General features: G+C 48.4%; 1 protein-coding gene across 6 annotated transcripts; it reads left to right on the forward strand.

Annotated features, from left to right (window-relative positions):
• The first annotated feature begins 35,967 nt into the window (after positions 1–35,967).
• Positions 35,968–41,644, forward strand: LOC120964373 (uncharacterized). Of its 6 annotated transcripts, XM_073499919.1 has the most exons (8): positions 35,975–36,386; positions 36,522–36,636; positions 36,871–36,982; positions 37,841–37,934; positions 38,047–39,847; positions 40,152–40,401; positions 40,803–40,983; positions 41,344–41,644. In XM_073499919.1, exons 5-7 carry the CDS (start codon positions 39,723–39,725, stop codon positions 40,905–40,907), a joined length of 480 nt encoding a protein of 159 aa, XP_073356020.1. In that variant the 5' UTR covers positions 35,975–36,386; positions 36,522–36,636; positions 36,871–36,982; positions 37,841–37,934; positions 38,047–39,722; the 3' UTR covers positions 40,908–40,983; positions 41,344–41,644. The 6 variants fall into 6 exon arrangements, 5 of the variants coding, with proteins under 5 accessions (XP_040244929.1, XP_073356018.1, XP_073356019.1 ...); XM_040388995.3 differs by having other exon boundaries at positions 35,968–36,418; positions 38,047–40,401; XM_073499917.1 differs by having other exon boundaries at positions 35,968–36,418; positions 40,148–40,983.
• Positions 41,645–72,089: the final 30,445 nt, after the last annotated feature.

Here is a 72,089-nt window from a genome sequence, read left to right on the forward strand (position 1 = left end):
TTAATGCTTTGGTCCGGTACTCTATTAAAAGGAGGACTTAATATCCCTTAGTTTCCATTAGGACCCCGCTGCCACGGGAGGGTAGGACTAAAGATGCCATGCAAGTTCTTTTCCATAAGCACGTATGACTATATTCGGAATACATGCCTACATTACATTGATGAATTGGAGCTAGTTATGTGTCACCCTATGTTATAACTGTTGCATGAATAATCGCATCCGGCATAATTCTCCATCACCGATCCAATGCCTACGAGCTTTTCACATATTGTTCTTCGCTTATTTACTTTACCATTTGTTGAGGATATAGACCTTAAGAGTCACCCGCCAGGAGGGGCCGGGTTACTCATATGGTCACTGCCAGAAGCCCGGCGCCAAGCTTAAAGACGGTGGGCCAAAGATGGGCTTAAGACCCGGATATGGCTTAAGGCCCATAGTTGCAATCATTATTATGGTAGAACTTGTAGTGTAAGGCAAGGATAGTTGAGAGTCCGAGCCGGACACTCTTATGAGCCGGCCGGGACTCTGAGAGCTGCTGGGCGTCAGCCTCCCTATATAAAGGGACGACCCGGCAGCGGTTTAGGGACAAGAACAATCTTATCGAGAGCCGGGCATAGCAGTTTAGCTCCCTGGTGATCGTAACCCTAATCAATATCACCTCAAACTGGACGTAGGCTTTTACCTTCACCGTAAGGGGCCGAACCAGTATAAACACTCGTGTTCCTTGTCCCGCATTAACCCCTTCAAGCTTCCTAGTTGCGATGGCTCCACGACTAAGTCCTAGCTCGAGGACATCTGCCGTGACAATTCCACGACAGTTGGCGCCCACCGTGGGGCCAGCGCACGGTGGATTTGAGTTCTTGAAGGGCAGCTTCGAAGGGCTCAAGGGATACGCTGTGGGCCGGATGACCAAGAGTCGTCGCGGCAAGCTCTACATCGACGATGCAAACTGGGGCCCCGACGCCGGCTCAATTGAGTACGGGTACCGGGTCCCCTTCGGCGGAATTCATGTTTTCATTGGCAAGATTGGTGAGCCGGGCCCTGAGCCGGATCTCTGCGCCGATCTCATTGATACGGCTCAGCGTGCACGACCCGCCCGGGCCCGGCCTGCCTTAAGGCGCACGTTTGTGGGATGTATCCACGGAGGGCCCTCTGATCTGTCTGGGGCTGGTGATGAGGCGGCCGCCGGCTCTGACGGCGAGTCGGCCACCGATGAGTCAAACTCGTTGTATCAGCTTCAAGATGGCAGGCTCATGGGTTGTTCCGATGGTGACAGTATTCCGGACCCGTTTGAGCCGCCAAGTCAGGTTGGAGTCTTTATGGCTGGCGCGCAGCCTGTTCAGAACCCCGCTGCTGGAGCGGGAAACCCGGTGCCTTCTCCGGCTCAGGTACTGATGGATCTCACGGACAAGATGACGGCCCTGTTAACCGCCACGGTTGACCCGGCGGACCAAGCTCAGCATGATGCAGAGGTGGCACAGTTAAAATTGGATCTAGTGAAAGCTAAGGAGGAGCTTGCAGCGGAAGGGATCAGGATGGTTGCAGAGAGGGCGGCTCTCGATGCCCAAACTCAGCTGATCCAGGCGCAGTCCTTCCAACTCACGATGGATCAGAACGCGTCCAATGAGGTCATGAGAAGGAGGCATCAAAAGACCCAATCTCGACTCCCTCCGGTTTACGATCCACGCAACCTCTTCAACACGCCAGGTGCAGGGTCTAGTAACCCGCCAGGGGTCATAGTGCCCGGGTCTGGAGCCCCTATTCAGCCACGAGTAATGGGGCCTCCCCAGGTGCCCCCTGCCCCGCCTCAGTACGTGCCAATACCCCCGGGTCATTATAATAACCCGCTGGAGAACATGGTCGCTGCGGCAGCACGGCTGGCGGCTCTCCCAGTTGACGGCGACTCTCCGACGGCTATTGAAACCCGCCGGGTCAGGGAACTCCTTCAGACAGCTCTGGCGCAGCAAGAGGCGTACTCCTACAGCCGGGACAGGATCCACTCGACCCCTCGTCCAGGCCAGAGCCCGAGTTACAGCCGGCACATGGTCTCAGCAACCGGCTCAAGTAACGTCCGACGCCATGACCCGCCCCCTGGCCACGGCCCGGCTCATAATGGAGCCTTTCACGCAGCAGACCAGGATAGAGCGCGGCAAGAGGCGGAGCAAGTGCCTCAATTGACGGCTTACCAGACCCCCCCGGCTTATCCGACGACTTCCGTCGACGTGGGCATCCCTACCAGGACCGGGGGTGTCCCTTGTTTAGTGCCAGCTATCCGTAATGAACGTCTACCTAAGGACTTCAAGGGCCCTAGGAAGGTGCCTAATTACACAGCTGACTTACAACCCGCAGCCTGGATCGAGAGTTACGAGATGGCCATCGAACTACTGGAGGTCAGTGAGGCGTCAATGGCCAAGTACTTCACCATGATGTTGGATGGGACTGCCCGCACTTGGTTGAAAGGGCTACCACCGAACTCCATCGGGTCTTGGGCTGAGCTGAAAGCCCGGTTCATCCAAAACTTCAAGGATACCTGCAGGCAGTTGATGTCAATTGTGGATTTGACTAACTGTAAGCAGCAGGAGGGTGAATCCACGATGCATTGGGTTCGTCGGGTCAAGGAGATCATACATTCGTCAGATAAAATGGATGCCGGCTCTGCAGTCTTAATGCTGGAACAGAATTCTCGTTTCGTGCCCCTGAAGATGAAACTCGGGCGGATTAAGCGCGACTGCAGTGATATGGGTACACTAATGGCGGCTCTTGTTAAGTACGCCGATTCTGATGGTACCAAGGATCCCCCTTCAGATGATGAAAGGGTAGGGAAGGGAAAGAAGAACGACAACGGCAAGGGTCTTCAGCATAACCCGGGGAACCAAGGAGGAGGCAAGCGCAAGGCCGACGGCAGCCTAGAGTTTGTGGCCAACGCCAGCTCACAAGGGAATAACCAGCGACGTAAGGGGAGGCCCCCTCCCCGAGGCGGCGGGTCAGGTCCGACGCTGGAGCAGCTGTTGAATGAGCCTTGTCCAAGGCATGGCTCTAGAGAGAAGCCATCGACTCATCTGTGGAAGGATTGTGCAATCATGAAGGCCTTTAAGAATTACAATGGCCCGGGCGGCGGCTCAGGCGCCGGCGGCTTTCATGGCCCGGGCGGCGGCTCAAATTCTGGTCCTCAGAACGGTCAAGGGGGCTTTAATCAACAGTCTGGCCAGGGTCATCAACAACAGCAGGGGGGTTATTAGACCAATCCAAAGCAGCTTAGCGGCGGACAGTATCATGTGTTTATCACTAGTTTGTGCAAGCGAGATCAGAAGCTTCACAAGAGGGCTGTGAATGCTGTTGAGCCGGCGGTTCCACGCTACTTGCGGTGGTCTGAGCAGCCTATAGTGTGGAGCAGGGAGGATCACCCTCCACGGGTGGATAATCCGGGTCACTTGGCCCTGGTGGTGGCTCCTCAGGTGGGAGGATATAAGTTCACTAAGGTGCTCATGGATGGAGGCAGCAGCATCAACATCCTCTATTATGAGACATTCCGTCGTATGGGGTTGATTGATAAGAACCTCAGCCAGTCCAACACTATTTTCCACGGGGTGGTACCTGGTAAGTCGGCTTATCCAGTCGGCAAGATCGAATTGGAAGTGGCCTTTGGAGATGAGAACAACTACAGGGTGGAGAAATTGACCTTTGAGGTGGTTAAGATAAGAAGCCCGTACCATTCTATATTTGGACGGCCGGCTTACGCCAAGTTCATGGCTCGGCCGTGTTATGTATACTTACAGCTCAGGATGCCGGGTCATAATGGGACCATTACGGTTCACGGCAGCCGGAAAGTGGCCCTGGAATGTGAGGAAGGCGATGCAGCTTATGCAGAATCTGTTTGTGCAACAAAGGAGTTGAAGTTTTACAAGGACAATGTTGACCCAACTGATATGACCTCTCTGAAAAAGCCAACTATGGAGCATGAGCCGGCGATGAAATTTAAGTCAGCTGATGAGACTAAACTTGTTGATTTCGTTCCAGGAGACTCATCTCAGCAATTTAGCATCAGTGCCAATCTGGATCCAAAATAGGAAGGCGCGCTCATCGAGTTCATCCGTGAGAATAGGGACATCTTCGCATGGAAACCTTCTGACATGCCAGGTGTACCTAGAGAACTCGCTGAGCACACTCTCAATGTTGATCTGAAATTTAAGCCGGTCAGGCAGTTCCTTCGGCGGTTCAATGAGGAGAGGCGGAAAGCTATTGGTGAAGAGGTGGCCCGGCTCTTGGCGGCCGGGTTTATTGTTGAAGTCTTTCACCCAGAGTGGTTAGCTAACCCGGTGCTCGTACTCAAGAAGAACGGCACTTGGCAGATGTGTGTGGATTATACAGACTTAAAAAAGGCGTGTCCGGCTGATCCTTTTGCCCTCCCCCGTATTGATCAAATCACTGATGCTATGGCAGGTTGCGCGCGCTTAAGCTTCTTGGATGCTTATTCCGGATATCATCAGATTAAGATGGCAGTTAAGGACCAGGAGAAGACGGCGTTCATCACTCCCTTTGGAGCCTTCTGCTATGTGTCTATGCCCTTTGGACTTAAGTGTGCACAGGCAACTTACCAGCGTTGTGTACAGAACTGTCTTCATAAACAGATTGGGCGCAATGTTCACGCTTATGTGGACGATATTGTGGTTAAGTCCATAAGAGAGGAAACCCTGATAGATGATTTAAGGGAAACCTTTGATAATCTCCGGGTCTACAAGATGATGCTTAACCCGGCCAAGTGTGTCTTTGGTGTCCCTGCAGGCAAGCTCTTGGGTTTTTTGGTTTCTGACAGAGGCATTGAGGCTAACCCGGAGAAGATCAAGGCCATCACCTCCCTGGCTAAGCCGGCGTGTATAAATGACGTTCAGCGTTTGGCGGGTCGCATCGCTGCTTTAAGCCGGTTTATAAGCCGTTTGGGTGAGAAGGCCATGCCATTATATCAGTTGATGAAGAAAACTGATAACTTTGTCTGGAATGATGCAGCTAATACTGCCTTTGAGGATTTGAAGAAGCAGCTGGCAGAGCCTCCAGTCCTTGCTGCTCCGGTTGATAAGGAGCCCTTATTATTATATGTGGCGGCGAACACACGAGCCGTCAGTGTGGCTATGGTGGTGGAGCGCAAGGAGGAGGGTAAGGAGCATCCGGTTCAGCGGCCGGTTTATTATGTCAGCGAAGTGCTCATTGAGTCCAAGCAGCGGTATCCGCATTGGCAGAAGCTTGTTTATGGTGTGTTCATGGCGAGCCGGAAACTTAAGCATTATTTTTAGGGTCATCCCATCACTGTGGTCAGTTCTGCCCCTCTTGGTGATATCATTCAAAACAGAGAGGCCACAGGGAGAGTAGCTAAGTGGGCTATAGAGCTTGGACCTCATGGTCTCAAGTACGTGCCACGCACTGCTGTTAAATCTCAGGCCTTGGTGGATTTCATCAGTGACTGGACAGAGTCACAAGTGCTCGAGTAGAAGCCGGACAACACATATTGGACTATCCACTTTGATGGGTCCAGGCAGTTGGAGGGCTCGGGGGCTGGAGTCGTGTTGGCTTCCCCTAAAGGTGACAAGTTTCATTATGTGCTACAGTTGCTGTTTCCTTGTACTAACAACGCGGCTGAGTACGAGGCCTTGCTCCATGGTCTTCGGATGGCTAAAGAGATGAGCTTAAGCCGGGTAAGGTGCTTCGGCGACTCAGACTTGGTGGCTCAACAAGTATCGGGAAAGTGGGATTCCAAGGACCCTCTCATGGCGGCTTATCGCCGCGAGGTTGATGCTATTGCTGGGCACTTTCAGGGTTATCAAGTGGAACACATCGATCGCAGGAAGAACGAGGCGGCGGATGCTTTAAGCCGGCTGGGCTCTCAGCGAAAACCGGTGCCGCCTAACACTTTCCTAGACGTCCTGTATAGCCCTTCTGTTAAGTTGCCTACAGAGGAAGACTTGGCTGTCCCTGACCCGGAGGCACGACTGGTGGCGGCTCTCCATATCATACCAGACTGGACAATGCCATATCTGGCTTACATGAGCCGGGGCGAGTTGCCTGAGGATGAAACTTTGGCCAGGCAAGTAACCCGGCGGGCTAAGTCAATGATCGTTATCGATGGCGAGTTGCATCATTGCAGTGTTACATGGGCGTTTCAGCGTTGTGTCTCCCCTGAGGAAGGTCAAGAAATCTTGCGTGAGATCCATGAAGGGGATTGTGGCCATCACGCCGGTTCAAAGTCTCTTGTGGCCAAGGCTTTTCGCCATGGTTTTTATTGGCTGACGGCTCATGCTGATGCGGAGGACTTGGTCAGTAAATGTGATGGTTGCCAGAGGTTCTCACGACGGGCTCACGTGCCGGCTCAGGAGCTGAGGATGATCCCAATCACTTGGCCCTTTGCGGTCTGGGGGCTTGATATGGTTGGGCCTTTTAAGAGGTCCAAAGATAAGAAGACCCACCTCTTGGTGGTAGTTGACAAATTCACAAAGTGGGTGGAAGCTGAGCCAGTTAGCAAGTGCGATGCAGCCACGACGGTTCAATTTATGAAAAAGGTGATTTTCCGCTCTGGCTTTCCGCACAACATTATAACTGACAATGGCACCAATCTCTCCAAAGGCGCCATGGAAGAGTTTTGTCAACGCGAGCATATCCGACTTGATGTTTCCTCAGTGGCTCATCCTCAATCCAATGGTCAAGCTGAGAGAGCTAATCAGGAGATTCTGAAGGGTATCAAGCCCCGGCTTTTGGTCCCTTTGCAACGGACGCCGGGTTGTTGGGTGGAGGAGTTGCCCTCCGTGTTATGGAGCATCAACAGTACTCCTAACAGGTCTACAGGTTTTACGCCTTTCTTCATGGTTTATGGAGCAGAAGCAGTCCTCCCCAGTGACATCCGTCATGACTCACCTCGAGTGGCGGCTTATGTTGAGGCGGATAATGAACAGGCGCGCCAAGATGCTCTTGACTTGTTGGACGAACAGCGTGATGTCGCAGCAGCCCGTTCAGCGATTTACCAACAAGACCTGCGCCGTTATCATAGCCGCCGGGTTAAATCCTGGGTCTTCCAGGAAGGCGATCTCGTGCTCCGGCTCATCCAGGATCAAACAGATGCACACAAGTTATCCCCGCCTTGGGAAGGGCCCTTTGTGGTCAGCAAGAACTTGCACAACGGGTCATATTACCTCATTGACATTTGGGAGCACAAAGATTCACGTAAGTTAGAGGAAGAGACCTGTCGGCCGTGGAACATAGCTCAGCTTCGGCCTTACTACACTTGAGCCACCGGCTCTCATAATGTACATATTTCTTTCAGCCATACATATATTATGATAAGCAATAAAGCAGGACCTCTGTCCTTTTTTCTCCTCCAAATGTGCATGTGTTGTTTTCATTGCAAGATTAACATGATAACTTGAAGGAGGATCCGGCTTATGATCGTATTCGAATCTAGCCGAAGGTAATAAGGTCACTTGGGGGCTTCCTGTTCAAACATGGGTCGTATTCGAACAAAAGAGAACATAGCTGTCGATACCCATTTGATTGGCAAAGTGCCGAGCTCATTGGGAGGTTTTCTTTGATCATATTTGAATCATAGTTTAACCCCTTTGGGAACCGACGTGGATCGTATTCGAATCAGCGTCGTTAAACAATTCTTAAAATCACTTGGGGGCTTCCTGTTCAAACACGGGTCATATTCGAACCAAAGTGAACATAGCTGTCGGTACCCTCTTGATTGGCATCGCCACACCCACTGGGGGCTATATGATCGTATCTGAATCTTAGCTTAACCCCTTTGGGCCGGGTCTCTGGTCGTATTCGAACTGGAAGCCCCTAAGTTCCTCTGCCTTATAGCAAAGTTTCGTCTGATTATTTCCAAGTATGTACGGCCAGGTCTCATTTTGCCGGCTTAACTTTGGTTTACAGTATGGCTGAACGCAATGGGTGTTATAAGACAGGTAAACCGGAGTTGCGGTACCAACCCTCTTATCCGGGTTATCTAAACCGGAAGAATGATTGCAGGCCATTAAGTATGTTTTTACGGCCGTATTCAGGATATCATTGAAGACAAGTTCTTTTTGATTCATATTCTGGGTTATCTAAAACTTCTGATTCTCAGGGTGGTAAGCCGCCTCGAGACTTGTGATTTACCCTTCTATGCAGGATAATTAAGGGCACCTCTTTCGAGGTTAAGAAAAACAAAGGATTGATTATGACCCGGAGAAACATCAAAGAGACAACTTCAAAAGACTTTAGCATTCAATACGTGCGCGATGGCACGGCAGAGATAAACTGTTGCGCTTACTCTATTACAAAACTCATCAAATCTAAAAGGGTGGAGCATTGTTTGGTAAACCGCCAGCCGAGTTACGACGCTTGCTGAGTTGAAGTCTCCGGCTCGTTCCTATCTTCTCCTCCGGCTGATCCCAAGACCTGGAAGGTTGATGACTTCCAGTCGATGCCGCTGAGAGCTTTGAATTGGGCTTCCTCGTCAATTAACCCGGCCGGGTCAATCTCCGGGGCGAAAGTGTGCTGACGAGCCGGCGGGATCAAGTTGAGGGCTTCATAGCGAGGGGTTGGAATCCTCTGATTCTCCGCATTGTAACCCGGCTGGTACTTGGTCAGATCTGTGTCGTTCCCGATAAGGGTGGCCACCGGGCGTACAGCCTTCACGCAAGCTGCGAAGTCCTTCTGATCGAAAGCTGAGCCGTCTTCTTTCAGGCTTGGATAGCCAAGGGCGATGTCCGCCGGGTCTAACTCCGGCAGGAATGCCTTGGCCCGGCTCAGCGCGGCGATTGCTCCGGCTCTTGCAGAGGCACGTCGCAGCTCTTGAATCCGTTGAGGCAGTACAGCGAGCCGGCGAAGGACTTCTGCCAAGTGAGTCGGCACCTCGTTGGATAAGGCCACCACAGCTAAGGCGCGCTGTGACCCGGTGTAGAGCTGCTCCACCAGGGTATACACGGCCTTCAGCTTGGCGACCATGCTCTGGTTGAGGTTGGCACTTCTGGGACCTGTTTAACAGAATCAGATAAGCCGGCGACAAGGATGAATTATGAGATATAAACATTTTAAACTTGATGAAAGCCGGTGAGGCGACTTACCGAAGATGGCGGCCACCATCTGGGAAACCTGGCGCTTTAGGCCGGAGAGCTCGGCGGTCTTCTCGGAGAGAGTCTTCTCCGCCTGTTCAGCCCGGGTCACCAATGCGGCCTTTTCTTCGGCCCATGCCTTCCCCTCAGCGTCGAACTCCGTCTTCAGCTTCTCTTGTGCGGCGATGCTGGACACGAACTTGGCGTTTGCCTTCCGGGTCTCCATCTCTTGCATCTTCAGCCGGCTCGTGAGATCAGCAAGGTCAGTCTCCAGCTTCTTGCCAGCAGCCTGTATAAGTTTCCGGGTTATGGCATGAACAATTACTCTACAAATTTAAAGTCCCAAGCGTTTTCCAAGCAAAGACACTTGGCACTTGGGGGCTAATGCATATTGAGTGTTTTCTATGTACATATTGCCGGTTCAAATGGAGTAAGCCGGAACCTAAGTCTACAACGTACTCAGTCATAAGTCGTCGACTTGGGGGCTAGCATGGTACAGGTAACTAAGCAGTAAATAAGAGGACAAAAGGATGTTACCTCAGACTTCTGCTGGATCTGGGTCACCATGGCAACCTCGGCGTCCCGGCTCTTGTGCACTTGGCTGATGTAGCCAGAGACGAGCTCTCCAATGCTCAGGTTGGTGTAGTCGGAGAGGTCCAGGTTCACCCGGTGGGGCTGCAGCAACTTCCCCTTAGCGGAGCACTTGGCCAGCACGGTAGGTCTCCCCGGTTCAACGAACTCCGTCCGGGTGATTACCACGTCCGGGTCATTTGTTGGTTGGGCCGAGCCGGAGGCCTCCGGGTCGGCAGAAGCTTCTACAGGCGCCGTGTCCATTGGAGTGGTGGCTTCGGGGGCGGAGGCAACTGGCGGGTCTTGGACCGTCACCTCCGGCTCAAGCAAATCCGGCACTCCGGCCGACTTGGTTTTCTTCACCCTCTTGGTGAGCTTTGCCTGGGCACTGAAAGAACAACAAAGGTTAGTACAAAAAATATGAGTAAAGATCAGAACAACATGAGATGATTATCGTTACCCGGGCGCGGTCTTGAAAGCCGGCAGATTCGACTGCATAGAGTCGCCGGAAGAAGGGGAAGTCTCCTAATAATTTGAGTCAGAAGAATTAAGCGGTTGGCGTATAACACCCGCAAAAGGATGAAAAGGGTACAATTTTGCGATCACCTCGGTCCGGCGTTTCCTTGATGCATCAGGTAACCCGGAGGAGAGGTCTGTGTCCTTGCTGGTCCGGGTGTGCCGCCGGCTCTCATGAACCTGTCGCTTCAAAATAAATTGAGGATCTTGGTAAGCTAAAGGATGGGAAAAGCTTACTTTCCGGGTTACTCTTCGGGTTTTCAGCCTTGGCAAGGGCTCCGAGTCGGAGGAAAGTATTGTTACCTCTTCAACCACCGGGTTACTGGCTCCGGTGTCCTCCTATTAATAAACAACATTGATAAGGCGGACAGAAATAAACGACAAGTATAACAAGAGCTTACTGGTTTAGGAATTACCTCAGACTCGGAGCTGTCACTTAGCTGCAACAGCTCCGAAGCAGTGGGCCTACTTCCCTTCTTACGGGGAGCGGCTTTCTTTACCTTTCTGGCCTTCTTGGCCGCCTCATGGTCATATTTGACCCGCCAGAACTTGTCGTCAACCTGAAAAATACAATGATGATTTCTTCAAACGATTCAGAGGAAGGTTATATACAGAAGAAGATAGGATGATCAGATTGGCGGCTTACCGCTGGGGCTGGGTTGGTCTTGCAGAAGGGGGCTAACCCGGTCCTTACACAGTCTGCAAGGCTCTCGTTCAAGAGAGCCTTGGTCATCTCCTCTGCAACGTCTTCAGGAAGATCATTGCGGCTGTGTCTCTGAGGGTCGTCTTTTCGGCCCGTGTACTCACACATTAAGCCGGGGCGGCGGCTCAATGGGATCACCCGCCATGAGATCCAGACCCGGACCAGATCGATTCCATTTAGACCATTGCCCAGGAGAGCCTTGATCTTGTTGATGGTGGGAAGCAGAGGCTGGCGCTCCGTCGGAGTCAGTTTGTCTGACAATGGGTGTGTTGACTCCAGACGTGATGGGCGAAAGCCGGGCAGCGGACTTTCATCAGCCGGTGACGTATCTTGGCAATAGAACCAAGTCATGTTCCAGTCCTTTGGGTGGCTCGGCGGCTCGGCATAAGGGAAAAGACAGTCTCTTCGCCGCTGAATGGAGATGCCACCTAGCTCTAGACTTGGTCCATTGGCGCACTCATTCTGACGGTTTAAGTAAAAAAGCTCTCTGAAGAGCAGCAGACTAGGTTCTTCTCCAAGATAAACCTCGCAGAAGACTTGGAAATTGCAGATGTTGGACACTGAGTTGGGTCCTATATCTTGAGGCCGCAAGTCGAAGAAGTTCAGAACATCTCTGAAAAACTTTGAACCGGGCGGTGCGAAGCCCCGGCTCATATGATCCGCAAAAATCACTACCTCCCCGTCCTTTGGCTGTGGTCTCTCTTCTGACGGGTCAGGGGCACGGTAGGACATGACATCCTTCTTAGGCAGATATCCGGCCTTAACAAAATCTGCTAGGGTCTCATTGGTGACATTGGACCTCATCCAGTTGCAAGTAATGGGAGCTTTGGGAGGCATGGTGAAAGTCGGCGGTCTATGATAAAAGGAAAAAAACGTCCGGGTTAATTATGAGCCGGAGGAAATCTACAGTTCAATGTCAAGGTGGCGGCTTATGAAGGGGACTAATGGTATACACTACACTTAAGTGCATCGGGCTATTTAAGCCGCCGAGGGATTGAGAGTAATTTGATCGTCTACAGGCCTTATTACAGCTAAGCCGGAAATTTTTATGGCGCATGGCTTTCTTTAAGCCGGACGGTTCTACGGCGCGTGGTTTCTTTAAACCGGAACTATAAACCGCCGGGATTCAATGATTGCGGTTTTTTTACTAAGTGTGGTAAAACAGGTTTCACACATTGCAGTAACTTTTTTGGATCAAAATGGTCGGGCAAAAGAAAAATTTCTAGACCTAGAAACAGAAGCGAGGGAGTTCTTGGGCTCGAACAGAGTTCCTATGCAGTAAAAAGAGAGTTGCTTGCGTGTAAAATGGGTGCTAAACAGTCACCACAATAGTTCTATGCAGATCTAAGATCAAAAGGAGCAGTAAGAAAGAAAACTACCGGAGTTTGTGGCAATGCTGATGAACTACAAAGAACACGGACGAACTACTCGAGCCCTAGTACGGATCTGCCCTATGGAGTAGCGGAGACTCACCGGAGCTGGAGAGGAGCAGAGGTTGCCGCCGTTTGTCTGGTCCGAGTCAGGGTGATGTAGCGGCCAAGGTTGACGAAGACCGGGGGCGCGACGGCGGTGGCAGTAGCAGAGCTCGGGCAGAGGAGCAATGGCACGAGGAAGAAGATGGAGAGAGAAGTGGCTGAGAGCCCGTCGGGCCGGCCTATTTATAAGGCAAGTTCATAAGTGGGCGCGAGATTCAAGGAGACCACGGCGTGGTTATCTCCCCACGAAACGCCTCGATTTTCAGGATGACAGTAAAGAAAAAGATCCGTTGCAGATCTGGCGGAGTAAAAAACGGACTTAATGGAAGATGACATCACGGCGGATTATCCGGAGTCCAGAGGATGACGTCACGCCGGGTTATGGCCTTCACACAATTGTAAGCCGGAGGTTTTCTGTCGAAGGAATGGAAGATTGATATGAGCCGGCTCAAATCAATCTGGGGCCTAATGTTGAGGATATAGACCTTAGAGTCACCCGCCAGGAGGGGCCGGGTTACTCATATGGTCACTGCCAGAAGCCCGGCGCCAAGCTTAAAGACGGTGGGCCAAAGATGGGCTTAAGACCCGGATATGGCTTAAGGCCCGTAGTTGCAATCATTATTATGGTAGAACTTGTAGTGTAAGGCAAGGATAGTTGAGAGTCCGAGCCGGACACTCTTATGAGCCGGCCGGGACTCTGAGAGCTGCTGGGCGTCAGCCTCCCTATATAAAGGGACGACCCGGCAGCGGTTTAGGGACAAGAACAATCTTATCGAGAGCCGGGCATAGCAGTTTAGCTCCCTGGTGATCGTAACCCTAATCAATATCACCTCAAACTGGACGTAGGCTTTTACCTTCACCGTAAGGGGCCGAACCAATATAAACCCTCGTGTTCCTTGTCCCGCATTAACCCCTTCAAGCTTCCTAGTTGCGATGGCTCCACGACTAAGTCCTAGCTCGAGGACATCTGCCGTGACAATTCCACGACACCATTGCCACTGTTACAATCACTACAAAACTGCTACTGTTACTTTTGCCACCGTTACCGTTACTTCCATACTACTTTGCTACTAAACACTTTGCTGCAGATACTAGGTTATCCAGGTGTGGTTGAATTGACAACTCAATTGCTAATACTTGAGAATATTCTTTGGCTCCCCTTGTGTCGAATCAATAAATTTGGGTTGAATACTCTACCCTCGAAAACAGTTGCGATCCCCTATACTTGTGGGTTACCAAGACTATTTTCTGGTGCCGTTGCCGGGGAGCATAGCTCTATTCTTTGAGTCACTTGGGATTTATATCTGCTGGTCACTATGAGGAACTTGAAAGACGAAAGAACTAAGTTTTTTCCCTCAACTACGAGGGGAGGTAAGGAACTGCCATCTAGCTCTACACTTGATTCACCTTCTGTTTTGAGTAAGCTTGCGACACCTAAACTTCCTTCCGCTATTAATTCTGATATGTCGCATGTTATTGATGCTGCCACTTCTGCTATGCATGATACTTATGATGAAACTACTTCTATGCTTGATACTACTGTGCCACTTGGTGAATTTCTTGATGAACAACTTGCGAGGGCTAGAGAGAATGAAATTATTGAAACTGATGATATTGATGAAAGTGATGATGAAGATTCTCCCCCTAGATATGAATTGCCTGTTGTGCCTGAGGGTTATGTTATGGATGAAGAAACTGCTAGAGACTTTCTTGCTTGCAATGATAGGAGTGATCTTAAGAAATTATTAGCTAAGCGGAAAGAAAAATATCTGAATGCTAGAATGAAATATGATATCCTGCTTATGCTACTTCACCTATCTTTATTACTGATAAGGATTATGATATCTCTGTTGATCCCGATATAATTACGTTGGTTGAATCTGATCCTTTTTATGGCTATGAATCTGAAACTGTTGTGGCACACCTTACTAAATTAAATGATATAGCTACCCTGTTCACTAATGATGAGAAAACTCACTACTATTATATCCTTAAATTATTTCCATTCTCGTTAATGGGTGATGCTAAGATATGGTTTAATTCTCTTGATCCTGGTTGTGTGTGTAGTCCCCAGGATATGATTTATTACTTCTCTGCTAAATATTTCCCTGCTCATAAGAAACAAGCTGCTTCAAGGGAAATATATAATTTTGTGCAAATTGAAGAAGAGAGTCTCCCACAAGCTTGGGGGAGGCTTCTCCAATTACTTAATGCTTTGCCTGATCATCCTCTCAAGAAAAATGAAATACTTGATATCTTTTATAATGGACTAACTGATGCTTCTAGAGACCACCTGGATAGTTGTGCTGGTTGTGTTTTCAGGGAAAGAACAGTTGATCAAGCTGAAATCCTATTGAATAATATGTTGACCAATGAAAATAATTGGAGACTTCCTGAACCAACTCCTAAGCCAACTCCGAAGAAAAGGGGTATTCTATTTCTCAGTCCTCAAGATATGCAAGAGGCGAAGAAATCTATGAAAGAAAAAGGTATAAAAGCTGAAGATGTTAAGAATTTACCTCCCGTTGAAGAAATACATGGTCTCAATTCATCACCTATTGAAGAAACACACGGTCTTGATAACCCGACATAGGTAGTAAAGGTAAACTCTCTCTATAGACATGATAAAGTTGAAATCCCTCCTGCTAAGTTTGCTAGCCAATGTTTGGATGAATTTGATAACTTTATGGTTAAGCAAGAAGATTTTAATGCTTATTTTGGTAGACAACTGAAACGCAATGCTTATATGATTGAACACTTGGGTGATTATATGTCTAGAGTTAAAGGTGAACTTAAACTTATTAGTAAACATGCTTCTATGGTTACCACTCAAGTAGAACAAGTACTTAAAGCTCAGAATGATTTGCTTAATGAATTGAATAGTAAAAATAATGACTTTGCTGTTAGAGTTGCAACTAGAGGAGGTAAAGTGACTCAAGAACCCTTGTATCCTGAAGGCCACCCTAAGAGAATTGAGCAAGATTATCAGAGAACTAATGTTGATGCACCTAGTCCTTCTAAGAAGAAGAAAAAGAAAAATGATAGGACTTTGCATGCTTCTAGTGAATCTGTTGTAGACACACCTGAGAATCCCATCGATATTTCTATTTCTGATGCTGAAACACAATCTGGTAATGAACATGAACCTAGTGATAATGTTAATGATGATGTTCATGTTGATGCTCAACCTAGCAATGATAATGATGTAGAAATTGAACCTGCTGTTGATCTTGATAACCCACGATCAAATAATCAATGTTATGATAAGAGAGACTTTGTTGCTAGGAAGCACGGTAGAGAAAGAGAACCATGGGTTCAGAAACCCATGCCTTTTCCTCCTAAACCATCCAAGAAAAAGGATGATGAGGATTTTGAGCGCTTTCCTGAAATGATTAGACCTATCTTTTTGCGTATGCGTTTGACTGATATGCTTAAAATGAATCCTTATGCTAAATATATGAAGGATATTGTTACAAATAAGAGAAAGATACCGGAAGCTGAAATTTCCACCATGCTTGCTAATTATACTTTTAAGGGTGGAATACCTAAGAAACTTGGAGATCCAGGAGTACCAACTATACCATGCTCCATTAAAAGAAACTGTGTTAGAACTACTTTATGTGACCTTGGAGCCGGTGTTAGTGTTATGCCTCTATCTTTATATCATAGACTTGATTTGAATAAGTTGACACCTACTGAAATATCTTTGCAAATGGCCGTTAAATCAACTACTATACCTGTCGGCATTTGTGAGGATGTGCCTGTTGTGGTTGCAAATGTTACTATTTTAACGGACTTTGTTATTCTTGATATTCCCGAGGACGATAGTATGTCTATTATTCTTGGAAGACCCTTTTTGAATACTGCAGGGGCTGTTATTGATTGCAACAAAGGCAATGTCACTTTTCATGTTAATGGTAATGAGCATACGGTACACTTTCCGAGGAAACAACCTCAAGTCCACAGTATCAATTCTATTGGAAAAATTCCATCGATTATTATTGGAGGTTTTGAATTTCCTCTTCCTACTGTCAAAAAGAGATATCATATTCTTATTGTTGGGGATGTGCATATCCCCGTTGAGGTAACATAGTGTTATTCAAAATTTCTCCGGTTCCATGTTATTCGGAATGAGTTTGTTAACAAGACTTGATCAACCTTGTTAGTGGATTCCTTTTGATGAGCATGAGATGGATGAAGTTAGAAGGCACAACCTTCTGTACCCTCCTTTTACTTTCTGATATTTAGATTAAATAAAGAAAAAAAAAGTATTTTCTGTCTGTTTTTTGAATTATCCTGCAATAAAAAATACCCCGAAAATAAAAGTTCTCCAAATGCCCCGAAAATGAAATATGATTTTTTCTGGAATATTTGAGAATATCTGGCACTGAGAACACATCAGGGGGAGCAAGCACCTGGCCACAAGGGTCCAGGGCGCGCCACCCTGCCTCATGGGCCCATGGTGGCTCCCCTCCACTTATTCCAGCCACCACACACTCCTTCTTCCTCCCAAAAAAATCACCAACCATCTCAAGCACGAGTTCTTGCTCATTTTGCTGTGATTTTCGATCTCCTAGCTCAAAGCTCCACTCACAAAACTGCTTTGGGGGATTGTTCTTCGGTATGTGACTCCTCCAATGGTCCAATTAGTTTTTGTTCTAGTGCTTTATTCATTGCAAAATTTTGCTGCCTAGGTGACCCTGTTCTTGAGCTGTCATGTCAAATTTATATGGTCACACGTAGTTCTAATGCATGATATAGTCTCTAGGCACTTGTGGGAGTGGTTGCTATCAATTTTGTTGAGTTTGGTTCACTTTTATTTTGAAGTTACTAAAAATTTCAGAAATTTTTCAAAGGAAGAAATATGTTTAGAAAATGTATCAAGGTGGTTCTTCAAGGAAGCAAGGACCCAGGCCCGCAATACGCGATGCGGACGATGAACCACCGAGGTACGCTCAAGTGCGGCCTTGTGAATGGCCGTCAGAAGATTTCATGGTCCAAGTAGGAATTAAAGAGGAATTTGACGCATATGTGCGTAATGCAGAACTCGAGGGCTTCATGCAAGATAAGTGCCCTCAATACTATCACCTAACTGATTCCTTTGTGAGAAGGTTTAAATTTTCATCTTCACGTAATTCTCACACTGTCCTGTTTGATATCTATGGCCAATCTTACACTATGGACTTAGAGGATTTTAGTACTGCTTGCAAACTTCCACAATGGGGTAGTATTAGTGAACCTCGCAAATCTGAGTTTAGAGATTTTCTTGCTAGTATTACAGTGGGGGAATCTAGAGATGTAATACAAGCTACCATAGGGAGCATTCATTTTCCTGCTATACATTATTTTGCTCTCTTCATAGGTAGGTGCATAAATGGTAAGGATGAAGCATGTCACATGTGTGTCCCTGATCTTAGTGTTCTTAGAAGTGCTGTTTTAGGAGATAAACAATATAACTTGGGGGCTATTGTTGCACGGAGGTTGCATAATAATGCTTTAAGTGGAGACTTTTTTGGGGGGAATTTATGCAACCCGTGTGGCTAATTTTCTTGAGATACCCATACAAGAAAATGATATGGAATTGCCTCCCACTTATCTAGGATATGAGGCTATGGTTTGCCACAAGTTTATTGAGAGGAACGAACAACCTCTCCAGTACCGACTAATGTTTGACAGGCGCCGCGTTTTCCATGTTGCTCTCCCTGCTCCTACTTTCTTTGACTTTCAGACAAAAGGGAGATTTATTATAACGAGGGAGGAGGCGAACGAGTATAAGAGGAGGACGGAGACAGCCCGCCTCCAAGCAGCAGTTCATGAGGCAATAGCTGTTGCATCTCAGTACGACCCCAACTATAACTTTGGATATCCGCCGGGCCAGCCGTGGCCATAGACCAACTTAGGCCAAAAGCCTAAGCTTGGGGGAGTACTCATTTCTCACCAACTGTAGGTGTGGAACGACACCTATGGGATAACAAGAATCCCTACTACGGTTGCCGGGGCGCGGGGTTGCGAGAAGAGCAGGATTAGTAACTAGCACGAGGATCGTTTACCCAGGTTCGGGCCGCGAGGATGCGTAAAACCCTAGTCCTGCTTTGGTGGGTGTATTTCGGAGAGTTCTTGAGCTCTCGAACTAGCTGTGGTGAGTGCGTGGTTCAAAAGAGCCGAATCCTTCTCCAGTATGCCATGGGCCTCCTTTTATAGTCGAAAGGGGCTGCCACAGTGGCACACACGAGGTGGAAAGGCGCACAGTGCTATGAGCTTATCACTCGTATTACAGGACAAGACACATTTAATGCGTAGCTTAGGTGTCCCCTTGCTTTATCGGGGACGGGGGCGAGGCCCGTCCCGTCCGTCGCCGCTCCTCCTTGCTTCGACATGCGCCCTGGCTAGCGACGCATGCGGCGCCACGTAGGCAGGCAGGCAGCTGAGGTGGCGCGACCGTGGAGCCTCCACGAAGATCTGCATGCCGCCACGCATGCGCTTGATGAGTTGGCCTGGGAGCTGCATGTTGCCACGCAGGTGCCCGCCCAGCTGGTCCGGCTGGTAGCTGCATGTGAACGGTGGTGGAGACTTGGTTGGTGCGGGCCTGGTAGTGGCCCTGCTGGCGTCCTCGATGAGGGCCTTGCCGGGTGGCCCGGCAAGGGTCTTGTCGTGGCGCGCTCTCGTCCCCGGCAAGGACCTTGCCGGGGGTCTGGTGGCCTTCCTCGGCAAGGATCCTGCCGAGGATCGTCGTCTTCTAATCCTCATCTGATCTTGAGTGTTCCTTGTCTTCACAAAGATCTGCATGCCACCATGGACGTGCCTCCCGAGCCCTGGCCCAACATGATGTTGGAGACCGTGGGCTCAAGGGTGGCTCGCTCTGTTGGTGTGGGGCGAGCTGCCCCGGCAAGGGTCTTGCCGGGGGAACCTGCTTCGTCCCTCTTCTCTTTGTGGTCTTGGCCTTGGCGTTGCTCTGGTTATCTTGGGCTTCGGTCTTACCTTGGCTCACCCCCCCTGTTCTGCTTGGTGTGACCGTGGGCGCGGCTCTGACTGCCCGTGCACAGGTAAAGGGGTACAAAAGTGCGCCCTTCCTTTTGTACACCGACAGGAGCCCCCGGGCCTGGGCCACACATAAGCGCGACACGTTGTTGGGCCAGGCCCAAAACGGTGCGCGGGCAGGCGGGGCGGTTTTTACCGCGGTAAAACTTTTCTTCCCACGACCCGCGCACGGCGCGGCGTGGCGTGGAGGGGTGCGCGTGACGTGGCCGGCATGCGTGGGGCGGTTCCCGCACGCTTGCGTCACATCGTAGTAAATGGGCAGCGCGACCCGCACCTTCCCATAAAAAAGGGGAAACCGTGGGCGCACTGTTCCTTTTACCCTTCGCGCAATCCCAATCTCGGAAGCCTCCGCTCGTCTTCCTCTTCTTCCCCAAGCTTCGCTCTCGCTCGCTGTCGTTGTGTTCTTGCCGCCCTCTGCTTTGCCCTTTTTCTCCCAGCTGCCATGGTGCCAAAATCCGTCAAGGGCAAGGGTGTGGCTAAGAATGCCGGAGCGGCGGAGCCGCCGGAGAGTGCACTGGCGGTGCAGCGGACGCAGTCCGCCTTCTTCGCCTCGACAGTTGACGTGTTCGAGCTCCGGGAAGCCTTCAGGCCCCTGTGGGGGGTGAAGACGGGGGGGGAGAGAAGTCAGGGCATCTAGCCACGCGCGTCATCCCCGCCAACTGCGCCGAGGCTGCCCCAAATCGGTACCCCTTCTTTGTCGACTATTTTTCCTGCGGGCTTTGTCCCCCCTTCTTCGATTTCTTCAGCGACATCATGCACACCTTTGGCTTCCGCCTCTTGGATTTTACCCCGAATGCGGTGGCGTGCATGGCCCTTTTCACGCACCTCTGCGAGGGTTTCGCTGGAGTGCACCCCAACACGGCGCTCTTACGCCATTACTTCATCCCTCGGATCCAGACGGGAGGCGCCATTTCGGGTTGCATCGCCTGGCTCCCAAGATCCAAGGGAGCGTACCCGGATGGTGCCACAAAGGAGAGGTCGGAAGAATGGCGGGGCCGGTGGTGCTGGATCAAAGAGAAGGACCCGTCGGCGTTCTGCGAAGTTCGCCGGGCGCCGCCGGTCCGTAGAAGCGATTGGATCGACGTCGACGCCGACGACGAGAAGCTCACGGTCGCCACCACCAGGATCCTTCGGCTTACCGAGGCCGGGCTCACCCTTGAGATGATCGGGCGGACTTCATCCGCCGCCGGATCGCTCCACTGCACAACAAGGGGAGGCCAGCCTGGCTCTTTACGAACCCCGTTGACATCATGCGGCTTTGCCCCGGCCTCGACCACAACTTCAGAGTGATGGGGTATGCCCATTTTTGCCAGCGGCTCTTCCAGCTCGATGTGGGCCGCGACAGCGAGGTCGAGCGGACCGGCAAGGTCGCGAGGGCCGCCACGAAGGCCGGTAAGTTCTTCAAGGGGCCTTTGTTCAAGCTGCCGGTGGGAGTGGTCCCGCTGTGCAATAACTCGCGCCGGACCGAGATCATCGCCATGATTCCGGACTGCAACGCGCACGGCCCCGACCCGAGCTGGAAGGAGCCGGAGGACGTCGAGGTGCAGCAATTCTTCGACACTCTGCATGAGGGGTACATCAACGCCGACGCCGAGCGGCTGGTCGTCCAGGACACCACCCAGGGGGAACTGGACTACATCACCACCAGGGCGAGGGAGGCACAGCTTGCTGAGGAGGCTGGCAGCGCTGGCGGTGTGGAGGACAAGGCCGCGACGGCCGCGGAGGAGGAGGAGCTCGCCCGGTGGGCGGCGGCCGCCGGGGAAGCCAGCAGCGCCGGCACCGAGGCTCCTCTTGTTGAGGAAGCAGCCGACGAGTCGTCGTCGGAGGAGGCTAGGGCTGTTGACCCTCCGGCCATGGGGAGAGGGCGAGTCCTATGGCGAGCCACTTCCGGCGAGCCGGTGCGGCCCGCCAGGGCCGCGCGGCGGCCAAAGTCCCCGGAGGAGTCCGCGCGTCAGACGAGGGCCGCGGCGGCGAAGAAGGTGGTGAAGGCTGCGGCAGCGAGGAAGAAGGCATCTGCTTCTTCTCCGTCCACGCGCCCGCAGACTCCGCCCTCCTCCCCTCCTCCGACAGACGCCGACGCGGGGGTCACTTTCGATTATGGATCCCTCAGCCCGAGGAGGAAGAGGAAGACAGCAGACGAGGAGGCGGACGACGAGTAAGTATCTGGTTCCTTTTTGTTATCTCTGCCTCCTCAATCTGTGTCGCTTGTCTTGACTTGTCTTTGTCTTTGCAGGGACGTGGAGACGCTGGCCCAGAGAGTGAAGAGGGCCAAGGTCTCGGCGGGTGGCCAGCCCCCGGCTGGTACTTCGAGGGCGCCACTGGTGGTGTTGAGCAGCCCGGACAGCAGCCATCGGCATAGCCCCCGGCGTAAGTTCATCACTCTTCCCTCGTCGACATGTGTCAGGGGCACGACACTTTGGTGCTGACCTTGCCAGGTACACAGGAGGGGAGCAGCAGCAGCAGGAGGAGCCGCAGAGGGCTACTCCCAACACGCCGCCCCCATCGACCACGCCGCCCCGAGGGGCGTCCCCGGCAAGGGCGCCAAGCACCGAGCTCACGCACATGGAGGAGGAGGAGAACTTGGGCGCCGGCGGCTTTGCCTCGACGCCAAATGTTGGTGGGGAGGGGACTTCTTTTTCCCGGCCTCGCACTGGTGCTGGTAAGTCGCTCGCCTTTCGTCCCTGTTCCTTTTTCTTTCTTGCTGACCCTTGGTCTTGGCCTTGCCTCACTCCCTTCACCGGTGTCCAGATCCCTCCTCGGTGAACCCGGAGGACATGGACGCCGTCATCGAGGACGTCACCAAGGCTGCCGAGGCGGACGCCGAGAAGATCGCCGCCGAGGAGCCCGCCGAGGGCGCTGTTGAGGACGCCGCCAAGGCGCCTGCCGGGGAGGCCGGCAAGGCCACCGCTGAGGAGACCGGCAAGGGGCCTACCGGGGAGGCCGGCAGGGCTGCTGCCGAGGAGGAGGAGGAGGTGGCTGATGACCAGCCTTCCTCCTCCGCTGCTTCCGGCTCCGGCAAGTACCTGAGGGTGAGTGACGACTTGTTCGTCCACCTTCCTGGTGCGTCGAGGACCAGGACACCCATCGATGGAGAAGTGCTCGACGACGAAGTGCTTGCCGCCGCCGGGCTTGAGGCCGTCGACGAGCCGAGCGTTGGTGGCGACGGCTCGCAGGAAGATCGGCTCCTCCATGCCATGGGCGCCAGCTTCCGGAAGCTCCAGGCGCTCCACCACGCCCGCCTGGACAAGGCTAAGTCCAGGATGGCGGTGGTGGAGAAAGCAGAGGCGGACCTCCAGAAGCGCATTGCCGAGACGCAGGACTGGTTCCGCGAGGCTCACAAGGAGCGGAAGGCCGCCCAGGGCGAGCTGGCCAAGCGCGACGTGGAGCTCACCATGAAGCTCGCCGACGTCGAGAAAGCCCAAGAAACGGCGAAGAACTTGGCCGCTGCCGTCGAGGCCGCCCGGACCCAGCATGAGGCCGCACTGAACTCCCAGGAGGAGGACCTCGCCGCGCGTGAGGAGAAGCTTGCCGCCACGCTTCACGGCAAAGATGAAGAGGTGGAGGAGCTTGTCTTGCAGCGGACCAGTGAGCTGGAGCAGAGGCAGAAAGAGGCACTCGATGCCCAGGCCCAGGTTCACGCCGGCAAGGTGAAGGAGCTGGAGGCGGAGCGGGACGAGCTGGAGGAGCAGGCGCTGAAGCTGTCCGAGGAGAAGGACACGCTCAACAGCGCCCTGACGAAGGCGTAGGGCGCGGCCATCAGCAGGGCCGGGGAGCTCTCCGAGGCCAACAAGTCCATCAAGGACCTCACGCTGAAGCTGGAGGGCCTCGAGGGGATGCTCTCGGAGGCCAAAACCCGGGAGGGGACCCTGGCCAAAGAGCTGGAGGCGGAGAAGGAGTTGCGGAGGAACGAGGCCCTCAACTTCATGGATCACGTGGAGGGCGAGAACCGTTGGCTCGATCGCCTTGCCACCGTTGCCAACCAGGCCGCCGCGCAGCTGGCCACCATGGGGATGCCGGACGTGAGGTATGCCCCGGAGCGGAGCGTGAGCGCCAACTGCAGCCTGACCTTGTTCTTTGAGAAGGTCGTCGGCGCTTTGGAGCGGCTTCACGCCAACCGGGCGGCCTTGCTGGCCGACGAGGCCCGGAGGCTTTGCCAAGGCGCCATGACCAAGGTGGCCTACTGGTACCCCGACCTCGACTTCGACGCCGCGCTGGAGAGCTTGCCGGAGGATACTGACCTCGCGCCGCTTAGGGAGCGCATCAAGCCCATCATCAGCCGCGTTGGCGGAATTCAGAGGGTAGAGGGCCAGCGCCGGGATTAGGCACCCCGTTTCTTATCGCCGCTGCAGGTTCACAACCAAGACAATCGCTATCTTCAGTTAGAACCTCAGCAACAAATCGATGTAATATAACTCGGCAGCACTTTTAGTATCATGCATGTTATTTTCCTGTTTGATTTTCCTTTGTATGTCCACCCTATGTTAACTGGGTAGGTTTGCCGGGGCGTAAACCCAGGGCGGCATCTTGGGGACAGGTCCCCAGTGGCCTGCCGGGTGTGCTTGCTGCCGGGCGAACCACCTTACCACCCTTAGCGCGGCCGCCCGAACTGTCGAGTTTGACTCGAGTCAGAGTCAGGAGCGTTGCCAAGTGCGGAAGGCTACCCCGCCACTCTCGACGCGGCCGCTTTGAGCTGTTGAGCGGACTCGAAACAGAACAAGAGCGTTGCCAATTGCGGGAGGGCCCCTTTGCATGCAGGTTTCTCATACATAGGCAAGATCTCCGAGGACGATAAACTTATATATAAAAGGAAATAACTCAAAGCTCTGAATGACTTAGCTTCTCTGTTGCCGCACTGGCGTCCTTCACGTTCGCAGGCGGCGCCCTTTCTCCTGGCCGTCTCCTTCTTGGGAGCTATGGCGACGAAGAGCTGCTAGGCTAGCCACTAGACCAGATTCTCACAATTGCGCCCCCTGCCTGGCGCGCCAAAGATGTCGGTGTGGAACGACACCTATGGGATCACAAGAATCCCTACTACGGTTGCCGGGGCACGGGGTTGCGAGGAGAGCAGGATTAGTAAGCAGCACAAGGATAGTTTACCCAGGTTCGGGCCGCGAGGATGCGTAAAACCATAGTCCTGCTTTGGGGGGTATATTTCGGAGAGTTCTTGAGCTCGAACTAGCTGTGGTGGTGAGTGCGTGGTTCGAAAGAGCCGAATCCTTCTCCAGTATGCCATGGGCCTCCTTTTATAGTCGAAAGGGGCTGCCACAGTGGCACACAGGAGGTGGAAAGGCGCACAGTGCTATGAGCTTATCGCTCGTATTACAGGACAAGACGCATTTAATGCGTAGCTTAGGTGTCCCCTTGCTTTATCGGGGACGGGGGCGAGGCCCGTCCCGTCCGTTGCCGCTCCTCCTTGCTTCGACACGCGCCCTGGCTAGCGATGCATGCGGCGCCATGTAGGCAGGCAGGCAGCTGAGGTGGCGCGGTGGTGGAGCCTCCACGAAGATCTGCATGCCGCCACGCAGGCGCTTGATGAGTTGGCCTGGGAGCTGCATGTTGCCACGCAGGTGCCCGCCCAGCTGGTCGGGCTGGCAGCTGCATGTGAACGGTGGTGGAGACTTGGTTGGTGCGGGCCTGGTAGTGGCCCTGCTGGCGTCCTCGGTGAGGGCCTTGCTGGGTGCCCGGCAAGGGTCTTGTCGTGGCGCGCTGTCGTCCCCGGCAAGGACCTTGTTGGGGGTTTGGTGGCCTTCCTCGGCAAGGATCCTGCCAAGGATCGTCGTCTTCTAATCCTCATCTGATCTTGAGTGTTCCTTATCTTCACAAAGATCTGCATGCCACCATGGAGGTGCCTCCCGAGCCCTGGCCCAACGTGATGTTGGAGACCGTGGGCTCAAGGGTGGCTCGCTCTGTTGGTGTGGGGCGAGCTGCCCTGGCAAGGGTCTTGCTGGGGCCGCTGAGGCTGCCCCGGCAAGGGTCTTGCCGGGGAACCTGTTTCGTCCCTCTGCTCTTTGTGGTCTTGGCCTTGGCGTTGCTCTGGTTATCTTGGGCTTCGGTCTTACCTTGGCTCACCTCCCCTGTTCTGCTTGGTGTGACCGTGGGCGCGGATCTGACTGCCCGTGCACAGGTAAAGGGGTACAAAAGTGCGCCCTTCCTTTTGTACACCGACACCGACATTACATTCATGCTCACACACTCATGCTAGTTGTCAATGCTCTTACTTTTTCACTGTAATATCCATGCTAGTTTATTTTTCTTTTTCTCGCTTTCTTCTTGTATGTTTGATAAACCTTAAGAAAAAAATTTAGTTGTAGCTTTTAGCTAGTTTACTTTCCATGCTCATAGTAGTAATAATTAAAAAGAAAACCCAAAAAGATTTCCTGTTCTTCTTTTGTCTGTTTGGAGCTTTCCCGTGTAAATAGTTTTATTTCTTTTCTTTTTTTTGGGGGGGGGGGTCAAAAGGAGAAGACCATAATGAAAATGTTGAAGTGGCTCTTATATGCATTATTGTTGATTTAACCAAGAGACCATATTACCTTGTCTTCTCCTTTGTATTGAATGCCTGCAGATTCCAGCTTAGTCCAATGCACGTGCACTATTATTATTATTCACATCGTTCGGTCATGCAAGTGAAAGGCAATAATGACGATATATGATGAATTAATTGAGATAAGAGAAGCTGGTATGAACTCGACCTCTCCTGTTTTTGTAAATATGATTAGTTCATCGTCCCTGATTCAGCCTATTATGAATAAACATGTTTACAATGACAATTAGAGATTATAGTTGCTTATGCCATGCTTAATTATCTAGGAGCTTATAATGGTTTAGCTTGCATGCCAACATGCTATTAAAATGGTTGTGATGTGGTATAATAGGGTGGTATCCTCCTTTGAATGATTCAAGTGACTTTACTTGGCACATGTTCACGCATGTAGTTGAAACGAAATCAACATAGCCTTCACGATATTTATGTTCATGGTGGATTATATCCTACTCATGCTTGCACTCAATGTTTATTAAGTTTAATGCATGTTCATGACTGTTGTCGCTCTCTAGTTGGTCGCTTCCCAGTCTTTTTCTAGCCTTCATTTGTACTAAGCGGGAATACTGCTTGTGCATGCACTTCCATAAACCCCAAAGTTATTCCATATGAGTCCACCATACCTTCCTATATGCGGTATCTACCTGCCGTTCCAAGTAAATTTGTATGTGCCAAACTCTAAACCTTCAAATGAAATTCTGTTTTGCATGCTCGAATAGCTCATGTATCAACTAGGGCTTTCTGCATCTTCCATGCTAGGAGGGTTATTCTCAAGAGGAGTGGTCTCCGCTCCTCACTCATGAGAAAATGGCTGGTCACCGGGATGCCCGGTCCCATGCTCTAAGCAAATCAAATCAAAATAATTGCAAACAAAACTCCCCCGGGACTATTGTTAGTTGGAGCAAGCCATGGATTGATGCTTGTTGGTGGAGGGGGAGTATAAACTTTACCATTCTGTTTGGGAACCGCCTATAATGTGAGTAGCATGGAAGATATCGAGATCTCTCGGTTGTTATGTTGACAATGAAAGTATGCCGCTCAAAATATTATTCATCTCTATTTCAAAATCGAGCTCTAGCACCTCTACAAATCCCTGCTTCCCTCTGCGAAGGGCCTATCTATTTACTTTTATGTTGAGTCATCACCCTCTTATTAAAAAGCATCAGCTGGAGAGCACCGCTGTCATTTGCATCAATTACTATTAATTTATGTTGGGTATAACTATGACTGGATCTCTTTTACCATGAATTACAATGTTTAGTCAGTCCTTGATCTTTAAAGGTGCTCTACATTTATGTTTTGCGGTCTCAGAAAGGGCTAGCAAGATACCATCTTGTTATATCATATTATGATTGTTTTGAGAAAGTGTTGTCATCCGAGATTTATTATTATTGCTTGGTAGTTGATTATGTCATTGACATGAGTAGACATGAGACCTAAGTGTTATTGTGAATATGGTTAGTTCATAATCCTTGCTGAAAACTTGAATGTTGGCTTTACATATTTACAACAACAAGAGCAAACAGAGTTTGTAAAAGTTTTTCTTTATCACTTTCAGTTTATCAAGTGAATTGCTTGAGGACAAGCAAATATTTAAGCTTGGGGGAGTTGATACGTCTCCAACGTATCTACTTTTCCAAACACTTTTGCCCTTGTTTTGGACTCTAACTTGCATGATTTGAATGGAACTAACCCGGACTGACGCTGTTTTCAGCAGAATTGCCATGTTGTTATTTTTGTGCAGAAATAAAAGTTCTCGGAATGACCTGAAAATCAACGGAGATTATTTTTGGAATTAATAAAAAATACTGGCGAAAGAATCAAGGCCAGGGGGCCCATACCCTGTCCACGAGGGTGGGGGGGCACGCCTACCCCCCTGGGAGCGCCCCCTGCCTAGTGGGCCGCCTGGAGCTCCACCGACCTCAACTCCAACTCTATATATTCACGTTCGGGAAGAAAAAATCAGAGAGAAGGATTCATCGCGTTTTACGATACGGAGCCGCCGCCAAGCCCTAATCTCTCTCGGGAGGGCTGATCTGGAGTCCGTTCGGGGCTCTGGAGAGGGGAATCCGTCGCCATCGTCATCATCAACCTTCCTCCATCACCAATTTCATGATGCTCACCGCCGTGCGTGAGTAATTCCATCGTAGGCTTGCTGGACGGTGATGGGTTGGATGAGATTTATCATGTAATCGAGTTAGTTTTGTTAGGGTTTGATCACTAGTATCCACTATGTTCTGAGATTGATGTTGCTATGACTTTGCTATGCTTAATGCTTGTCACTAGGGCCTAAGTGCCATGATTTCAGATCTGAACCTATTATGTTTTCATGAATATATGTGAGTTCTTGATCCTATCTTGCAAGTCTATAGTCACCTACTATGTGTTATGATCCGGCAACCCCGAAGTGACAATAATCGGGACCACTCCCGGTGATGACCGCAGTTTGAGGAGTTCATGTATTCACTATGTGTTAATGCTTTGGTCCGGTACTCTATTAAAAGGAGGCCTTAATATCCCTTAGTTTCCATTAGGACCTCGCTGCCACGGGAGGGTAGGACAAAAGATGTCATGCAAGTTCTTTTCCATAAGCACGTATGACTATATTCGGAATACATGCCTACATTACATTGATGAATTGGAGCTAGTTCTATGTCACCCTATGTTATAACTATTGCATGAATAATCACATCTGGCATAATTCTCCATCACCGATCCAATGCCTACGAGCTTTTCACATATTGTTCTTCGCTTATTTACTTTACCGTTGTCACTGTTACAATCACTACAAAACTGCTACTATTACTTTTGCCACCGTTACCGTTACTTCCATACTACTTTGCTACTAAACACTTTGCTGCAGATACTAAGTTACCCAGGTATGGTTGAATTGACAACTCAACTCCTAATACTTGAGAATATTCTTTTGCTCCCCTTGTGTCGAATCAATAAATTTGGGTTGAATACTCTACCCTCGAAAACGGTTGCGATCCCCTATACTTGTGGGTTATCAAAGCACCGCTTGGTGAAGCACCCATTTTCCCAGCAACTCAAGATGTCAGCTTGGAATCGGGGTTCCAAAAGCATTTTGAGCAACACGGAGCATATGAGATGTTCCAAGAGCTGAAAATGGTTTTCCAAGCTTATGCCCGGGTCGAGAGATATGAAATCTCCGATAAGTTCTACAGTTGTAAGATGGAGGAAAATAGTTCTGTCGGCGAGCATATACTCAAAATGTCTGGGTTGCACAACCGCTTGTCTCAGCTGGGAGTTAATCTTCCAGATGACTCGGTCATTGACAGAATCCTCCAGTCGCTTCCACCTAGCTACAAGAGCTTTGTGATGAACTACAATACGCAAGGGATGGAGAAGTCCATTCCTGAGTTATATTTGATGTTGAAATCAGTGGACGTGGAGATCAAAAAGGAACATCAAGTGTTGATGGTGAATAAGACCACTAGTTTCAAGAATTATAGATACGTTGGAGACGTATCAAGCATCCCCTAGCTTAATTCCTGCTCGTCCTCGAGTAGGTAAATGATAAAAACAGAATGTTTGATGTGGAATGCTACCTAACATAATTATCCATGTAATTTCTTTTATGATGATATGAATGTCCAGATCCGTATGATTCAAAACAAAAGTTTAATATTGACATAAAAACAATAATACTTCAAGCATACTAACAAGGCAATTATGTCTTCTCAAAATAACATTGCCAATGAAAGCTTATCCCTACAAAATCATATAGTCTGGCTATACTCCATCTTCATCACACAAAATATTTAAATCATGCAGAACCCCGATGACAAGCCAAGCAATTGTTTCATACTTTTGATGTTCTCAAACCTTTTCAACTTTCACGCAATACATGAGCGTGAGCCATCGACATAGCACTATAGGTGGAATAGACAATGGTTGTGGAGAAGACAAAAAGAAGGAGATTGTCTCACATCAACCAGGCGTATCAACGGGCTATGGAGATGCCCATCAATAGATATCAATGTGAGTGAGTAGGGATTTCCATGCAACGGATGCACTAGAGCTATAAGTTTATGAAAGCTCAAAAAGAAACTAAGTGGGTGTGCATCCAACTTGCTTGCTCACGAAGACCTATGGCAATTTGAGGAAGCCCATCATTGGAATATACAAGCCAAGTTCTATAATGAAAAATTCCCACTAGTATATGAAAGTGACAATATAGGAGACTCTCTATCATGAAGATCATGGTGCTACTTTGAAGCACAAGTGTGGTAAAAGGATAGTAGCATTGCCCCTTCTCTCTTTTCTCTCATTTTTTTATTTTTTATTGGGCCTTCTCTCATTTTTTTCGCCTCTTATTTTTTCCTTTTTTTTATTTTTCGTCCGGAGTCTCATCCCGACTTGTGGGGGAATCATAGTCTCCATCATCCTTTCCTCACATGAGACAATGCTCTAATAATGAAGGTCATCACACATTTTTTACTTATAACTCAAGAATTACAACTCGATACTTAGAACAAAATATGACTCTATGTGAATGCCTCCGGCGGTGTACCGGGATGTGCAATGAATCAAGAGTGACATGTATGAAAGAATTATGAATGGTGGCTTTGCCACAAATACGATGCCAACTACATGATCATATGACAATGATGGAGCGTGTCATAATAAACGGAACGGTGGAAAGTTGCATGGCAATATATCTCGGAGTGGCTATGGAAATGCCAGAATAGGTAGGTATGGTGGCTGTTTTGAGGAAGGTATATGGTGGGTGCATGGTATCGGCGAAAGTTCACTGGTGCGCGTCAGTCCTAAACAAACGGTTTTTAACCCCTTTCCGCGACGGCATTTGGAACCGTCGCCAAGTGAGTGTGGGCGATAGGGGGGTCCTTCCCACACGAACCAGAAACTGTCGGGGATAGGGAGCCTTGATGCATACAATTGTCCCTATATAACCGTTTCCGATATCTCAAATATCCCAAACGCTTCATCCTTGCTACTCGTTTGTGCTCACATTGCCATCGCAGTCGGTGTTTTGTGGTTTTGCCTAAAACCAGGAATATTCCAGGCACGGGAGTTTTCCAGGCAGATTCTAGGCATGGGAGTTTTACGATGCCTAGCACATCACAAACAGTTCATGATTAAAAACTGTGTACGATTGGTAGACAATTTCACACATTTAGTTTTCCCGCACCGTATGTGATAGTGTCTGACATCACACACGCTTTGCAAATGGCAACGGTGTCCATTCTTGCACACGCTTCCTCTCGGTGAACCGTCTTGGATTATGGTGTATATCGCAAACGTTTGTGTTTTACCAACCGTGTGTGCCGTAATGACCCGCACAACGTAATTCCGCCCTAATTTAATTGTTGCTATTTAAAATTGTACCTAATTTAAACTTGAAAGTAGGCTATAGCTTTATTCATATCCATCAGGTTCAAACAACCAATGCATTATTCGATTCACAGGTACATATGCTTAAGAATTACATAAGCACCAAATAAAGAATGATGTACCAGGGTTCTATACTTGTACTATTACAGATGGTAAAGAAAGAGGCGACAGACATTCACTACAAGAAATATGTCAACTAGTGACCTTCTGTCAGTGACCCTGGAAGAATTGGTCATAGATCTATGACCATTTCAGACCAATTGGTCAAAAGCTGTTCGGGGGGCTCCAAACCCTAAACTATAACGACCATTTTGGTCAGAAAGGTCGTAATTTCCTTACACGAAATGGTCATAAAGCAGATAGCACTGGTCCGCTGCCTTATTTCTAGCTGATCACGACCAATATAGATGGTCACAACCTTGTAAATTGTGGTGGGTTGCTATGACTAGGCGCCACCTCATCAGTTTTGCCTATGTGTCATGTCCATGTGGCAAGTTTTGCCCCAGGTTGTGAAGCAACCTGTATTTCTGTCATTCCCAAAATTCCCAAAAAAATCTCATAAATTCTTTGGGTCATAACTTCGTCAAATATGTAAAAAACCTTCCTTGCCTAGTTCAAAAATAATTCAACAATATTCATTCTCCTATTCTGTTCAGAACAACACTTTGTGAAGGAAGTACCACTTTGGCATGTCCAAATAGTATCCATTTTCTATGGTGCTTTCCAATGCCCAAATAACCATCCTCCACCAAATGCCAGCTCAATCCATTCATTATTTTGAGACCAGCTTCAACATTCGTATTTATGTCCAGTGTGGTACTTGCAAAGCAAGTACCACCTAGGCTCCTACTTTTGAGCTGAAAATTTGTGAAGACGGTCTTCTTAGTAACTGATCATCCTCAGCCAAAACTCACGCCCATTAGCCATGTACATTTCCCGTACCGCTAATCAAACACTTGGCTGCTAATTCATGTTTGAGCATCGATCGGTCTCCTCGTGAGAATCTTATGTTGTAATTTTATTCCTAGCACCTACCTGGGGAGTGCCCAACCCACTAGACATGCCTAGGCCGTACAGAACACATGGCAACACCACGGTCACGCGGTGACCACGCGGCGGGCATGCGAGTTTACGCGCTCTAGAGTTGGGCCCCTCGGCCATCGCCCAAACCTCGACGTATCGCCACCAAACCATGTATTTATGATTAAATAGGTACTTATGTAACTAGAAATGATTTTTTGGAAAAAATAAGTAGCAAACTATGAGGCAGCTGCAGTTCAAATTTGACCCGCTTCCAACTGAATCAGCGCAAATTTGTCTTTTTCACGAGAGGTGGATCAAAACTTTTACACCCAACCATTTTGTCAATTGTGCATTAAATATGTCCTAGTATTTTAGAGAATTGATTTGATCCAATTTTGCAACAATTATTTCGGAGGTCCTTCACAAAAAACCTCCTTTTGGGCACTCGAAAAATGGAAAATGGTTTTTTCGTCCAAAGAAAATGAAAACTTCCTTAGGCAACATTGTTTGCCATTCGAATATGCACCCTTGTGCACAATATGAGATCATTTGAACAAACTATGCCATGAATGTGGCCATAAGATTGATCATTTGGCTTGAAAGCCATTGATCTCCACACGTGATAGCTCGTTTCTGAGAACACTTTTTAAAAATAATTGCCGTATTACAAGTTTGTTATTTTTCCTGGGAACTTGGCCACATATAATGACACAATGCGAAGGTTTCCCAATTATTTCATTTTTTTGAATTTTTTATGCCCGTTTCAAAATGCGGTCAAAACGGCGGGATTGACTGTTCCTAGCTAGTGGTTGAATCTTGGAATTTTTTCGGTGTTTCTATGATTAAATAGATACTTATGTACCTAGAAATGGTTTTTGGAAAAAAATAAAGAGCAAACTATAAGGCAGCTACAGTTCAAATTTGACCCGCTTCCAGCTGAATTCGGCGGAAATTTGTCTTTTTCACGAGAGGTGGATCAAAACTTTTTACACCCAACCATTTGGTCAATTGTGCATTAAATATGTCCTAGTATTTTAGAAAAATGATTTGGTCCAATTTTGCAACAATTATTTGGGAGGTCCTTCACAAAAAAAACCTCCTTTTAGGCACTCGAAAAATGGAAAATGGTTTTTTCGTCCTAAGAAAATGAAAACTTCCTTAGGCAACATTGTTTGCCATTCCAATATGCACCCTTGTGCACAATATGAGATCATTTGAACAAACTATGCCATGAATGTGGCCATAAGATTGATCATTTGGCTTGAAAGCCATTGATCTCCACACGTGATAGCTCGTTTCTAAGAACACTTTTTAAAATAATTGCAGTATTACAAGTTTGTTATTTTTCCTGGGAACTTGGCCACATATAATGACACAATGCGAACGTTTCCCAATTGTTGGTTTTTTTAAAAAAATTTATGCCAGTTTCAAAATGCGGTCAAAACGGCGGGAATGACCGTTCCTAGCTAGTGGTTGAATCTTGGAATTTTTTTGGTGTTTCTCTGATTAAATAGATACTTATGTACCTATAAATGATTTTTGGAAAAAATAAAGAGGAAATTACAAGGCAACTACAGTTCAAATTTGACCCGCTTCCAGCTGAATCGGCGGAAATTTGTCTTTTTCACGAGAGGTGGATCAAAACTTTTTACACCCAACCATTTGGTCAATTGTGCATTAAATATGTCCTAGTATTTTAGAAAAATGATTTGGTCCAATTTTGCAACAATTATTTGGGAGGTCCTTCACAAAAAACCTCCTTTTGGGCACTCAAAAAATGGAAAATGGTTTTTTCGTCCCAAAAAAATGAAAACTTCCTTAGGCAACATTGTTTGCCATTCGGATATGCACCCTTGTGCACAATATGAGATCATTTGAACAAACTATGCCATGAATGTGGCCATAAGATTGATCATTTGGCTTGAAAGCCATTGATCTCCACACGTGATAGCTCGTTTCTGAGAACACTTTTTTAAAATAATTGCCGTATTACAAGTTTGTTATTTTACCTGGGAACTTGGCCACATATAATGACACAATGCTAAGGTTTCCCAATTATTGGATTTTTATTTTTATTTTTATGCCCGTTTCAAAATGCGGTCAAAACGGCGGGAATGACCATTCCTAGCTAGTGGTTGAATCTTGGAATTTTTTTGGTGTTTATCTGATTAAATAGATACTTATGTACCTAGAAATGATTTTTGGAAAAAATAAAGAGCAAATTACAAGGCAGCTACAGTTCAAATTTGACCTGCTTCCAACTTAATCGGCGGAAATTTGTCTTTTTCATGAGAGGTGGATCAAAACTTTTTACACCCAACCATTTGGTCAATTGTGCATTAAATATGGCCTAGTATTTTAGAAAAATGATTTCGTCCAATTTTGCAACAATTATTTGGTAGGTTCCTCACAAAAAAACCTCCTTCTGGGCACTCGAAAAATGGAAAATGGTTTTTTCATCCAAAGAAAATGAAAACTTCCTTAAACAATATTGTTTGCCATTCCAATATGCACCCGTGTGCACAATATGAGATCAGTTGAACAAACTATGCCATGAATGTGGCCATAAGATTGATCATTTGGCTTGAAAGCCATTGATCTCCACACGTGATAGCTCGTTTTTTAGAACACTTTTTTAAAATAATTGCCATATTACAAGTTTGTTATTTTTCCTGGGAACTTGGCCACATATAATGACACAATGTGAATGTTTCCCAATTTTTTGATTTTTTTGATTTTTTATGCCCATTTCAAAATGCGGTCAAAACGGCGGGAATGACCGTTCCTAGCTAGTGGTTGAATCTTGGATTTTTTTGGTGTTTCTCTGATTAAATAGATACTTATGTAACTATAAATGTTTTTTGGAAAAATAAAGAGCAAACTATAAGGCAGCTACAGTTCAAATTTGACCTGCTTCCAGCTGAATCGGTGAAATTTGTCTTTTTCACGAGAGGTGGATCAAAACTTTTTACACCCAACCATTTGGTCAATTGTGCATTAAATATGGCCTAGTATTATATAAAAATGATTTGGTCAATTTTGCAACAATTATTTGGTAGGTTCTTCACAAAAAACCTCCTTTTGGGCACTCGAAAAATGGAAAATGGGCACTTGAAAAACCTCCTCAATTATTGACGAGAGGTGGATAGACACAAGCATTTGGTCAATTGTACCTAAAATATGATCTAATATTATTGAAGAATAGAGTGGTGCCATTTTGCAACAAATATTGGTAGGTGCTTCAAAAAATATATATACCATTTTCGACACTCCAAAGGTAGAAAAATGTTTTTTTGCAAATAAAACTCATTTTTGAGATCAATTTTTAAAGATATTTGTATTATTCCAGGTTTGTTATTTTTCTGAAAAACAAGTCTCACTTGTGACACGATGCTATTGTTCTTATTTTTTTCTAATTCTATGATGTTATAAAATAGGTGACATGATTTAGCATATTATTTAATCGATTACGACCAATTTAGGTGGTTATAAAATCGTCAAAGTGTGTACTATATTGTGATTGGTGGAACCATTTGTGGCACGGATCGATGAGATGGCAGACATCCTACCATCCATTGCTAGCAATCCAACGTCCATCCATCCGTCCATGCAAAGAAAAGGAAAAAAACCCACCGCACCAAACCCTACCTCTCTCTCACCTCTCCTCCCTTCCTTCCGCCCACTGCCTCCCTCTCTCTGTCCCCGATCCAGATCGGCCCCTCCCTCACCGTTCGCGCCGCGCCCTCCTTCCCTCGCGTTGGCACCGGCGGCGCCCTCCTTCCTTTCTGTCACCGGCGGCGTCCTCCTTCCTTTCTGTCACCGGCCTCTCCCTCACCGCTCGCGCCGCGCCCTCCTTCCCTCGCGTTGGCACCGGCCGCGCCGTCCTTCCCTCGGATCCAGTAGCAGCATCAGCGATGGCGGCCGCGGGAGGTCCTCTTCAAGGTCAAGCACGTCCAGGCCAAGCCTGCTGGCCGCCCTCGCGGGTGACTGCCTCCGCGGTGACAACGGCGACCTCGTCATCCCTGGAGGCCGCGGCGCCCCTCAAGGCCGACCTCCGCCACGTGAGTGATCCGTCGATCTCGTCTCTCCAACAGTTCGGTTCTCGCCGCTTCGATTCCTTCGATTCAACAAGATACTGTGTACCACTTCGGTACGTGCGTGCGTGTGAGCTGACTCTTCTTCTGCGTGGTTCGTAGGTGTTCCGGATGCACGCATGAGTTCGACCTGGAAAAGCCGCCGGTGCTGCAGGAGGTGGCGGATTTCTTCAGTGGCCACGGAATCGAGGACTTCACCTTCAGCAGGGGCAGGCTGGTGAGTGCAGCTCCCATGAATCTCTAGCAGGAAATGCGTGGGATGATGTGTCTATTTGGTTTCCACTAAATTAGTTTGCATAGCTTCTGGTCACCTGATCCAGTAACGGAGAAGAATTTTAGGTTCAAAATGTTCCCACTTCCTAGTAAATGTTTTAGGTGCATAAGCAATTGATGTGATTAGTTGGTGGATTTGCTTTGTCGCTAAGTCTGAATGTGGGAACCTTGTTTTTAGTCAGAATGGCGTTGCCGGGCAAAGCTAGTGGTACGCGGAACACCAGAGAAACCACTGATTGGCCTGTATCGGGAAGGGACACATACTGTTCAAGATATTCCCGATTGCAGAGGTTAGCTATGAAATTCTGTTAACTGTAACAGTTACAACAGTTCGGTTCTCGTCATCTCTTACGACATAGACTTTTCCAGCTTATACCAAAGAGACGTCCCTGTTTGAGATGAAGTTTATATCCAAATAGGACGATTGAGATGTCACTTGAGCTACTAGACAAGCAGGATTAGTCTATGCGTGTAATAATTGAGCTACTAGGTATAGATAGGAGTGCAGCATGCTTACATTGACTAGTCTGTACGCGTACGTACTACTATATCTGGTTGGCGTTGAAGTCAACTTAGAAGACCAATGTTTTTTCTACCTCAGTCAGGAGTATTATGCCTAGACAGAGCATGGTTTCTCAATCAAGTTTCTTGCTGCAGACACTACATTCTAAATAGATTTATTAACTTGGTTAGAGCTATTTATGCAACAATATCACAAAACTGACAGTGATGTGAATTTGTTAAGGGAGGTAGCTGCTTTTATGTGATCAGAGGCATAAACAGTGCAGTTTTAATTTTCCAGTATGTCTTTGAGGTAATAATGTCATGGAAGTCCTTGGTAATACTCATATGAGTGCTTAGTATACTCACATCATGGTCTACACGGTGTCAGTTGTCAACTAGCTGTAACCCATATTAGTGCTTAGTATACTCATGAAAAGGCTTATTTCTCCACCTGTAGTTCACAGTTTATGCAGCAGTTGTTCTTCTACCAATCTGTTGCTCGATTGTGTTGCGGATTCATATGATATTGGTGTACACTCAATTTGGTTATTTCTTGCTAGTTCTGCTACTAGTTGCTGTGTAATCCTAGTACTACAGGTGGATCAATCTCCCCCTCCCTCTCACCCCTATCTCTGTCTCTACAGGTAGGACAGGAGGAACAGCGACAAGCGACGGGATGAAGCCCGGCCATGGAAACCCACCGCAGCCTTCAAGACCTCGACGGCGGTCGGTGCTATGGTATGAATCCTTCCTCCACTTCAAGATCTCTACGTACGGCGGTCGACAGCACGCGCGTGCATTGCACTCTTCCTCTTGCTCTGTTCTTGGGCTGATGCTGGCGGCGGTGCAGGGGATCCTGATCAACATGCAGTTCCCGGGGCCGCAGATCGACGCCGTCACCAACGACAACATCGTCATCAACGTCTTCAACAACCTGATCTGATATTGTTCTGAGATCCAGTGGCATCTCCATCCTCTTACAACTAATAACATTTTTTAACTTCTTTTGGCCGTGCTTTCGCTTTCACTACAGATCAGATCAGTGGTGAACGAAAGAAACAAGTGCACAACTAGTATCAGTGGGCTTGTATTTTTCTTGTGTAGCTGCTCTGCACTTGTTGTAGAGCATAGCTTGCATGAGTATTTTTACCTGTTTTTGACCTCTCATTTTGAAATACATCTAGCAGGTGTGGCTAGTACTCTAGTATTCTCCTACATATAGCTATATATGCATCTAAAAGGGCAAGTACTTGGATGACCTTCACAACATCATACTGGTTGTAATAACTTTGCATAAGACTCTGTATTCGAAGACTTCTCGCAATTTATCATGCAATTCTAAACAATAGCATATGTCTATCTACCCTGCTGGGAATTTTCACTTTATATAAAAATTTGAGAGGCAAATGCTGGGAGTTCCAGTCTTGTCTGATGGCTAGGAACTCAACTCTGCTTCTTGTTGTTGGAGTTTCAGGCTTGTTGCATAGTTCGTAGCTTCAAGTGTACTCTTGCTTCTAGCCACAGTGCACTACAAATTATTATAGAATTACAAAGTGTACACAACATTGCACCTTACACATTCTTCTCTTGTGAAATCAAATGCCATGACTGGGCATTCTTTTATCAACTTGATGTACACTTGCTCTGCTTTAGGCTACTGTATAACTTGTGCCTTTTAACTTGATGTACATAGCATGCAATTTTTTACTGTATCACATTCACACAGGATACTCTTAATATAGAGTTGTTTTCCGAGCTAGTTCTGTTTACTCTTAATATAGGTCTATTTGTCACCAATACTTGCCTGCTATGCTATAGTAGACCTTGTTCATATTTATTAGCTAAGTTTGCTTATCCTTGGTATCTATATGCATACCATTTGTGTTTCAGGCTTTCTCTGAAATGAAATAATAGGTCTATTAGTCACCAATACTTGAGTTAATCTAACTCATTACCTGTTATGCTATAGTAGGCCTTGTTCATATTTATTAGCGAAGTTTGCTTGTCCACAGTGATCCATATACATGCCATTTGTGTTTAACGTTCTCTGAAATGAAATAATAAGATTCACACTCCATGGACCAGGACGACCACCGGGACCTCCACGGCGACGATGAAGCCTGCACATGGTCGAGCTCGATGGAACAACAATGCCTCAGTGTGGTGCAGCCGAGTTGGGCCACTCTAGTGCATCAGGAACTCTGCATGTTGCTGTCCTTTGTCTCATCATCTTAACTACTATAGTAGTAGGAGTATTTTATATGTTGTTCATTTCTTGGCCACCCAACATGTTTGCTAATCATCCATCTGCCTCATGTTATATGATCCCTACCTAGTAGCTTCATTGTATGCAGACTTGTGGTGTTGGTTCAGTTTAGTCAAATTAATATATATACTGCTATGCTGCTACTGCTACTGCTACTGCTACTGCTACTGCTACTGTTGCATTTAATCCTGATTAGTAGCTTCATCAATAAGTGGCAAACCAAAACAATGTTGATTTTCATCTTATCTCTGTGACAACCAATGGAGTTGAATTGCAGCATGCATGTCAAAGCTGGGTTCAATTCTTGGGCAATATATGGTACTTTCCACTCTTCACGCCCAAGATTAGTATGCTGTAGCTCTCCCTCCTCACTCCATACATCCAGGTACTAGTTACCCAACGACCAGCCCTGCACCTCGCTGGATCTCGCCCAAACCCCGCTCATCTTGCTGCTTGTGGCAGGGAATACTCTCTGTTGAATATTTTGAGGAATGAATATCTGTTAAGTATGGAGTTAGGATTATCTAATAAAATTTCTGCTATATATATATATGCATGAAACTGAGATTGCTAGCATCATTTACACAAGATACACCCTTTGAATTGAATTGATTGGTTCAGTTTCGTATATTCTTCACCCAGCCTTCTATCATGCTTGTAACTAGTGCTCTGCTCATGTTGTTAGACAGGATTTTCACTTCCTGCCATCCCAGCCTTCTTTGCATGGCAGTAGCACCAGTACCTTGCTGCTGTTGGGAACGGAAGGGAGCTATTCCATGCACTGAATCTAGGGAGAAAATCACCTTCGGCATGTACACCATCACCTTGGGCATGCTAGTGGCGCTGCTGCTCGGCCTCAACATGTCCTGGAGTGCCATTAGCGCCGCCCTCACGCTCATCTTCCTCGACTTCAAGGACGCTCGCCCCTGCCTCGAGAAGGTAATTGTCTGTCCATTCGTCTGCAGTTAACTAAGTTGTGCCCCATTGATGTCCTACTACTGTTAATTGTTACTACCATGGTGCTGATGCTATTCAGAATATGATATGTGCCTTAATTCTAAGTTCTGGTCTCTCTTAAGAGACACTTCTAGCTTTTCTGACTCAAAGTTGTTAACTTGGTACTGCATGAGTTTTACTACTGCTAACACAGAGAGTATTTACTACTGCCAACACAGAGATTTTGCATGCATGCTACCTGATGAGTGCTTTCTTTGTAATATTTCACCTTCGTATGCATAGGTTTATTCGGTTTGAATTTTGCATGACATGAAATAGATATTTACAGTGTTTTCTCAACTTGTTTTCACTGTCACTTGATATATACTTGCTTGTACTTGAAGCTGTGGGTTAATGTTGGTGGTTTTGTTCTACTTGGATGCATTGGTACCCATCATCGAGCGAACGGATGCAACAACGGCAAGAAGCTCATGGCTGTGTGCATCTAAAGCACACCATGGACACCATCCACTTCCTCATCAATGCTAACTCAATCCAGATCATCGTCGACACTATCATCCACATGTATCTTCCTTGGTTCCCTTTATTCTCTCCTGCCTTTGTGATGTTAGTATGCGTGTGCTGACGAGTATTGTTAGATCTTGCCAGTTGAATGTATGGTCATGATAGTAGAATGTTATTTTGTTTTAGGCGCAATGTGTTGTAGTGCAGCTTTTTGCACAACCTGCATATGTGCCATGCATATTCATATTGTGTCTCTGTTTCTTATATGAACTACTATCTCATTTTAACTAGCTCGACAACAAAAAGCATGGTACTAGCTGAATTTGTGTTATCATTCTAAATACATGTCCTTTTCTTGAATGGTTTGTTCATAATATATTTGCCCCAGTTTTTCTCATTCTTCTCTGATTCATGTAACAGGATGACAGAGGAAGCCATGTTGCTGTTTTGTTTGGTCTCAGCCCTGACTACCGCCGTCGAGCGAGTCCGGCGTGTTGTTCATCTGACTATGGTTCCAGCCCTGACTACCGAAGTTTTTGTCCTGTTGAAGTTGCATAGAAATATGAGAGAGTCCAGCGAGTCCAGTGTGTTGTTCATGACAGGAGCTTGTGAAGTAGTACTATATTACACTTGTAGAGCTTGTAAACTATTGTATTATACATGGCCCTTTGTAATGGCACAGATAGAGCTTGTATTATGTGATCTGGTTGCTCTTGTTTAAGTATTATGTGTGTTTTTTTATCTCTGCCAATCTAAATACTGCTTGAAATATGAAGAATATGAGTCTGATAGATGGGACCCACTTACCTGACAAATGGAAACCTGTTACCAGAACCTAACAATTGGGACCCATCTAACTAGTGGACCCATTTAATAAAAGAAGAAATGAAATTTTTTAGCCAAAATGGCTGTGGCCCAACAATAATAAAGGCTGCCATATTGGGCTTGGCCCATGATCCCGGCCAAAAATTGATGGAAAAAATATAAAAAAGGCCGAATTGTTGGGCTCAGCCCATCTAAAACACCAAATTGGACCGGGCTGAATCTTACCAACGACCTTTTCAATTGGTCGCAAATTTGCCACGTCAGGTTGCCACGTCGGATCCGACGTGGCCTGGGCAGACAGCCAGTGACCAAAACAAAAGGTCATGGGTTCAACGACCTTCTGTTTTGGTCGTAAACGTCTACGACCTTCTCACAGAGAAGGTCGTTAATTTCAGTTTACGACTGCCAGCTTTTGACCATCTGTTTTTGGTCAAAAAAAGGTCGCAAATGAAAAACAATGACCTTTCAGAGACCAATAGTAAGGGTCACAAGTTGACATATTTCTTGTAGTGATTCCAGTTGCTGAACAAGTTGAAGCGGAATGGCCCTATTGTGCTCTCCTGGATGCAGAAGGCATGCAGGTCTAGTCCAATCCCTTGTGATGGCCGGCCGCCAATCATGTAGTTTGAGAGGTAATCTTGAGTAAACTGCTTCAGGATCCACTGCAAAAGAAAAAAGATTCAGATATTGTCATCTAACACAACTCATCACGGGCAGTAAAAAGAAGGCCACAGGGTTCTTACTTACCATCCTGCAGTTCACTGTTGTCTTGCATAAAGTGTAAACAAATAGTTCGATTGACATCTTTTGACCCATTTTAATAACAATCTTTATCAGTTTCCTCACTTGATGCTGGTTCATGAATATCTCATTACCCCATACGCAGAAAAGGTCGAAGTGTGGATCTTTGGCGATGATATATGTACCTAAAAGCACCGAGTTAATATTAGAAGCTAAACAACAATTGAAAAATGATGTAGTACAACACTCCATCCATCCCATTATATAAGATTTTATTACATGTATATCTAGACATCATCAGAACATTAAGGTAACACTCTTCCTTGTTGCTATGTAGCCTGGGATTGCATATTTAGTCATTCAGTACAATGCATGTTGCTAAACAACAATTGAAAAACAAAAAGGCATGTTAACTGCAATATTCTTAACAGCAACCAAATATCGTAATTCATAGTGGTATTGTTGAAACTGTTATTGATGAAATTGAACTGCACGGCAAATAGTTGCACATATAGAGCATCACATTGTGAAGAACTGAAATAAACAAGTCATAAGGACATCTCTACGCGATCCTTAAAAAGTTAAAGGACTAAAACCCTTGGTGGATTTATATATATACTCCAGCAATTTTTGGCCTTTTCTAGTCGATCCCCTAATCTTAAGGTTGTAAACTTCAATTTGATCAAGTTCAAAGTAGGTTCAACCGAAAGTAGCATGCATTCAAACATAAACATAGATAGTTTTGCATAACCGAACATAAAACATAAATGTAAACTAAGCTAAACTACTTTCGGCCGAAGTAGAGGTCGAGCCAATCCTTCCTCATCATGTACGGTGTGCCGCGAGCCGGGTCCGGGCCAGTACCGTCGTCGGGGTCGTTGGGGAAGGCACTCCTCCACTCGTCGATGTCAATCTCCTCGTCCTCGGGGCCCACCTCAACGCCCTCCATGCCGCCATCGCCGCCGCCTTCGACCTCATCATCAGAGGAGAGCGCGATAACCTCGCCGCCCTCCGCGCCGCCGTCCTCGACGCCTTTGACCTCATCATCGGAGGAGCGTGTGATAACCTCACCGCCCTTCGCGCCGGCAAAGATCGCCCGCTTCACCACCACGAGCTCCGGGTGCTGCCGGCGGAGCTCTTGCATGTAGGCCTCGTCGGCGGCCTCGGCCTCGAGGCGCGTCCTCCCGCGCCATAGCCGAGCTCACCACCCCTGGCTCCGGCGGAACGAGGTCGATCGGACGTGTGCCGAAGGGGAAATTGAGCCTAGCCGCCGCACCGTTGTAGCGGACCTGCCAGCGGTTGTACTCCATGGCCGCGAGCTCGGCCGTGTGGAAGCTACCGAGCCACCGGTGATGACCCAAAAGTGTAGGGGATCTATCGTAGTCCTTCCGATAAGTAAGAATGTCGAACCCAACGAGGAGCAGAAGGAAATGACAAGCAGTTTTCAGTAAGGTATTCTCTGCAAGCACTGAAATTATCGGTAACAGATAGTTTTGTGATAAGGTAATTTGTAACGGGTAACAAGTAACAAAAGTAAACAAGGTGTAGCAAGATGTCTCAATCCTTTTTGTAGCAAAGGACAAGCCTGGACAAACTCTTATATGAAGGAAAACGCTCCCGAGGACACATGGGAATTATCGTCAAGCTAGTTTTCATCACGCTCATATGATTCGCGTTCGTTACTTTGATAATTTGGCATGTGGGTGGACCGGTGCTTGGGTGCTGCCCTTCCTTGGACAAGCATCCCACTTATGATTAACCCCTATTGCAAGCATCCGCAACTACAAAAGAAGTATTAAGGTAAACCTAACCATAGCATGAAACATATGGATCCAAATCAGCCCCTTACGAAGCAACTCATAAACTAGGGTTTAAGATCCTGTCACTCTAGCAACCCATCATCTACTTATTACTTCCCAATGCCTTCCTCTAGGCCCAAACAATGGTGAAGTGTCATGTAGTCGATGTTCACATAACACCACTAGAGGAGAGACAACATACATCTCATCAAAATATCGAACGAATACCAAATTCACATGACTACTTATAGCAAGACTTCTCCCATGTCCTCAGGAACAAACGTAACTACTCACAAATCATATTCATGTTCATAATCAGAGGGGTATTAATATGCATAAAGGATCTGAACATATGATCTTCCACCAAATAAACCAACTAGCATCAACTACAAGGAGTAATCAAAACTACTAGCAACCCACAGGTACCAATCTGAGGTTTTGGGACAAAGATTGGATACAAGAGATGAACTAGGGTTTTAGAGGAGATGGTGCTGGTGAAGATGTTGATGTAGATTGACCCCCTCCCGATGAGAGGATCATTGGTGATGACGATGGTGATGATTTCCCCCTCCCAGAGGGATGTTTCCCCGACAGAACAACTCCGTCGGAGCCCTAGATTGGTGCTGCCAAGGTTCCGCCTTGTGGCGGCGGTGTTTCTTCCTGAAAGCTTGCTTATGATTTTTTTCAGTGTAAAAGACTTCATATAGCAGAAGATGGGCACCGGAGGCCTGCCAGGGGGCCCACGAGGCAGGGGGCACGCCCAGGGGGGTAGGGCGCGCCCCCCACCCTCATGGCCAGGCTGTGGGCCCCCTTTGGTTGATTCTTTCTCCAGTACTTTTTATATATTCCAAAACGTGCCTCCATGAAGTTTCAGGACTTTTGGAGTTGTGCAGAATAGGTCTCTAATATTTGCTCCTTTTCCAGCCCAGAATTCCAGCTGCCGGCATTCTCCCTCTTCATGTAAATCTTGTAAAATAAGAGAGAATAGGCATAAGTATTGTGACATAGTGTGTAATAACAGCCCATCATGCAATAAATATCAATATAAAAGCATGATGCAAAATGGACGTATCAACCGGCGGGTGTGGGTCTCTGGATCTGTAATCTGGGCAACCCACGTCCCCCACCGCCGCTGCCGGACCCCGAGGTAGGACTGCGTCGGCTGTGGGTCGGAGGGAGGACGGGGAAGTCCTCGAACCGGCGTAGGGGCGCGGCGGCGGGCGAATCAGGGGACCATCGACGGCGGTTCGGGCCCGCGGAGGACGACGGGGACACCTCGGCGGCCACCTCGCAGGCGTCAGGCGAAAAGGCCGCGATAAACCTCTTTTTGGCCATTGGCTCCTCGAGCTCCCCGACACACAGGCAGAGGTTGAGGATGGAGGCGTCGGCGATGGCGGCGACCTACCAATGGTTTCGAGGGTTGTGTGTGTCTGTGTGAGCGGAGGTTTTGGGATGTGTGTGAAGGGGGGCTGGGGGGGGGCAAGGTTGTGTTTGAGGAAATACTGCGGCAACTAAATTTTTTACTAGGCGGGAGTAAGAAGGCGGGGCTATTGAAAATTTGGACAAGGGTGAACAGATATTTTTGAGATTGCGAGGGATGTAGAGGCAGGAGTAAATTGCCGGGGCTACTGAAAATTTGAATCAAGGGACTGAAGCAGAGAGGGAGTAATATACATCGCACACGGTCCGCAAATACTAATCGTGTGCCATCAAACATTAAAACCTTCCAGGCGGTAGATATTTTCGAGATTACGAGGCAGTAATATTTTCGAGATTGCGAGGGATGCAGAGGCGGGAGTTTTTGGGGAGCGAGATACTGTGCTTGACACGCCGGCTGTGGACTGTAGCTGACGCACCTTCTCGCGTAAGCCATAGGCGTACTATACACCGACGATGCTCCAAGATATTTTGTACTACATCTCACACGGTTGGTCATAATAAATTGTGTGGGATCTACTTGATTTGAATTACAAAATGGGTGTTGGGAATCGTAGCATAATTTTAAAATTTTCCTACGTTCACCAAGATGCATCTATGGAGTATACTAGCAACGAGGGGAAGGGAGTGCATCTACATACCCTTGTAGATCGCGAGCGGAAGCGTTCCAATGAACATGGATGACGGAGTCGTACTCGCCGTGATCCAAATCACCGATGACCGAGTGCCGAACGGACGGCACCTCCGCGTTCAACACACGTACGGTGCAGCGACGTCTCCTCCTTCTTGATCCAGCAAGGGGGAAGGAGAGGTTGATGGAGATCCAACAGCACGACGGCGTGGTGGTGGATGTAGCGGGTCTCGGCAGGGCTTTGCTAAGCTTCTGCGAGAGAGAGAGGTGTTGCAGGGGAGGAGGGAGGCGCCCAAGGCTGTTGTGTGCTGCCCTCCCTCCCCCCTTTATATAGGCCCCCTGGGGGGCGCCGGCCCTGGAGATCAGATCCAAAGGGGGGGGCGGCGGCCAAGTGGGGGGGAAGGGGTGCCTTGCCCCCCAAGGCAAGGGGGAAGCTCCCCCCTAGGGTTCCCAACCCTAGGCGCATGGGGGGAGGCCCAAGGGGGGTGCCCCAGCCCACTAAGGGCTGGTTCCCTTCCACTTTCAGCCCACGGGGCCCTCCGGGATAGGTGGCCCCACCCGGTGGACCCCCGGGACCCTTCCGATAGTCCCGGTACAATACCGGTAACCCCCGAAACTTTCCCGGTGGCCGAAACTGGACTTCCTATATATAATTCTTCATCTCCGGACCATTCCGGAACCTCTCGTGACGTCCGGGATCTCATCCGGGACTCCGAACAACTTTCAGGTTTCCGCATACATATATCTCTACAACCCTAGCGTCACCGAACCTTAAGTGTGTAGACCCTACGGGTTCGGGAGACATGCAGACATGACCGAGACGCCTCTCCGGTCAATAACCAACAGCGGGATCTGGATACCCATGTTGGCTCCCACATGTTCCACGATGATCTCATCGGATGAACCACGGTGTCGAGGATTCAATCAATCCGTATGCAATTCCCTTTGTCAAACGGTATGTTACTTGCCCGAGATTCGATCGTCGGTATCCCAATACCTTGTTCAATCTCGTTACCGGCAAGTCTCTTTACTCGTACCGCAATGCATGATCCCGTGACTAACTCCTTAGTCACATTGAGCTCATTATGATGATGCATTACCGAGTGGGCCCAGAGATACCTCTCCGTCACATGGAGTGACAAATCCCAGTCTCGATCCGTGCCAACCCAACAGACACTTTCGGAGATACCCGTAGTGCACCTTTATAGTCACCCAGTTACGTTGTGACGTTTGGCACACCCAAAGCACTCCTACGGTATCCGGGAGTTGCACGATCTCATGGTCTAAGGGAAAGATACTTGACATTGGAAAAGCTCTAGCAAACGAAACTACACGATCTTTTATGCTATGCTTAGGATTGGGTCTTGTCCATCACATCATTCTCCTAATGATGTGATCCCGTTATTAATGACATCCAATGTCCATAGTCAGGAAACCATGACTATCTGTTGATCAACGAGCTAGTCAACTAGAGGCTTACTAGGGACACGTTGTGGTCTATGTATTCACACATGTATTATGATTTCCGGACAATACAATTATAGCATGAATAATAGACAATTATCATGAACAAAGAAATATAATAATAACCATTTATTATTGCCTCTAGGGCATATTTCCAACAGTCTCCCACATGCACTAGAGTCAATAATCTAGTTACATTGTGATGAATCGAACACCCATTGCGTCCTGGTGTTGATAATGTTTTGCCCTCGGGAGAGGTTTAGTCAACGGATCTGCTACATTCAGGTCCGTATGTACTTTAAAAATATCTATGTCTCCATTTTGAACACTTTCACGAATGGAGTTGAAGCGACGCTTGATTTGCCTGGTCTTCCTGTGAAACCTGGGCTCCTTCGCAAGGGCAATAGCTCCAGTGTTGTCACAGAAGAGAGTCATTGGGCCCGACGCATTGGGAATCACCCCTAGGTCGGTAATGAACTCCTTCATCCACACTGCTTCCTATGCTGCCTCAGAGGCTGCCATGTACTCCGCTTCACATGTAGATCCCGCCACGACGCTTTGCTTGCAACTGCACCAGCTTACTGCTCCTCCATTCAAAATATACACGTATCCGGTTTGTGACTTCGAGTCATCCAGATCTGTGTTGAAGCTAGCGTCAACGTAACCCTTTACGACGAGCTCTTCGTCACCTCCATAAACGAGAAACATATCCTTAGTCCTCTTCAGGTACTTCAGGATATTCTTGACCGCTGTCCAGTGTTCCTTGCCGGGATTACTTTGGTACCTTCCTACCAAACTTACGGCAAGGTTTACATCAGGTCTGGTACACAACATGGCATACATAATAGACCCTATGGCCGAGGCATAGGGGATGACACTCATCTCTTCTATATCTTCTGCCGTGGTCGGGCATTGAGCCGTGCTCAATTGCACACCTTGCAATACAGGCAAGAACCCCTTCTTGGACTGATCCATACTGAACTTCTTCAATATCTTGTCAAGGTATGTACTCTGTGAAAGACCAATGAGGCGTCTTGATCTATCTCTATAGATCTTGATGCCTAATATATAAGCAGCTTCTCCAAGGTCCTTCATTGAAAAACACTTATTCAAATAGGCCTTTATACTTTCCAAGAATTCTATATCATTTCCCATCAATAGTATGTCATCCACATATAATATGAGAAATGCTACAGAGCTCCCACTCACTTTCTTGTAAACACAGACTTCTCCATAAGTCTGTGTAAACCCAAATGCTTTGATCATCTCATCAAAGCGAATGTTCCAACTCCGAGATGCTTGCACCAGCCCATAGATTGAGCGTTGGAGCTTGCATACTTTGTTAGCATTCTTAGGATCGACAAAACCTTCCGGCTGCATCATATACAACTCTTCCTTAAGGAAGCCGTTAAGGAATGCCGTTTTGACGTCCATCTGGCATATCTCATAATCATAGTATGCGGCAATTGCTAACATGATTCGGACGGACTTCAGCTTCGCTACGGGTGAGAAAGTCTCATCGTAGTCAACCCCTTGAACTTGTCGATAACCCTTAGCGACAAGTCGAGCTTTGTAGATGGTCACATTACCATCTGCGTCCGTCTTCTTCTTAAAGATCCATTTGTTTTCTATGGCTCGCCGCTTATCGGGCAAGTCAGTCAAAGTCCATACTTTGTTTTCATACATGGATTCTATCTCGGATTTCATGGCTTCTAGCCATTTGTCAGAATCCGGGCCCGCCATCGCTTCTTCATAGTTCGAAGGTTCACCGTTGTCTAACAACATGATTTCCAGGACAGGGTTGCCGTACCACTCTGGTGCGGAACGTGTCCTTGTGGACCTACGAAGTTCAGTAACTTGATCTGAAGTTTCATGATCATCATCATTAACTTCCTCCCAAGTCGGTGTAGGCACCACAGGAACATTTTCCCGCGCTGCGCTACTTTCCGGTTCGGAAGGGGTGACTATCACCTCATCAAGTTCCACTTTCCTCCCACTCAATTCTTTCGAGAGAAACTCCTTCTCTAGAAAGGACCCGTTCTTGGCAATGAAGATCTTGCCTTCGGATCTGAGGTAGAAGGTATACCCAATAGTTTCCTTAGGGTATCCTATGAAGACGCATTTTTCCGATTTGGGTTCGAGTTTTTCAGGTTGAAGTTTCTTGACATAAGCATCGCATCCCCAAACTTTTAGAAACGACAGCTTAGGTTTCTTCCCAAACCATAATTCATACGGTGTCGTCTCAACGGATTTAGACGGTGCCCTATTTAAAGTGAATGCGGCAGTCTCTAAAGCATAACCCCAAAATGAGAGCGGTAAATCGGTAAGAGACATCATAGATCGCACCATATCCAATAGAGTGCGATTACGACGTTCGGACACACCATTTCTCTGAGGTGTTCCAGGCGGCGTGAGTTGTGAAACTATTCCACATTTCCTTAAGTGTGTACCAAATTCGTGACTTAAATATTCTCCACCACGATCTGATCGTAAGAATTTTATTTTCCTGTCACGTTGATTCTCGACTTCACTCTGAAATTCCTTGAACTTTTCAAAGGTTTCAGACTTGTGTTTCATTAGGTAGACATACCCATATCTACTTAAATCATCAGTGAGAGTGAGAACATAACGATATCCTCCGCGAGCCTCAACACTCATTGGACCGCACACATCGGTATGTATGATTTCCAATAAGTTGGTTGCTCGCTCCATTGTTCCGGAGAACGGAGTCTTGGTCATCTTACCCATGAGGCATGGTTCACACGTGTCAAATGATTCGTAATCAAGAGACTCCAAAAGTCCATCTGCATGGAGCTTCTTCATGCGCTTGACACCAATGTGACCAAGGCGGCAGTGCCACAAGTATGTGGGACTATCGTTATCAACTTTACATCTTTTGGTATTCACATTATGAACATGTGTAACATCATGTTCGAGATTCATCAAAAATAAACCATTGACCAGCGGGGCATGACCATAAAACATATCTCTCAAATAAATAGAACAACCATTATTCTCAGATTTAAATGAGTAGCCATCTCGAATTAAACGAGATCCAGATACAATGTTCATGCTCAAAGCTGGCACTAAATAACAATTATTGAGGTTTAAAACTAATCCCGTGGGTAGATGCAGAGGTAGCGTGCCAACGGCGATCACATCGACCTTGGAACCATTCCCGACGCGCATTGTCACCTCGTCCTTTGCCAGTCTCCGTTTATTCCGTAGTTCCTGCTTTGAGTTACAAATATGAGCAACCGCACCGGTATCAAATACCCAGGAGCTACTACGAGTACTGGTAAGGTACACATCAATTACTTGTATATCACATATACCTTGGGTGTTGCCGGCCTTCTTCTTGTTCGCTAAATATTTGGGGCAGTTCCGCTTCCAGTGACCACTTCCCTTGCAATAAAAGCACTCAGTCTCGGGCTTGGGTCCATTCTTTGACTTCTTCCCGGTAACTGGTTTACCGGGCGCGGCAACTCCCTTGCCGTCCTTCTTGAAGTTCTTCTTACCCTTGCCCTTCTTGAACTTAGTGGTTTTATTTACCATCAACACTTGATGTTCTTTTCTGATCTCCCCTTCCGCTGATTTCAGCATTGAATATACCCCGGGAATGGTCTTTTCCATCCCCTGCATATTGTAGTTCATCACAAAGCTCTTGTAGCTTGGTGGAAGCGACTGGAGGATTCTGTCAATGACCGCGTCATCCGGGAGATTAACTCCCAGCTGAGACAAGCGGTTGTGCAACCCAAACATTCTGAGTATGTGCTCACTAACAGAACTGTTCTCCTCCATTTTACAGCTGAAGAACTTGTCGGAGACTTCATATCTCTCGACCCGGGCATGAGCTTGAAAAACCAGTTTCAGCTCCTCGAACATCTCATATGCTCCATGTTTCTCAAAACGCTTTTGGAGACCCGGTTCTAAGCTGTAAAGCATGCCGCACTGAACGAGGGAGTAATCATCAGCACGCTGCTGCCAAGCGTTCATAACGTCTTGGTTCTCTGGGATTGGTGCTTCACCTAGCGGTGCTTCTAAGACATAATCTTTCTTGGCTACTATGAGGATGAGCCTCAGTTCCGGACCCAGTCCGTATAGTTGCTGCCATCATCTTTCAGCTTGGTTTTCTCTAGGAACGCGTTGAAATTGAGGACAACGTTGGCCATTTGATCTACAATACATAGTGTAAAGATTTTAGACTAAGTACATGATAATTAAGTTCATATAATCAAATTATTTAATGAAGTCCCACTCAGATAGACATCCCTCTAGTCATCTAAGTGAAACATGATCCGAATTCAACTAGGCCGTGTCCGATCAGCACGTGAGACGGACTAGTCAAGATCGGTGAACATCTCCATGTTGATCGTATCTTCTATACGACTCATGCTCGACCTTTCGGTCCTCCGTGTTCCGAGGCCATGTCTGTACATGCTAGGCTCGTCAAGTCAACCTAAGTGTATTGCGTGTGTTCCGAGGCCATGTCTGTACATGCTAGGCTCGTCAACACCTGTTGTATTCGAACGTTAGAATCTATCACACCCGATCATCACGTGGTGCTTCGAAACAACGAACCTTCGCAACGGTGCACAGTTAGGGTGAACACTTTCTTGAAATTTATTATAAGGGATCATCTTACTTACTTCCGTCGTTCTAAGCAAATAAGATGCAAAAACATGATAAACATCACCTGCAATCAAATAGTGACATGATATGGCCAATATCATTATGCTCCTTTGATCTCCATCTTCGGGGCACCATGATCATCTTCGTCACCGGCATGACACCATGATCTCCATCATCATGATCTCCATCATTGTGTCTTCATGAAGTCGTCACGCCAACGATTACTTCTACTTCTATGGCTAACGCGTTTAGCACAAAGTAAAGTAATTTACATGGCGTTATTCAATGACACACAGGTCATGCAAAATAATAAAGACAACTCCTATGGCTCCTGCCGGTTGTCATACTCATCGACATGCAAGTCGTGATTCCTATTACAAGAATATGATCAACCTCATACATCACATATATCATTCATCACATCTTCTGGCCATATCATATCACATATATCACTTGCTGCAAAAACAAGTTAGACGTCCTCTAATTGTTGTTGCAAGTTTTTACGTGGTTTGTAGGTTTCTAGCAAGAACGTTTTCTTACCTACGTATGACGACAACGTGATTTGCCAATTTCTATTTACCCTTCATAAGGACCCTTTTCATCGAATCCGTTCCGACTAAAGTAGGAGAGACAGACACCCGCTAGCCACCTTATGCAACTAGTGCATGTCAATCGGTGGAACCTGTCTCACGTAAGCGTACGTGTAAGGTTGGTCCAGGCCGCTTCATCCTACAATGCCGCCGAAACAAGAAACGACTAGTAGCGGCAAGAAGAATTGGCAAACTCAACGCCCACAACTGCTTTGTGTTCTACTCGTGCATAGTAACTACGCATAGGCCTGGCTCATGATGCCACTGTTGGGAATCGTAGCATAATTTTAAAATTTTCCTACGTTCACCAAGATGCATCTATGGAGTATACTAGCAACGAGGGGAAGGGAGTGCATCTACATACCCTTGTAGATCGCGAGCGGAAGCGTTCCAATGAACGTGGATGACGGAGTCGTACTCGCCGTGATCCAAATCACCGATGACCGAGTGCCGAACGGACGGCACCTCCGCGTTCAACACACGTACGGTGCAGCGACGTCTCCTCCTTCTTGATCCAGCAAGGGGGAAGGAGAGGTTGATGGAGATCCAACAGCACGACGGCGTGGTGGTGGATGTAGCGGGTCTCGGCAGGGCTTTGCTAAGCTTCTGCGAGAGAGAGAGAGAGAGAGAGGTGTTGCAGGGGAGGAGGGAGGCGCCCAAGGCTGTTGTGTGCTGCCCTCCCCCCCATTTATATAGGCCCCCTGGGGGGGCGCCGGCCCTGGAGATCCGATCCAAAGGGGGGGGGGCGGCGGCCAAGTGGGGGGGAAGGGGTGCCTTGCCCCCCAAGGCAAGGGGGAAGCTCCCCCTAGGGTTCCCAACCCTAGGCGCATGGGGGGAGGCCCAAGGGGGGCGCCCCAGCCCACTAAGGGCTGGTTCCCTTCCACTTTCAGCCCACGGGGCCCTCCGGGATAGGTGGCCCCACCCGGTGGACCCCCGGGACCCTTCCGGTGGTCCCAGTACAATACCGGTAACCCCCGAAACTTTCCCGGTGGCCGAAACTGGACTTCCTATATATAATTCTTCATCTCCGGACCATTCCGGAACCTCTCGTGACGTCCGGGATCTCATCCGGGACTCCGAACAACTTTCGGGTTTCTGCATACATATATCTCTACAACCCTAGCGTCACCGAACCTTAAGTGTGTAGACCCTACGGGTTCGGGAGACATGCAGACATGACCGAGACGCCTCTCCGGTCAATAACCAACAGCGGGATCTGGATACCCATGCTGGCTCCCACATGTTCCACGATGATCTCATCGGATGAACCACGGTGTCGAGGATTCAATCAATCCGTATGCAATTCCCTTTGTCAAACGGTATGTTACTTGCCCGAGATTCGATCGTCGGTATCCCAATACCTTATTCAATCTCGTTACCGGCAAGTCTCTTTACTCGTACCGCAATGCATGATCCCGTGACTAACGCCTTAGTCACATTGAGCTCATTATGATGATGCATTACCGAGTGGGCCCAGAGATACCTCTCCGTCACACGGAGTGACAAATCCCAGTCTCGATCTGTGCCAACCCAACAGACACTTTCGGAGATACCCGTAGTGCACCTTTATAGTCACCCAGTTACGTTGTGACATTTGGCACACCCAAAGCACTCCTACGGTATCCGGGAGTTGCACGATCTCATGGTCTAAGGAAAAGATACTTGACATTGGAAAAGCTCTAGCAAACGAAACTACATGATCTTTTATGCTATGCTTAGGATTGGGTCTTGTCCATCACATCATTCTCCTAATGATGTGATCCCGTTATCAATGACATCCAATGTCCATAGTCAGGAAACCATGACTATCTGTTGATCAACGAGCTAGTCAACTAGAGGCTTACTAGGGACACGTTCTGGTCTATGTATTCACACATGTATTATGATTTTCGGACAATACAATTATAGCATGAATAATAGACAATTATCATGAACAAAGAAATATAATAATAACCATTTATTATTGCCTCTAGGGCATATTTCCAACAATGGGGTCACAACGGCAATGGACAGTGTTTGAATTGCTAGACCTTTTATCTGCAGTGAACATGCAACTATATGTGTGTCGTAAAAGAATTGGAATTATTCAGGGTTCGTTTCGACATTTTATACATTGAACTGGTTTTCTAACCATTTCAGGTGCACAATTCAAAATTAAACTACATGCACATGCTCCGGTTCATACAAATTGGTTGAAAAATCAAATATGTGTCCTTCAGTGCATGCTTAGGTCCCATGCAAGAAATGGGAATGAATTTTTCGGGGTTCGTTTGGCCTTTTTATACATTAACTGGGTTTTCTAGGCATTTTATGTGCATAATTCAAATTTGAACTACAAGCACATGCTCCAATGCACCAAAGTTGGTTGAAAAATCACATGTGTGTCCTTGGGTGAATTTCTAGGTCCCATGCAAGAGATGGGAATGAATTTCTAGGTCCCACCTAATTTTTAAATTCTAGTAAATCCAAAACTCGTCTGCAATTCATGAAATTTGGCATGCTATCATGGGGCGGCATCAACATGCCGTGGTGAAAATTTTGTCCCATTTGGGGCAGGTTTAGGTATATGCTTCTCACAAACCAGTGCTTCTCACAACAAGCATGATGGTTTCGATAGGGAACGTACCACCTTTGGGGACGGGACGATATCCGTTGCCTCTTATTTCTTTCAAAAAATTTCTAGTGTCAACATAGAACAACAGGAGTGTTGTGTTTAATATTGGAATTTTTCGGGGTTCGTTTGGCCTTTTTATACAGTAACTGGGTTTTCTAGGCATTTTATGTGCATAATTCAGATTTGAACTACAAGCACATGCTCCAATGCACTAAAGTTGGTTGAAAAATCACATGTGTGTCCTTGGGTGAATTTCTAGGTCCCATGCAAGAGATGGGACTGAAATTCAAACACCAGGGAAACTGTTGATTGCTGGCAAAACGTTGAGATGCCTGGTTTTTAAATTCTAGTAAATCCAAAACTCGTCTGAAATTCATGAAACTTGGCATGCTATCATGGGGCGGCATCAACATGCCGTGGTAAAAAAATTGTCCCATTTGGGGCAGGTTCGGGTATAAGTTTCTCACAAAATAGAGCTTCTCACAACAAGCATGATGGTTTCGATAGGGAACGTCCCACCTTTGGGGACGAAACGATATCCATTGCCTCTTATTGCTTTCAATTTTTTTTCTCATGTCAACATAGAACAACAGGAGTGTTTTGTCAATTTTTGTGTTTTTTCGGGGTTCGTTTGGACATTTTTATGCATTAATTGAGTTTTCAATGCATTTATGTGCATAATTCAAATTTGAACTACATGCACATGCTCTAGTGCATATAAATTGGTTGAAAAATCAAATCTATGTCCTTGGGTGCATGCTTAGGTCCCATGCAAGAAATGGGAATGAATTTCAAACACCGGGGCACTGTTGATTGCCGGCAAAACATTGAGATGCCTGGTTTTTAAATTCTAGTAAATCCAAAACTCGTTCGAAATTCATGAAATTTGGCATGGTATCATGGAGCGGCATCAACATGTCGTGGTAAAAAAATTGTCCCATTTGGGGCAGGTTTGGGTACATGCTTCTCACAAACCAGAGCTTCTCACAACAAGCCTGATGGTTTTGGTAGGGAACGTACGTCCCACCTTTGGGGACGAAACGATATCCATTGCCTCTTATTGCTTTCAAAAAATTTCTCGTGTCAACATAGAACAACAGGAATGTTGTGTCAATTTTTGGGATTTTTCAGGGTTCGTTTGGACATTTTTATGCATTAATTGAGTTTTCAATGCATTTATGTGCATAATTCAAATTTGAACTGCGTACATGCACATGCTCCAGTGCATATAAATTGGTTGAAAAATCAAATCTGTGTCCTTGGGTGCATGCTTAGTTCCCATGCAAGAAATGGGAATGAATTTTTCGGGGTTCGTTCGGCCTTTTTTATACATTAACTGGGTTTTCTAGGCATTTTATGTGCATAATTCAAATTTGAACTACAAGCACATGCTCCAATGCACCAAAGTTGGTTGAAAAATATCATGTGTGTCCTCGGGTGCATGCTTAGGTCCCATGCAAGAGACGGGAATGAATTTCAAACACCAGGGCACTGTTGATTGCCGGCAAAACATTGAGATGCCTGGTTTTTAAATCCTAGTAAATCCAAAACTCGTCTGAAATTCATGAAACTTGGCATGCTATCATGGAGCGGCATCAACATGCCGTGGTGAAAATTTTGTCCCATTTGGGGCAGGTTTGGGTATAAGCTTCTCAGAAACCAGAGCTTCTCACAACAAGCATGATGGTTTCGATATGGAACGTACCACCTTTGGGGATGGGACGATATCCGTTGCCTCTTATTACTTTCAAATTTTTTCTAGTGTCAACATAAAACAACGGGAGTGTTGTGTTTAATCTTGGAATTTTTCGGGGTTCGTTTGGCCTTTTTTATACATTAACTGGGTTTTCTAGGCATTTTATGTGCATAATTAAATTTGAACTACAAGCACATGCTCCAATGCACTAAAGTTGGTTGAAAAATCACATGTGTGTCCTTGGGTGAATTTCTAGGTCCCATGCAAGAGATGGGAATGAAATTCAAACACCAGGGCACTGTTGATTGCCGGCAAAATGTTGAGATGCTTGGTTTTTAAATTCTAGTAAATCCAAAACTCGTATGAAATTCATGAAACTTGGCATGCTATAATGGAGCGGCATCAACATGCCGTGGTAAAAAATTTGTCCCATTTGGGGCAGGTTCGGGTATAAGCTTCTCACAAACCAGAGCTTCTCACAACAAGCATGATGGTTTCGATAGGGAACGTCCCACCTTTGGGGACGAAACGATATCCATTGCCTCTTATTGCTTTCAAAAAATTTCTAGTATCAACATAGAACAACAGGAGTGTTGTGTCAATTTTTGTGATTTTTCGGGGTTCGTCTCGACATTTTTATGCATTAACTGTGTTTTCTAGGCATTTTATGTGCATAATTCAAATTTGAACTACAAGCACATGCTCCAATGCACTAAAGTTGGTTGAAAACTCTAATCTGTGTCCTTGGGTGAATTTCTAGGTCCCATGCAAGAGATGGGAATGAAATTCAAACACCAGGGCACTGTTGATTGCTGGCAAAATGTTGAGATGCCTGGTTTTTAAATTCTAGTAAATCCAAAACTCGTCTGAAATTCATGAAACTTGGCATGCTATCATGGAGCGGCATCAACATGCCGTGGTAAAAAAAAATTCCCATTTGGGGCAGGTTCGGGTATATGATTCTCACAAATCAGAGCTTCTCACAACAAGCATGATGGTTTCGGTAGGGAACGTCCCACCTTTGGGGACGAAACGATATCCATTGCCTCTTATTGCTTTCAAAAATTTTCTCGTGTCAACATAGAACAACTGGAGTGTTGTGTCAAGTTTTGGTATTTTTTGGGGTTCGTTTGGACATTTTTACGCATTAACTGAGTTTTCAATGCATTTATGTGCATAATTCAAATTTGAACTACAGGCACATGCTCCAGTGCATATAAATTGGTTGAAAAATCAAATCTGTGTCCTTGGGTGCATGCTTAGGTCCCATGCAAGAATTGGGAATTAATTTCAAACACCAGGGCACCGTTGATTGCCGGCAAAACATTGAGATGCCTGGTTTTTAAATTCTAGTAAATCCAAAACTCGTCTGAAATTCATGAAACTTGGCATGCTATCATGGAATGGCACCCGACATGCTGTGGCATTTTTTGTGTCCATTTTAAGAGAAGGCGCACTCGAATAATGACAGCGAACAAAGGCATTTTGAAAAAATAACTGCCACTTTAATATCTCAAACATTTGTATAATTCAAACCGTGTGTGTTCTGTTAACCATTCACGTGACGCCACGTGTCTTAGTTTTAATGGCTGTAGGAGGTGTCATGCGGGCAGCTGCTTGACCTTGACTGAAAGGGAGGCGTGCGAGCGCAGTCCGGTGTGCAGGCTGACCGAGAGGCGTGCAAGCCGTCCTCCAATGCGCAGGCTCACCGGGAAGCGTGTGAGCTGTATGCTGCGCAGGCTCACTGGGAAGCGAGCCCTTTGACTTCCATGGCCGCCCGCCTTCCTCTCCATTAATGGCGCCCGAGCCGCTGTTTAATACAGGCGACTTTACTGTTCGCCTCCCATTCCCCTCCCACCCGCAGACCTCCACCAACGCCATGGCGCAGAATGATCATCTGCCACTAGTCTTCAAGTTTGGTGAAGTCGAATCCAAGCCGGAGGAGATAGAAAATAAGGAGGAATGGGGCCTCATGGACATGGCCCAGAACGAGCTGGCCGCGGCGGTTGCTGCCCCCGCTCCCGTCCCAGCTCCCATCCCCGCGCCCGCGCCAGCGACCATCCCCGTAGCATTGACGGGCTGGTCGCCGAGCACTATCGCGAAGCTGGAAGCCGCGGGCGTCAACGAGGTCTCCGCAGACCCGCGCGAGCTGGTGTACATGCCAGCGCCAGAGCATGTGCCCGTGCCCATGCGCGCCCCTCCACCCACCGTGGCGCCGGCCCCCGTGCGTTTGGCTGCACCCGCCGCGCCCATGCCCCTACCCGTGCGCGCCCCTCCACCCATCGCGGCGCCGGACCCCGTGCGTTTGGCTGCACCCGCCGCGCCCGTGCTCGTGCTCGTGCGCGCCCCCCCTCAGCGGCATGGGACGCTGTCGTCGACCGCTACCTCTCAGCGGTGCCAGTTGCCTTCCTCCCGCGCCCCGCCCGTCGATTGCACGACGACATGATGTTTGATTTACAAGTGAAGAACATTTTGTGCTGCCTTGAAGACTTCAACAACGGGTCCCGGAGGACGACAATGACAACGACGGCGCGGCACGCCGCCTCCACCACCGCCAGAAATAGTTTTTTTGGGGTTTAATACTGTATCTCGAATTCTTGATCATATGAATATAAATTCGCAGTGTGACTGAATGAAAGATATGGTTTGAATGAACTTGCGTTTCTCTCTCTTAATGTACAGACTTATCAAACGACTTTCTTTTGAAAAAACATCAATGGTTTAAGTATAAAACACTCATCGCAAACATTTTAGTTAGAACACCTGTATGCAAATCGATATCTTCCCCAGGAAGCCAAGGGAAAATGTGCTGAGCAGGATTTCTGCATCCCTTCAACGCAAACGGTTGTTTTACATGACCCGTGTGCAACCACGTACAAACAATTGGGTAAGATTTGCATATCTATCATTTTGGGTATGTTGCCATTTGTCAAACTGGAAAGATTGACATTTGTTTATCTAGTAACATTGCCATTTGTCAACCTTGTAACACTGCGATTTTCAAAATATGCAGCTAAAAATCACTAGCACTATCTAATTTTTGCAACTAAAATCACTAGCATTGTTCATATGGACACCACTAGCAGGCGTGAGTTGATGGACGCATATGCAAATGTACCATTGATTACATACAACAAGTCATCAACCCACAACGACTATGAGGATACACGTTGGATTATAGATCATTTCCAACAAAACATTCTAGTAAAGTTTTTCTCACACAACAAATAACAAAGCGATGAAATGAACTTCAGCTCAACCACTCGTCGGCATTGGAAACGCTTGCTTTGAACCAGAAGTGATTCTCTGGGAAGGGCCAGCTACTGTCAATCTCGAGACCAATGCAGGACTGATCATCCAGGCTGAAGCGGCCTATGTCAGGACCCATATTGGGACGATAGGGAAGCATAGCAAAGTCCGAGGTATAGATACAATTGCTTCTCATAAATGATAGTAATGTTGTGTCAACAGCAGCTGGATCGCCTTCCACCATCATTGGATAGTTTTGCCCAAGGAAGACCGAGTTTCCTCCAAGACTTTCAATACTGAACCAGGGAGAAGGTGTTGGCGCTAGTACACTAGTATCCATCCTGAATACCATGCAACGGATGTTGGAATAGGTCCGGAGAGTGCGACCATGCGAGACAACACCTGCTTCTTAGTAACATCAGCAGTGCCCTGTATACAGACAAGAAGAGGTGATCCATCGGAATAAGTTGCCAGGCGCCACTGAGTATATGGGTCCTGCTCGTCCTCATGCTCGTGATCATCAGCATCGTCATCTCCCCCTTGGTTATAAAATTTTTCAAGTCTAGGTGGTGGAATGTTCACAGGACCTTGGAAACACAAGAAGGTTAATTAGTAAAGGGAAACTAGCTAACCCGCATGCATGTGGATGAAACAATTATAATTACGGTGGAAGACAAGTGTACCGAACGCATCAGGATTCCATGCAAAAATAGTGCCACGAGTGGTGGCAGCAAACACAAGACCCTCGTATTGAATTGCATCACAGTACTCATCCGTGTACATAAATTGATTTTTGAGCAATATCCATCGAGGACGGCAACAAGCTTGTCAAAGATAGCAACAACTTCATAGTTTGTGTAATCCCAAGAGCGGTTGGGAACTCGACAAATTGCTATCTTCCGTAGACGACAGTCACCATGATCGTATTTGAACTCACGTAGACGGTGTACTCAACCTCTGGGCAGTCGTCTGAGATTTTTGGAAGTGGAACCCGGTGACGAGTGTACGCATTCACAAGTTCCCACTCGCAGTTGTACCCAATATAAACAACCCAATCTCCATTTGCGCCTGCCCAAGCCTTGCCCTCAAGCGATGGCATCTGAACATCATATGTATCATTATCAAGCGGCATCAACTTGCACAAGGCAAGGCTTCCCTCGTCCCCGCGCCAGTCAGCAGGGTCACGGCAAAGAAGATAGGGGAGATCAAACCGCTCCTGGACCCTTGGGTTCCTTGTAATGATGTTATTAGTTGAGTCGAGAATGGTCTTGAACGAACCTGCCATGCTAGCCGAGGTGATGACGTCGCACCAATCAATGAGTTCCTCCACCACGTCATCTTTCAGATCGGGGCAAGAATAACGGGGTCGTTTCCGGCCTGTTCCCTCCATGGAGAAGATGATCGAACAATGGCAGAAGGAAGGGTGAAGGCAAATGGAGGGAGGAAGAGTGCGTGATAGCAGTTCCAAATCGAGACGGAAAGGCGAAGAGGCGATGGACGGTTGCCGCGGTACACGAAGAGGCGCCTGGGGGGCGAACGGTTGCCACTGAGGTCACACACTGACGACAAGGGCCGAGTGAACCACATGCGTATATCGCACACAACTTGATATGGCTGACCATTTCTTTTGTGTTGCCTAATCACAAACAGTTCATCCGAGTGAACCGTATGCTGTATATCGCACACACCTTCATCTTCCTGCCCATTTCTTTTGTGTTGCCTAATCACAAACAGTTCATCCGAGTGAACCGTATGTTGTGTATCGCACACGCCTTCATCTAGCTGCCCGTTTCTTTTGTTCCTCCTCATCTCAAACAGTTAATTGAGCTGAACCGTTTGCCCTTCATCGCACACGCAACGAAAATCTGAACCGTGTTTGATGCATCCGTCATCGCAAACGTTTTATACATTTTTGGCGGTTTTCATACACCACCATTTGTGATTATTGCATCGCACATAGTTTCTCGAAGGGTCTCTGATCGTAGTGTCACGTTAGCAACATCCTGCAGTAGTGGTTGCGCGGTACTAGAGAGGCTAGCAATGGTGGAAAGGTGAGAGTGCGTATAATCCATGGACTCAACATTAGTCATAAAGAAGTCATATACTTATTGCAAAAATCTATTACTTATCGAAACGAAGTACTACGCGTATGCTCCTAGGGGGATAGATTGGTAGGAAAAGACCATCGCTCATCCCCGACCGCCACTCATAAGGAAGACAATCAATAAATAAATCATGCTCCGACTTCATCACATAACGGTTCACCATACGTGCATATGCTACGGGAATCACAAACTTTAACACAAGTATTTCTCAAATTCACAATTACTTACTAGCATGACTCTAATATCACCATCTTAATATCTCAAAACAATCATAAAGAATCAAACTTCTCTTAGTATTCTATGCACATTATATGAAAGTTTTTATTATACCCCTTTTGGATGCCTATCATATTAGGACAAAATTTATAACCAAAGCAAATTACCATGCTATTTAGACACTAAACAAATATAAGTGTAGCATGAGAGTTCATAAATTTCTATAAAATAAAACCACCGCCGTGCTCTAAAAAGATATAAGTGAAGCACTAGGGCAAAACTGCCTAGCTCAAAAGATATAAGTGAATGATGTCGCTTGAAGCTACGTCGGTATTTCCCCAAAGAGGAAGGGAAGATGCAGCACAGTGGCGGTAGGTATTTCCCTCACATGTGAAACCAAGGTTATCTAACCAGTAGGAGAACTAAGCAACACAACGTAAACAACACCTGCACACAAATAACAACTTCTCGCAACCCGACATGTAAAAGGGGTTGTCAATCCCTTTCGGGTAGTGGCGCCCCAAATGGGCAAACAGACGTGAGATAAAATTGTAGTAGCTTGATAGATCGAACGCCAAATAGAATAAACAAGAATAAATTGCAGCAAGGTATTTTTGTATTTTTGGTTTAATAGATCTGAAAATAAATGCAAAGGAAAAGTAGATCGCAAAGGCAAATATATGAGAAAGAGACTCGGGGGCCGTAGGTTTCACTAGTGGCTTCTCTCGAGAAAAATACCAAACGGTGGGTAAACAAATTACTGTTGGGCAATTGATAGAACTTCAAATACTCATGACGATATCCAGGTAATGATCATTATATAGCTATCACGTCCAAGATTAGTAGACCGACTCCTGTCTACATCCACTACTATTACTCCACACATCGACCGCTATCCAGCATGCATCTAGTGTATTAAGTTCATGGAGAAACGGAGTAATGCAATAAGAACGATGACATGATGTAGACAAGATCTATCTATGTAGAGATAGACCCCATCGTTTTATCCTTAGTAGCAATGATACATACGTGTCGGTTCCCCTTCTGTCATTGGGATCAAGCACCGTAAGATTGAACCCACTACAAAGCACCTCTTCCCATTGCAAGATAAATAGATCATGTTGGACAAACAAAACCCAAATATCGGAGAAGAAATATGAGGCTATAAGCAATCATGCATAAAAGAGATCAAAGAAACTGAAATACTTCCATGGATAAAAAGATAGATCTGATCATAAACTCAAAATTCATCGATCCCAACAAACACACCACAAAAAGAGTATCATCATATGGATCTCCAAGAGACCATTGTATTGAGAATTCAGCGAGAGAGAGAAATCCATCTAGCTACTAACTACGGACCCGAAGGTCTACAAAGAACTACTCATGCATCATCAGAGAGGCACCAATGGAGGTGGTGAACCCCATCCGAGATGGTGTCTAGATTGGATCTAGTGGTTCTGGACTCTGCGGCGGCTGGATCAATGTTTCATCCACTCCCCTAGGGTTTTTGGAATATTGGGATTTATAGAGCAAAGAGGCGGTCCGGGGGGCACCCGAGGTGGGCACAACCCACCAGGGCGCGCCTAGGCCTCCTGGCGCGCCCTGGTGGGTTGTGCTCTCCTCGGAGCACCCCCCAGGCGCAGCCAGGGCCCATTATGTTCCTTCTGGTCCAAAAAAATCTCCATAAAGTTTCGTTGCGTTTGGACTCCGTTTGATATTGATTTCCTGCGATGTAAAAAACATGCAGAAAACAGCAACTGGCACTTGGCACTATGTCAATAGGTTAGTACCAAAAAATGATATAAAATGATTATAAAACATCCAAGATTGATAATATAACAGCATGGAACAATAAAAAATTATAGATACGTTGGAGACGTATCAACATCCGCAAGCTTAACTCCTACTCGTCCTCGAGTAGGTGAATGATAAAAATAGAATTTTTGATGTGGAATGCTGCCTATCATGTCATGTCATATTTCTTTCTTTGTAGCATGGACATTTGGACTTTTATATTATTCAAAGCAATAGTCTAGTTTTGACATGACAATTTAAATACTCAAGCACATCAACAAGCAACCATGTCTTTCAAAATATCAATGCTAAAATAAGTTATCCCTAGCCCATCATGCTCAACCATTGATCCATTCATGAAACACACTCGCATATTAGCTACACCCAATACTCAAGTACGATTATATTGCCTCCTAGTTGGTACTTTTATAAGAGAAGATGGAGACTCAAATTCAAAAATAAAAATTGCATAAAGTAAAAGAAGGGCCCTTCACAGAGGGAAGTAGGGATTTGTAGAGGTGCCAGAGCTCAAAGCAAAAATTGAGAGATAAAAACATTTTGGGAGGTGTATCCTTCCCACCAACGAAAACGACTTAGAGTTCCCAACACTTTCCATGCTAGATATATCATAGACGGTTCGCAAACAGAAAATAAAGTTTATTCCTTTTTCCACCATACTTTCACTTTCCATGGCTAACCGTATCCACGGGTGCCTTCCATACCAACACTTTCCAAGGAATTTATTGAAGGAAATATGCCCTAGAGGCAATAATAAAGTTGTTATTTATATTTCCTTATATCATGATAAATGTTTATTATTCATGCTAGAATTGTATTAACCGGAAACTTAGTACATGTGTGAATACATAGACAAAACATAGTGTCCCTAGTATGCCTCTACTTGACTAGCTCGTTAATAAAAGATGGTTATGTTTATTGACCATAGACATGTGTTGTCATTTGATGAACGGGATCACATCATTAGAGAATGATGTGATGGACAAGATGTCGGGTGGTAGGTGCGATATATGCCAACGGGTGGCTTATCATGGTGGGTGCCAGTAAGACGTCGCCGGTGCCTGGAAACGGGATGAGGCGAAGACATGCACGCCGGCGAATCTTACCCAGGATCGGGGCTCTCCGTGGAGATAACACCCCTAGTCCTGCTCTGCGGGGTCTCCGCATGTTCACTAGATCAGAAAGAGTAGCTACAATTGCTCCTAGAGCTGTGGGGTTCAAGGGAGAAGAAGAGCAAGGCTAGCTCTCACTTCCCTCTCTCTATGGTGTGTGTGTAACTCTAAGAAACCAACCCTTTGCATGGGTGCCCCTGGGGGTTTATATAGGCCTACCCCCCGGGGGTACAATTGTAATCCGGCTGGGCGCGGGTCCCAGTCATCAGTGTCTGCGCTCGCCGGCTTCTCCGCCGGCCGTTGGGGCCCGCCGACTGGTGGGTCCCGCCGGCTGCCGGCCTCTTGGTCGACAGTCCGGCCCCACTGCCTAGGGGTCTTGTCGGCGGCTGCTTACTGTAGCCTCGTCCCTGATGACGAGGGCTTCGTCGAGGTAAGCGTGGCTACAGTGTGCCGCCTCGAGGGCTCTCACTGTAGCCTTACCTCATCTTGTCTCCTTAATGTGGCACATGCTTCGAGGGAAGGGGTAGCCGGCTTCTGGGGGCCGGCTACGCCCTTGGCCGACTGGGGGAGGCCGGGCCACCTTCGCGCCTCTCTCTGGCTAAAGGGGCCCGCCGCCCGAGGGCCGTACTGACGTCTGTCGTGGGTGACGTTGAGGCTAGCATGGCTACAGTGCCGAGCCGGACGGGAGATGACCGTCCCGTACGGCGTCCTGTGGCCATGCCTGCCTCGGGCTTCGGGGGTAGTGGGCCGCACTGTGGCCACACCCCGTCTTGTCACCGTTATGTGGGTGTAGTTTTGGTGGGTGCGGTCTTGGTCGGCTTCTTGGAGTCGGCGCTCTTCGTGGCCGGCTCTGGGGAGTCGGCGCTCTTCATGGCCGGCTTTGGGGAGTCGGCATCCTCTATGGCCGGCTTCCTGGAGTCGGTCATCCCGTGGTTATCTTGGGGGGAGGTTGCTGAGGCTGGGTCGCCTTCTGAGAGTCGGTTTCAGAGGTAGCCGACCGGGGAAGGCGGCCCAATGCTTGAATGCTTGAGGGCTCAAATGGCCTGATAATTTTTGAAGAGCCAGGGGCAGTCGGTTAGGCTACCCGTGGCCATTTACTCCGACAGTAGTCCCCGAAGCTAATTGGGCTTCGAGGTTGGGTAGGAGTTGAGAAGCTCGATCAGCTTCCTATCTTGACAAGCCGACAGCTGGGAGCCGGCTTTGGTTGGGCGCGCCGTCTCGGCCAAAAAATTTGGAGTCGGAGGGCGGGAGCTCGCCAGCGCGTGCACCGGGCCGCGGGCCGGCCACTTGCCGCCTGCGAACCACGTGGCCTCTCTTGGCTAAAAAGCCTGCCAGCCCACGCGCGCGACGGGACGTTGCCGCAGGGCGGGGGCCCGCCACGCCCACGCCCGGGCCCAGGCGTGGATTCTCTGCGGCCCGAAACCGCCCGCACGTCTTCCTGCGGCGGTTTCGGCACGCTTTTAGGGCGTAATAATCGCGAGGCGTGGGGGGAGTGGGTGCAGTTAATCCCACGTCTCACCCCACGCCCTGCCTTCCCGGCTTCACCTTGCGAAGCTATAAGTAGGGGGAGGGGGAGAGCGGCAGGCTCTCGCACGCTCCTCCTCTCTCCACCATCTTCTTCCTCCTGCCGTTTCTTGCAACAGCGCCTCGCCGCCGCACCGTTCCACCACTTGCTCCTCCGCCGCCGCGCCCCACGCCACGATGCAGTACGGCGGGGATTGGGACGGCTCCAACGTCCACGAGGATCACGTCGAATTCCTCCGCAAGACGCGGCGGCTGCCCGGCGCGGACAAGGTGGAGGTCCGTCTCGCGCCGACGAAGGAGATTACGCCGGAGCCGCGGGAGGGCGAGCGGGTAGTCTTCCGCTCGCATTTCTTGCGCGGCATCGGCCTGCCTGTGAGCGCCTTCTTCCGCTCTTGGCTCGAGTTCTACCAACTCCAGCCGCACCACCTCCCCCCGAACACGGTGGTGCTGCTGTCCGCCTTCGTCACCTTGTGCGAAGGCTAACTCGGCGTCCTCCCTACCCTCGAGCTCTGGGTGGAGTTCTTCAAGTCCAAGCTGGGCACGCGCATGCAAGGCGTGCCGGCTCAGAGTGGCGCCTTCAGCGCGATGCGGAGGGTGGCTGCCGACAACCCCTTCCCCGTCATCACGCTGATCCAGTCGGTGAAGCTATGGCAAAAGGCATACTTCTACGTGAGGAACGTCGCCCCGCAGGGCGACTACGTCAATCTACCGGCTTACATAGCCTGCCCACCGGCGGGCAGGCGGCCCCAGTGGTCATACCGGGCCGTGACGCTGACGCCGGCTGGAACCGCAGCCGTCGCCTGAGTGCGAGCGATGATCCAGTCGGAGGGCTTGTCGGGGCCCGACCTGCTGGCCGCCTTCGTCACGCGCCGGGTACTCCCGCTCCAGAGCCGCCCTCATGTGATCTGTCAGATGAGCGGCCAGCTCGATCCGAGCCGGATGTGTACCAAAGACATGCCGCATGACGAGGTGGCCTATATGGTGAACTACCTTGCGAACTGCAAACTCTCCGCAGAGTGGCAGTTCGGCAAGGAGCCATATTGCCGAGCCAATCCACCGCCCACGGTATGTTCTCCTTGTCTCTTCTTCTTCTCTCAGTTTTGTCGCCGAGTTCCTTTTGGCCGACTCTGACTAGTCGGCTTGTTTTCGACAGAGCCCTCTTCTTCGGCCTGCAGGCGGGTCGGATGCGGAGCGCCGATTCGTCCCCGACCAGACGGAGCATGATCTGGAGGACCCCGACTTGGGGGCGGCTGCTATGGACGACAACACCGATCCGGGTGGTGGCCAAGCCGGCGGCGAAGCAGGCGGCTCCGGGCATGGAGTCAGCTTCGATGACTAGCCGGACGACGACGAGGCTGAAGTCGTCCCACGCCGTCAGCCGGCGTCTGGCCACGGCGCGGGTTCCTCTGCTGCGCCGCCTGCTCGGGGCGGCGGGCAAAAGCGTCGTGCCGCGCAAGGTTTGTTCGGCAGTCGGACGAAGAAGCCCAGGGGCGGGGCGGCGGCGACCAGGCGGGAGGAGGCGGCCGCGAAGGCGGCTCGCGTCCGCAAGGCGGTGAAGCAACTATAGACGGTGTCGGCGTAAGTTCAAACTCCTTCGTGTACTCTTTTTTCTTTTCTCTGGTGGCTCCTGAATCCTTGTCTTTTTCTCCAAACAATCAGAGCTCCATTGTCGCTCGAGCGGGCGGCTGCCGCCTCCGTCGTTGAGTCGCCGAGGGGATCTGGGAGCACCACTCGCCACGTGGACCCCCGTGCCAATCTTCTGGCGGCGACAGAGTGGAACGCGCGGGTGGAGCGGGAGGCGGAGGCGGCGAAGGCGGCCGCCGCCAAGGCGGCGCAGGAGGAGGAGGCGGCGAAGGCGCGCGCTGACGCCGTAGCCAAGGCCCAAGCAGAGGCTGCAGCTGCGGCGATGATGGAGGGGGCCTTGTTGGTCACCCCACTGCGCGTCGCAGCGCCTGGGGCCCCGGAGCCCCCGCCAGAAGAAGCCGGCGGTGACCAGCCGGGGCTGGAGAGGGATGACGACGTCGTCATCCTGGAGAGGGCGCCGGTGCCGACCCCGCCGACTAGGGCGGCTCAAGGCAGCCGGCCTGATCTGCCGCCTGCGTAGTCGGTGGGGGGCGAGCCGGCCGCGAGGACTGAGCTGGCGGTCCGGACGCCGCCGAGCCGGCGCGCGGGGAAGGCTGCGTCAGAGCCACAGAAGGCTGCGTCGGAGCCGCAGCCGGCCGCGGGCTCCAGCTCGTCGGCCCAGGATGTGGAGGTGGCCAGCGCCACCTCGGGGTGGATGACGGGCGGAGGGACGGCCGTGATGAACGTGGCCGCGCAGGACGTCTGGACCCGGCTCCAGGCCCAGGCTACGGCGCTGAGGCGATACACCGACGAATTCCTTGCGACGCGGGCGGCCATCCGGGTTAGTCTTCTTATCTTGCTTCTTCTTGATCTTGGTTTCTTCCGTGGGGGCGCGTCAGCGCACCCACTTGGTGTAGTCCCCGAGTTCCGAGTCAGCTGCTGAGCAGGCGGCTTGGAACTTCTTAGTGGATTTGGCTTTGCTATTCTTGTTCTTACTTCGATCTTCTGCCTGTCTTGCAGGACTACCACAATCTTCGCGCGGCTGCCTTCAACTCCCAGGCTCGGGAGCTGACCCAGAAGACCGCCGACCTAACTGAGAGCCGGGGTAAGTGCTTTGTTCTTTATCTCACGTGGGGGCGCATCAGCGCACCCACTGGGTGTAGTCCCCGAGATTCGGGCCGACTGCTGAGCAGTCGGGTCGGATCTTCTTTGACGACTTCCTCTTATTGTTTCTTCTTTTTCTGCCGTCCCTGCAGCGGCCAACGCCAGTCGGAGGGCACAGCTAGGAGGGTCTCAGACTGCCCTTCGTGCCAAGGAGGCCGAGTTTGCCGCCTTGGTGCAGGAACGTGACCGCCTGGCCAAGAGGTTGGCCGACCAGGAGGAGGGCCACAAGGCGGCTCTGAAGGCGGTGCAGGACCGCGAAGCCGCCCTCCAGGCTGAGTACGAGATAGAAGCGGCTGGCTGGGCTGAAGCAAAGCAGACTCTGATCAATCTGGTTGACGGTAAGCCGCCTACTTCTTCGTCCTTTCTTGCTTCTACCGCGTTTGGCTCATTTTCTGACTTGGTGTTTTCTCTTCTTTCTCTTTCTTTCTTGCGTAGAGTACTTCCCTGGCTACTCTACCGCCGCCAACCAGATCATCGAGGCCCGCCGCCAAGCACGAAGGTAGGCTGGCGTCGAGATTGCACCAAACGCTGGCTGTTCGCTGGAGGAGCAGCTCTTGGCGATCCAGGCCCGTCTCCAGCCGGCTCACCGACTGCTCCGCCGGCTTCAGCGTGCCGGGGCGCAAGTATTGGCCGCCCTCTGGCCCGGCGAAGTGGTTCCTCACACCCCCAGTCGGACTGCCGACTGGCTGGAGGTGGCAGTCGGCCGCTTTGAAGCCTGGAAGGCTTCGGCGGCTCGGCCCGGCGCCAGGCGGGCGCTGGAGTTCGTCAAGGCCTGGTATCCCGGCCTGAGTCTGGACCAGCTGGCTACCTGGCGGCAGCAGGCCGACACGGAGCTGGAGCCAGCGCGGCTGGCTATCATCCGGCGGGCTTCGGCGATCGCCGACTACACCGACACCAGCGCCTTCGCCCCTGAGGTAGATGACAACGGTGTCGCCTAACCGGAGGAGTGGTTCGGGCTGAACCCGGTAGATGGTGAAGACTCGACGGAGGAGATCGACTCCAGCGACGAGGGCGAGGAGGAGGAGGAGGAGGGTGAAGACGCCGGGCCGGATGGTGGAGCGGCCGACCAGCCTCAGCCTGACCGCGCCTCCAGCACCACGTTACGCGCGGGTGCGTCGCCTGCCACCGGTGGTGACCAAGCCGAGACCCGCCAGCCGGCCACTCCTTCAGTCGGCGACGCCATCTCCACCGACCAGCCTGGCTCCCGCACCGCGCCTTAGTCTAGTCTGCTATCTTTTGTTTTCCCGTCTTGTCACTTTTGGAACAATATTCTGTTAAGTCTGCACAATTCCACCCACTGGGGGTGTATTCGAACTATGTCGATTGCCGACCTGTTGGGGGCTTTATATGTATATATGACTTATGCATGTGTTTGGCTTTTCCTCGTTCTTTGCTTTTCATCCTTCTGCTGTTTCCTTTGCCACCCTCCCTTGGTTGCCGCCTCCCCAGTCAGACAGTTGCTCTGCAATCTGTGGCTGGAGGAGTGCTTGGCCAATTGGGAGGGCAAGTACTCTAGCTTTGTTGGATTAGAGCTAAGTGTTTAGGAAGCCGGCCAGCCGGCTGTTCTGACAGCCGGCAAGCGTGCTTGGAGGCCGTCTTTTTGCTATATAAGTTCGTTAGTCCTTAGCCTTTTTTCGTGTGGGCATCCTTTCTGCCTTGGCTCTTGCTAGTCGGACAGTCGATTCTTCGAGCTGCGACTTTCAACAAGAGAGGAATCGGGAGCCGGCACACTACTTGTCTGACTTCAGGTAGAACTTTTAATATAGCTCAAGGCGGCCAGTCCCCAGGCCGACTAGTCGAACCCGGTGCCAGACAAGAAATCAAATGTAATAATACATTCATGGATATGACACTCGTCATTCATAAATAAATAAAGGCAGTCCCCGAGTGCTCCTCGGGGAGCCTGTTGTTTCATACTTAATACAAAAGGGTAGCATGATACATACTGCTTTCAACTGTAAAATCTTCTCAGGAGGTTCGCGTTCCATG

The sequence above is a fragment of the Aegilops tauschii genome, chromosome 5, assembly GCF_002575655.3.
Source record: "Aegilops tauschii subsp. strangulata cultivar AL8/78 chromosome 5, Aet v6.0, whole genome shotgun sequence".
Lineage (NCBI taxonomy): Eukaryota > Viridiplantae > Streptophyta > Magnoliopsida > Poales > Poaceae > Aegilops > Aegilops tauschii.

Excerpts from the sequence above, each read along its gene's own strand:
- LOC120964373 (XM_040388994.3), top strand. The coding sequence starts at position 36,240 with ATGGCGGCCGCGGGAGGTCCTCTTCAAGGTCAAGCACGTCCAGGCCAA. Across the intron at positions 36,419-36,521 it reads TCGATCTCGTCTCTCCAACA|GTGTTCCGGATGCACGCATG; the intron begins GTTCGGTTCTCG and ends CGTGGTTCGTAG. Across the intron at positions 36,637-36,870 it reads CCTTCAGCAGGGGCAGGCTG|TCAGAATGGCGTTGCCGGGC; the intron begins GTGAGTGCAGCT and ends CCTTGTTTTTAG.